The 72,089-nt window shown below is 43.2% G+C and overlaps 1 protein-coding gene across 1 annotated transcript; it reads left to right on the top strand.

Annotated features, from left to right (window-relative positions):
* Window positions 1-31,238: 31,238 nt before the first annotated feature.
* Window positions 31,239-56,349, top strand: IP6K2 (inositol hexakisphosphate kinase 2). Its single transcript, XM_083419893.1, has 6 exons — window positions 31,239-31,394; window positions 47,525-47,820; window positions 49,910-50,132; window positions 50,924-51,099; window positions 53,210-53,385; window positions 55,565-56,349. Exons 2-6 carry the CDS (start codon window positions 47,619-47,621, stop codon window positions 56,060-56,062), a joined length of 1,275 nt encoding a protein of 424 aa, XP_083276019.1. The 5' UTR covers window positions 31,239-31,394; window positions 47,525-47,618; the 3' UTR covers window positions 56,063-56,349.
* The last annotated feature ends 15,740 nt before the right edge of the window (window positions 56,350-72,089 follow it).

Here is a 72,089-nt window from a genome sequence, read left to right as displayed (position 1 = left end):
TGGATTTACTCTGAGGAGGACTACTCTGTGTGTGTGTGTTTGTTTTATACAGTGCAGTGGAACCTTGGGTTGCGGACGTAATCCATGATGGAGGTACGTCCACAACCCGCAGCGTTTGCAAGCTGAAGCACCGCGTCTGCGCAGGCGCGATCAGAAGGTCGGCAGTTCAAATCCCCGCGACAGGGTGAGCTCCCGTTGTTCGGTCTCAGCTCCTGCCACCTAGCAGTTCGAAAGCACGTCAAAGTGCAAGTACATAAATAGGTACCACTCCAGCGGGAAGGTAAACAGTGTTTCCGTGCGCTGCTCTGGTTCGCCAGAAGTGGCTTAGTCATGCTGGCCACATGACCCGGAAGCTGTGCGCCAGCTCCCTTGGCCAATAAAGCGAGATGAGTGCTGCAACCCCAGAGTCGGTCATGACTGGTCCTAATGGTCAGGGGTCCCTTTACCTTTACCTTACAGAGCGACATCAATCATACTCAGAAGGCCTTTCCCCATTGCTCAAGAAGAAACAACCAGCCCCCTTTTATTCAGTGTGCTCCAGAGGAGGTGCTTGATGGGTCGAGAGCTCTTTGCCCATCAGGAGGTGGTGACAGGCATTTGGTGTAAGCACTGGGTGCCTCTCAGATAAGTGGTTAAGGATGCTTATCACTAGCCAGGAAAAGAAGGGGAGGTGGGAAACAAGGTGTCAGTTCCCCTGTGACAGGGCGAGACGGATTGGGCACCCGACAACCTCGTATTGCGGATGCAGAGCAAAAGGCAGGCTCTGTATGTTAGGATTGTTTTGCTTTAATGGAAGGAGGAGTCTCTGGACCCATGAAGGTCAACTGTTTCTCCACAAAATCCGTTAGAGGGTTAGCACAAGTCTAACCTAGCCAGATTTCTTTCCTTTTTTTAAAGATGCAGACAGAAACCAGGCTGTCGCCTCCATAGCAACGCTGGTATTATTTTGTAATCGGTCGTTTTAGTTTACATTTTTAGGATTGGTAAAAATAAAAATTACGACTGGCCTGCACAACTTGGAACCCACCAAGATGAATGCAGCTAGAGGAGCAGCCTGGCCTGTTCTTTTCACTTAAGGAGTTTGGTATGTGCTTTTAATGGCATGGGGATAGGAGCCTTATCACCTGCTAAGGTCTGCACAACAAGATGCTAATTAAGGTACAGGGAAGAAGCTTGCAAATCAGTTGGCAACTCCTCACTGCCCATGTAGGGCAATCTCCCTGCTTTGCTCCCTACCTGAAACTGCAAAAAACAACAACAACAGGAAGGTTGTGAAACACCTGACATTTGCCTTGGTGGACCACTGGATTGACGCAAGATACTGTGCTGTCTTAGGTTGGAGGACCCAACCTTCTCCTCCTCTTCCCTCCCTGGCTTGCATTTTTGATTTGTCTTGCTGTTATGTTAGCGGCAGTGGGTTTCTAGGTTCATATCTTTTGGGTCCTTCCTCAGAGTGAGGCATTGTGGGTGAGGTGGCTCCAGAGAGCCCCTGTGCCACTGCCACTTTTCCACAACAATGGCAACAATTGCTTAAAGTTATTTTAAATCTTTAAGTACCTTTGTAACCCTAACATTTCAAGTCACTTGAAACGGTATTTACTGCTGTTGTGGCAAGATGGTGGCAGAACAGGCACTCTCTCGCTAGCTACCCCTTGCTCTGAGGAAGGACTCAGAAAAGATGGGGCAAGTGCTCCAGGGGGCCTCCTGGCAAACTTGCTGACCACTCTCTTGCCATGCAGGCAGGCAGTGAGAGGGTAAAGGACCAGGGAATAAAAAACAAAGGGAGATCAGCATCAGTGCTTCTGATAATCAAATGTTCATTCATCTCATTATGTTTCCGAGACATCCTCTTCATCAGGAGCTATACACAAAGCGCAATTAATATAGCGCTGATACTTAAGAGACAACATCGTCATCAATGCTAGCAAATACTAGGCTTGCCATACATCAAGAAAATTCCTGACATGTCCTGGTTTTGGGGTGTAAAAATGGTGTTGGGGGGATTTTTGCCAACAAAACACAAGGGAAAACCTGGATGTATAGCAACACAATGGAAAAAAAGCAGCAGAAACAGCTCCAAAATCAATCTTTCGGGGGGAGGTTTCCCCCCCCAAAAGCTCATCAACCTGGGTTTGCTCCCCAAAAAAGCTCAGCAGCAACAACAAAAATCTTTAGGGTCTTCCTAAAAGCTCAACAACTTTGCGGGTGTCAGGAATTTTACATTTTGAAATATGGCAACCCTAGCAAACAGACTCACAACAGTGGAAAAGAACACTCAAAACCATACCTGGAAAATATCATATCTATAGGCACTCTTTTGCCATGGCAAATATCACAGTAGCAAAAGCAACAGAGGCGGACAGGCGGCAGCCAATTGGTGAACTGGGAAGACAGGGTGATGGTGATGAAGATGATGGTGATGATAGGTGGTAGGCAGCCTTGCAAACAGTGGATGGGGCCCACACAATGTGCCGGTCACTTTCTGAACCACGTGGCTGAATGTGGCACATGGTGGGATGGGCCTGTGGATCACAAGTTGTGGTTCAGGCTGTTTTGGGGGCTATATGCTACCCATGGATTGACTCCCACGTGGGATGGGCCCATTCCTCTAATTTGAGAGAAAGAGTGAGTAGCAGTGATGCCCATGCCACTCGGGGTTTTCTCCCCACTTCCACATCTATTCAGGGGTGTTATGCCAATTGTTGCTTAGAAGTCGTTGAATATTGTGCACAGTCATAGGAATGTGCAAAGGAAAACATGCCTAATAAGTAATGGGATTTCAACTGACAGGAAACCCATCTCATATTAGACTGCTAGCCTTGTAGTGAACAATGCCAGAGCTAGGCTGGCATATTTTGCATTCTGGCCAGAAACAGTTGACAGTTGTTTTGGAGAGTTGAAGGTAGCACGAAAAGTGGTTGGGGAGTGCATTAAAGAGGCATTGTGGTGTGTACCCTTATCTCTGTTTTGCATCTAGTACACCTATCTATTAACACCAGGGCAAAAGTATTGCTCTATTATATTTATTTGAAAAACGTACGATTTCTAGGTTGGTGATGCTACAATACACCTGAATTCAGACAGAGCTTTGGGTTTGCATTTCCCTAATTTTTAAGGACCATTTGAAATCATCTGGGTGTTTTCACGAAACATTCAAAGGCCATCTTCAGACATCTGGTTTAGCTGAACAAGAATAAACTGAAGTGAACTGTTATGCCCCCTCTCCTCTTCTGGCATGGCTGTGAGGAGGAATTCAAAATGTTTTGCTCCGGTTTTCAATTAACCACAGTATTGCATGATGCGTGCACCCTAAACTGTGGTTAGTATCAACTACACAGCAAGCTAGTTAGTCTCAACCACAAATAAAAGCTTCCAGGCTCCTCATGTAAGTGCTGGGCCAGAGTAAGGAAGCACATGAATCCAATGCTTGTTCTTTCCTTGTTTAAACTATGGTTTCGCTTGACACCCAAACCTGAGTCATTCTCCTGATCCCATTCATTTGTGCCCCTTGGGATTTAATTTGCTTTTCGTATTTGCTGCATTGTTTCTCTTCTGAAAGAAGCATCAGGGGGGTTGCTTTGTGCTGAACAAAGTGATGCTGCCCCCTCCAATTCCCACAGTGTTCTCTCTTTTGTGGGGATTTGATATCTGCACAATTAATTACTATAGCAAAGTTGTTTTCATGGCAGAATGGAAATATCACTCTCCCCCCCCCCCCCGTGAGCGATTTTGCTTTCTGTTTTAATTGAGAAAGCTGAGCAGAGTCTAAAAATAGGGTCCTTCAAGCTGTCATCCATGCAATTGTGGAGAACAGGGCTGTTATATAACAGCTTTAGTGGGAGGGGGCGGCTTTCAAAGTAGATCTGGGAAGATGTTGGTATTAATACTGCTGTGATCTGCTCAGCATCGCATCCCAGTGTGATCACTGACAATCGACCATTGTCAGTGATGACAATCGTAAATACAGCCATAACTCATGTTATGTCCGCTTTATGTTACGTTCTTTCAGGTTACGTCCCGCGGCGACCCAGAAGTACCGGAAAGGGTTACTTCTGGGTTTCGCTGCTTGTGCATGTGCAGAAGCGCAAAATGACGTCACACGCATGTGCAGATGCGGCGAATCGCAACCCACGTGTGCGCAGACGCGCCACTGCAGGTTGCACTCTTTTCATGTTGCGAACGGGCCTCCGGAACGGATCCCGTTCGCAACCAGAGGTACTATTGTATAAGCCCAGAGTCCTGGAAGATAACCTGATGTCTGTGGAAGCCCACCAGAAATGGACACAAGGTACATACTGGCTTGGGACAGTGTGTGGAAGACTACTGTTGCCAACCAGGTGTAGGAACCTTTGGGCCTCTGGATGTTGTTGTACTACAACTCCCACCATCCCCAGCAAGCATGGCCAGTGGACATGAATGATGGGAGTTAAAGTTCAGCAACATCTAGAGGATCAAAGTTCCCCCCACACCTGGTATAAACCAAGGTGAGAGAAGATTGAGTTGGCCCATGGAAGGGGCCCATGCAGTCTAGGAAGAAGAGGGGGCGGGAATCATACTACTCAATCAATTGAGTATATATAGCATATTTGAAGTGCTCCACTCCTTCACATGCCTTAGGTCAGTGATGGTCAAACTTGGCCCTTCAGCTGTTTTGGGACTACAACTCCCATCATCCCTAGCTAACAGGACCAGTGGTCAGGGATGATGGGAACTGTAGTTGGAGGGCCAAGTTCCACCCTTTCCACTCAGGGCTAGTTAATCCATATAAATAGCTTGGACTGAACTTCAGCCAGCACTTGTGCATTCTGAAACCCAATAGACGATAGGGTGGGCCGAGACAGGTGCTGCTATACCTGCTATATCTTTGGTGGCTTATACAGCTATAAGCCCAGGCGTCTTAATGCTAAGATCAGAGGCATTCCCTAGTCTTGTCATCTATGACCAGCTTAGCATACCCTGCTAAGGCCCAATAAATATGAAGGATGTGAATATAAGCTTCCTCTCCATTTCCCCAGGTTTTCCCCCAACTTCAGTACTGACCATCATTTCAACCAAAAGGCTGAAGTAGCATTATTTATTAAAAAATAGTATATAGCTATAAAATATAAAACTTGCAACCCAGCCAGCTAAATGAACTGTGATTGACGGCTCAGCAACCTGGTGGATTGTGATGCTGCTTTCCCCCTTTCTGAGCAATACAGTGGTACCTCGGGTTTAGTACTTAATTTGTTCCGGAGGTCTGTACTTAACCTGAAACTGTTCTTAACCTGAAGCACCACTTTAGCTAATGGGGCCTTCTGCTGCTGCCGCGCCACCGGAGCACAATTTCTGTGCTCATCCTGAAGCAAAGTTCTTAACCTGAAGTACCATTTCTGGGTTAGCGGAGTCTGTAACCTGAAGCGTATGTAACCTGAGGTACCACTGTACATAGACTGTCTCTCAGAGTACTCCTTCCTTTATTCAGGTTCGCTGTACTAAAATGATGGGCAGTGTGTGTGTGGGGGGGGGACAACCTTTCACACATAAACCAGAGCAAGCACACAGATTCAGACAGCATTGCATGCCATTAGGAGGAGAGTAGTTACGGTAGCTGTTTCCTTTCAGTGCTGGTTGAAACCGGACAACTGTTCTGACTGGGCCACTTTCCACTGGATATTGCTAATTGGACTCTTCCCTTGCCCTTGGGGTATTTTTATCCTGCTTGGCCACATAAATCTGCCCCCCAAAGCACACACACAAAAACTGTTTGATCTGCATAGCCCTTGCTTTGTTTACTTGTATAAAGACGTGGGGTCGTTCTGTTCCCTTTTGAAGCCTTCCCCTCATGACTTTCTGCGGTATGGGGACCCGTGCTTCTGAGCACCGCAATTTCCTAGCGACTCCGTTCAGCAAATCAAATCAGCAGAGGAAATTGCTTTCTTTGCTTGGGATACAGGCCACTTGCTTCTTCCCTCTCATTGTGCCTCAGTGGCAACGCCTAATTGATTTGACTCACTCGAAGCCCTTTTCAGAGGGGTAGCATGCTTAGCAATTTTTCCATCAGCAGCAGTTTGCATCGGGCCTGTAGGGTAATAATAGTGATCTCTCCACCCCACGGGCCTCATTAGGCCCGACAGGGCTTGAAGGAGGTTGGCTTCGTAGGCTGTTTTGGGCAACCCATGCCTCATCCTAGCTGAGACTGTCATCATATGATGTCAGGTATTGGAAAGTTCAAGAAAGAGTTGACCTATGCAGCCTTGGCTTGAATTTAAGCTGCTCAAAGTTGGCGCTTTTGGAATTTGGCTCCCTTTGCTGCCCAAGATCCTTTGCATCCTGGCTTGAATTCAAGTCAAGAATACAATATTCCTTTGTAGCCATGGCTCAAAATTTGAATCACCTGATGTCATGTGATGTCAGGTAGCAGACATTCCTGTCCCCCTGTGGCCTGTGCACACGTTTCGCCTTCCATTTGCCCTTCTTTTCTGTCTTCCTCTCTTGCTCTACCACCCCATTATATCTTCTCCTGTATTTATCCCTGCCTAGCGGGCTGCACCGGGAGGGACGGGGTACTCTTGCGGGCAGCCTCAACTGATCATCCACAGAGGGCTTTTTTCAAAACCAACCAACCATTTTCAGCCTCTTTTTTACCCATTCTAACTTCTCTCCCCCATTCCTCTCATCATCTCCCAGGAATAAGTTTATTTAGATGGAACTATATATAGGTTTTCCTCCTGATTATATGTGCCTGGCTGCTACTGCTTTGTTCTTAGGCATGACGTGAGTTGATAGCCTCATGGCCGGTTTTCTTAGCATATCATTACTGCTGTTTCAAGTTGAAGTGGATGGCTTGTTTGTCTTGCTCTGTAGTTTTCATTTCTAAATGTAATTCTGGGTGAGCTCTCTGACTCAGCCTGATCCACAGCGCCTGCAGCTATTATAACCAAGCACTCCTACGCAGAGCTTTGCTGATGTTTCTGTCCATCAGCATCCTGCAAAAGCTGTTCCAGTTCTGGGGCCCACACAGGTTTTCTAATTCATTTTATTAAACACTTTCCTGGAACTGCCTCCTGTGCAAGTCCCATTGAGATAAGCAGGGTGCTTCACACAAGAACATTAATGGTCCTTATCAGCACAGCCCCTTGGGATTCAGTCCCTGGTCACTGAACGGACAGGAGTTAGCAAGCTTGGAGGTTTTGCCATTTTATTAGCTATAGATCTGTGCAGCTGGGCAGAAGCAAATGGATCAGACCTATTATGTGGTTTAAGGAGAGGCAGCATGGAAGGATCCAAAAGGGGGTTAGGCTGCATCTCTTCAACTGCTTAAGACTTCAACAGTGCAATCAAAACAGGGAATGTGGTCCTCCAAGCCCCTCTGCCTGGACCTCGGGATTCTCTCCAGTCCGCATCCCTCACAGGCAGGGCATTTTTTGTACCAGTACTCCCTGGTATGAAGTACCAGCATCTTTTTTTTGCTGAACACAACAGCCATTTTGTACCTCCTACCCGCACGCCACGTGTCTATCAATATAGCATACTCTCCAACATTTCTCCAATGAACATAGGGACGTCCCATTCCATAATGATAATTTTACTGTTTATATCCCACACATCTTACTGGGTTGCCCCAGCCACTCTGGGCAACTTCCAATGTATGAAAAAACATAGTAAAACATTAAAAAAAAATTTAAAAATCCCTATACAGGATTGCCTTCAGACAGCTTGGGGTTGGACAACTCCACACTCTCCAACATTTCTCAGTGAAAATAGGGACATTCTAAGGAGAAGTGGGACATTCTGGGATGAAATAAGAAACCGGGATGGCTTCTTTAAAATAGGGACGATCCTGGAAAATAGGGACACTTGGAGGATCTGAGATAGGAGTATTGGTTTACGAAAAAGGCACTGCTCACATGCTCTACTCTGCAGGTGCCTTAAGTGTTTTTGCCCGGCTGGGATGTTATCGAACTCACCTCTTGCTTGCTAGGATGCTTGCACTGGCATGCAGCCCCCAGAACATTTCCCAGATGAGAATGCCACCCTTGGTCTAAGAAAGGTTTAATAATCATGATAATAAGAGTAATACAAACTGTTCTCTAGCATGGATTGCAGTGATCTTGAGCGACCTTGGGGGTGGGGCAAACGAAGTTCTTGGAATAGGTGAGGACTTGTCCGAGACGGGATGTCAGCAGATTTAGAAACCAAAGTGCCTGTAGGATGGTTGGGAAATCCTCACTCAGGTCGTTTTAATGGGTGCTTGCTTGCTTGCTTCTGATCCAGTAAACAGTAAGTGGAGAGGTGTAAATCAGGCACTGTGCAATTAACACTATTTTTATAACCGTGCTATCAAAATCTTTCATTTGGCTTTAGGCATCATTTTCTTCTGGTTGCACAGCCAAGAGTTACAGAATTTTGAAGAAACAGAGCTAAGACAGCAAAGGGGGGGCGGGGGAGCGGCAGCTCATAAACTGACTCCTATTTGGAGCCGCACACATCTGAAATCATGAGCCATGGTTATTGTCCTCTGCCAGCATCCGTGCACAATGACACGTCCGCACAAATAGGAATGCCCCATTCCCTTTCCACCCCTTAGCGTCCTCCTCCTCCTCTGTAGAATTAGCAGACGCAAGATGAGGAACTTTATGGCACTGAATTGCATGTGACAAAATACCCCTCATCAACATGAAGATTGCACTTCATGTACCTTGTTAGGTTTTGACAATCTGAGAATGACGTTTCCTAATCTGGGGAGATTAGTCACCTATGGCAGGCCATTATTTCCTGCCTGTTTCCATTGACATAAGCAGGGCTGAGGAATCTCTTTCAGCCAGAGGACTGCGTTCTCTTTTGGAAAATCTTCTTGGGGAAGGGGGCACATGCAAGTAGGGTGGGGTCAGAGGCAAAAGTGGGCAGGGCAATGAATGCAAATATGGCTTTTATTTGGTGGTAATAATAATAATAATAATAATAATAATAATAATAATAATAATAATAATAATAAAACAGCAGCAGTAGCAACAACAACATTTTAAAAATAACCAAGCAAAAGAACAGATTACTTTCCAGCTGCACCCACAATTGTGTGGTCTGAGGAGGTATCAATGATGCCTCCCCAGCTGTTGCCATTGGCTGCGGACTGCCTGTGATGTCACAAAAGCACATGGCAACTGAGTGGATATAAACATGGTCAAGGGGAAAGGCTTTCTCCCTTCCCTAACAAAGCACAGCAGGTAACAGCTGTGGCATTCAGGACTCCTGGTTTTCACATGGAATTAACAGACAGAATGAGGAGATCATCCAGCAGCAAGTTGCGATGGAGTGATAGAAAGCAAGTTTGCTTGCTGAGTGGGATTGCAGCATGGAGGGGGCCGATACCCATGGTTGGAAGCTGTCTGGAGCCTGGCGATGGACTTAGTGGAAGCTGGCAGATGTTGGTGGGTGGAAGCTGGTGGAGTTCACATTTGGAAGCTAGTGGGTGGCACAAGGCTGAAGCAGGTTGTTGCTTGCACATGTAAGAGGGTTGGAATTTACCTTCAGAAGCCGGTTGACATGAACTGTGTGGATATTTGCGTATTGAACTGAGAGTGGCTGACAAGCGAATGTGTCTGTTGGCGTTCTTCCTGGAAGTCAGCCGGTGCGTGACTGGGAGGTTTTGAATGTGGTCAAAGCAAATGGTGTGTGTCCGGATTCGTTCAGGGGGCGGTGGTGGTCACCCTGCAGGCACAAGATAAATGGATGAGCCTATGGACATTCATGGGTAGAAGCCGGTGGAAGCAGGCAGGCTGAGGCTAGGGATGAAGTCGCTAGTCAGAAGCCAGTGAAGATGTCTGGGCGACCCTGTTGGATGGTAGCCATCCCTCTCACTGTGCCTGTGTTTGCTTTCCAGGATGCCTGAAGATGGGAAGGCTTTTCTCGAGGCCACCTGTGGAAGAAATGAAGAGAACCACAGGCTTAAGCCAGCCAGCTTCTATTTCTAAAGAAATGTCTTTCTAAATACACTATTTATTACACTTTCCCCAACCTCCCACAAGAGGAATACTGGGAGGCTGTTCAGGTGGTGCTTCTGCTGTTGCCATTGGCTCTGGATTGCCTGTGATGTCACAACAGGACATGGCGGCTGAGGAGAAAGAGACATGGCAGCTGAGGGAGGGAGCAGCCACAGGAGGAAGGGACTCATGGGAAGCTGGGTCACATGACCATTTGACACAGAAAGGAAATCTGGGTTGACTCCCTCCTGTCTACTTAGGTTGCCGAGATATTATACTCTCAGGGCTCCTGTATCCTGTCATTGGCTTCACCTACTGTTGGGTTCCTTTACTTCTGCTCCCATTGGGCGTCAGCCACCACTGCTGGAAGGCCATGTCTGGCCTGAAGTAGCCCCTGCCTGATTTACAGTCATTTATACGCCACTCTTCAGGTTACAAATCTTTCTGAGGCAGCTTACAAATAATGTCAGAAACATTTGAAAACTGCAGTAATTGATATTGACATGTGTGTACCAATATCAGGATCCTTCCCACAGAGCAATTGGTGATAGGTGGCTCTGTGGGTGAAGAGGGTGGCGGTTAAGCTGGCGCAGTGGCGTTGCGTGGGTTGTCAGCACCCGGGGCAAATGCAAGTCATTTGCGCCCCCTAACCCGGGGCAAGGCAAGTAATTTGCGCCCCCTGCTGCACTGTCCCTCCCCCAGATAGTCCCTCGCTCTCTCTCCGCACCGCACCGCATGCCTGGCACCCCCTCCTCCACAGTGGACGGTGACCTGGCGGCTCGGATCGGATTTGCACAGCCAGCACTGCAGTGAGAGAGAGTGAGTGAGCCAGGTAGGGGCAGAAAGCTGCGAGTGCGAGCGCGCCCCCCCCAGATGTTGCGCCCGGTGTGGCCGCCCCCCCTGCACCCCCCACGCTACGCCACTGAGCTGGAGTAAACCCTGAGGTCTTCTTCAACCGCCTGCCTGCCTCCCTCCTTCCCTCTCTCCTACAATCCTTACAAGTTTTTGAGCATTAGGAAACATTTGGTACAGCTCAGCTGTGAGAGAAAATAATTGTCAGCTCTCAAGTAACTAAGCAGGTGGCACATGAAGGGAACAGGTTGTGCACGTATTCTTGTGTGTATTAAGAAAGAGAGAGAGAGAGAGAGAGAGACTCTTTTCTAAAGGAAAGAAAACTGCACAGGTCCAAGAGTGAGATCTGGAAGAAAATTCTTGCTGTGCTATGACTATGCAGTAACCCCTATGGTAAGAACATGGCATTAAAATTGCAGGTTCGTGCTAGCATAGGCTACTATAAGGCTATACCCAGGAGCTCTTTACAATGCATTTCCCTGTCACTTTCCTACCTGCAAAAAGTTTTTTAAAAAACAAAAACAAAACTGGATTTATTACACTAGGGTAACAGTGCTTTAATTGCACAAATGCCAGTTTCCCAGTACATGCTTGAAACCCTGCAAAATATTGACTGGCGATGTCAGTAGTTTTTATTAATCGTTTTTATTAATAGAATCATGAATTGTAGAGTTGGAAGGGACCCTGAGGGTCATCTAGTCCAACCCCCTGCAATGCTAGAATACAGCTCAAGCAACATACTATGTCTGCTGAATACCTGATCCTAAACATGGTTGCTTATTGAAAGTAAGTTCCACTGATTCCACTGAGTTTAACTTTCAAGGAAGTATATATATGGTTTCAGCCGCTGTAATCCACCATTTGTTTAGTTATATCTCCTGTTAATCCCAGTTCACCCCATTACTGTAACCCTGTTTAAAAATGACCGTCCCAAGTTCTAAATGCAATTTTCCAAGTGTTTGTGATGTGTGTGCAGGACAGGCAGACCTGCTGGCTTTAATGTGCCTGCCTCCCACAAATATGGGATCTGCTATTAAGTGCTATGCTGAACTGTGATATTTCCAGCAAAGTGATGGATGCAGAACTGGGGGTGTAAATTTCAGGAAAAGGTCCCTGTTTACAGAGGTGTTTGGGCTGCGCAAGAATCTCTGGATTCCTCTTTTTAGTGACTCATTGAGACAAAATAGCCTTGAGTGTATTATTCTGCTGATCTGCTCCCTGGGGATTGCCCAGTAAATGTCGGCTGATTCTTCATCTAGACATTCCTGCCATAATTGGTAAGTCCTGGGTCTGTTTATTCTTCCTCTGTATTCTACTATGAAACAAAGTCAGGATAGGCTGAGTGTGGCACCCTACTCTGATTAAGGGCAGCAACAAATTTCCTATTGATGTTAACAAAACCAATGAAACTCCAAGCTGCTTTTCTGTTAAAACAAATAAAGTAACCAGGGAGATAAATGCTTGGGAGGGTTCCACAGTGCTTTATGCAAACATTTGCCATTGTTTGACATTGCCATTTTTTCTTCCTACATCCCTCCTTTACTTGAACTTCTACCATCGCTTTCCCCCTCATAGGGCTCATTCACACTTCTGCTTGTCCTATGTCTAGAAAGTGTTGGTTCAAAAAAGAAAAGAGGGAAAAAATAAGATTTCCTTGGATGCCAAGATCCAAATTTGGGGCAACTACTGTTTGGTTAGAGAACTCCAGCAGAGATTTAAAATCACAAAGCAAAGCATGGAAGCAGCAAAGTAAAGCATGGAAATATAGGCTGTAAAACCTTTAAGATATGCTCTTCCAAGTGAGTTCCAAATTTGTCCCCTTTAAAAGTTCCTTCCAAAGTTTCTCTCTTCTCCCAGCATAGGAACAGACCACACATTTGGTAAGTTAAACAATAGTTTACTCACAAACTCTCTTACAAAGGTCAGGTTAATGTGCTTTTCCATACATCAGTCAGAAAAAGCTGCACAGGCAGTAAAACATAGTTTAGTTACAAAGTGGTAATAGTTCCTAAACTATTGGTATATGCTGAAAGCCATGTGGCTGAACTGGAGGAACCACCTCAGACCTCTTTTCATGGTGAATTCGCAGCTAGTGTGGGGGGCAGCAAAGGCTTGATTACCTACATCCTACAGAAAGCAGGTGTCTGAGGGGTTTTCACTTGTTCCACACTTTCTAGGCATGGGTCTGGGTGGGTTTTGCATTTTCCCCACAGCTTTCCCCTAGAAAGCATGCTCTTTACTGCTGAATCAGAACAAATGGCAATCTATGGAAAACCCAATTGCTGTTTGTTCCAATTCAGCAGTAAAGAGCGTGTTTTCCCATGGGAAAGTGGAGAGCAAAAGGAGGTGTGGAAGGGCCCTTAGTTTTCCTCCCTCCTCACTCCCATGCCATGGCCACTGCTGTTGTGCAACCCACCTTCTCTTTTGCTCCCCTCCCCCACTCAAATGTCAGTCAAATCCAGGACCGTGATGAGGCACTACAAATCCTCCAAGGGGGCTGTGTGTTGACACGGTGCTCCACAGATATATGCAGTATAGACCAGTGGGATAACTCAGTATAAGGGAGCATATCTGATACCTAGGTAAAGGTAAAGGTACCCCTGCCCATACGGGCCAGTCTTGACAGACTCTAGGGTTGTGCGCCCATCTCACTCAAAGAGGCCGGGGGCCAGTGCTGTCCGAAGACACTTCCGGGTCACGTGGCCAGCGTGACATCGCTGCTCTGGCAAGTCATAGCCGCACACGGAAACGCCGTTTACCTTCCCGCTACTAAGCGGTCCCTATTTATCTACTTGCACCCGAGAGTGCTTTCGAACTGCTAGGTTGGCAGGCGCTGGGACCGAACAACGGGAGCGCACCCCGCCGCGGGGATTCGAACTGCCGACCTTTCGATCGGCAAGCCCTAGGCACTGAGGCTTTTACCCAAAGCGCCACCCGCGTCCCTATCTGATACCTAGACACCTCTATTATTCATAGGATTAAGCTTATGGCTTTTCATTTTATCTACACAGTTTTACTCACTAATATAAAGCCCATTAATCACCTACATAATTTAGTAACTTTGTTCATCCTTATCTTGTGTAAAAGGTCCATTGTTTCCTAGCAATGTTTTCTAAAATGCAGCCTGTCTCTGACATGTCCTTCCTTACGATCCAAAATAGGTTTGCGCAGGACAGTTATCTTTACTGAGTTAGCCACTTTGGTTACAATGCCTTAAGGTTGCTTGGTTTTCAGAGGATTGAAGCTCTGAACCTTTTGAGGTGTATTGAACACTCACTTAAGTAACTAATAATTATGTAATGGCTGCAATTGTCCTGAAGGTTTGTCAGTCCTCTCCCTTGCTTGGAAAGTACTCTCCAGCCACTGGATGGGATAAATTAATCTCAAATGGAAGTTCACATGAACTAGGGGTGCGGGGATATTACGGCTGCAATTTACATCCTACTTGTGTTAAACCACCTTATGCTTTTGTAAGCTTCCTCTATACAGTGGTACCTTGGGTTACAGACGCTTCAGGTTACAGATGCTTCAGGTTACAGACTCTGCCAACCCAGAAATAGTACCTCTGGTTAAGAACTTTGCTTCAGGATGAGAACAGAAATCGGGCAGTGGTGGCAGCAGGAGGCCCCATTAGCTAAAGTGGTACCTCAGGTTAAGAACAGTTTCAGGTTAAGAACAGGTCTCCAGAACAAATTACTGTAAGTTCTTAACCCGTGGTACCACTGTACTGTATATGGGCTACTGCGGAAGGCCATTGCTTCCTACTCCCTAACCCATTTTATGAAGTAGAGCAGCAGCCAAATGGTGACCTCAAGGTGTTGTTAGAAAGCAAGTTAATGCTTATTTTTGCTCTTTCAGTAGATAAAGATCTAACAGGGTTTATTATTTTCAATCCTATGACCTCTTCAAATGAACTTTACTACTTTTTTAAAAAAAACACCACATGCTTGATTGATCTTTCCTTTATTTTACTATGTCTGTGGTTGTTTCCAGCTGAGGTGTATATTGGGCAATCGTCCTAAGTTGTTTTCACAAAATCTGCACTGAGGTTATATGACATTGCCGCCAAGTAATTGTTATCCTGCACTTTCCACTGTAGTTTTCCATCGCTTTTTTGCTGCAGAAAGGTCTGTTTTGTTTTTGTTTTTGTAAGAGCATTTGGGTACTACTTAGCCACTGTTATTTATCACAATGCATTCTCAGTGATGGGTTATGGAGAAGGGCTTAAGGGGCACACACGGGCATCTACTGAAATGTACGAAAGATCTTTGAAAATGTGTGAAAGTCTGGAAGTGCCCTGAAGTCACCAAACTTTTCAGGAGAGAAATTAACTATCTGCAGCAATAACACAAACAACAAATATTAAAGTTAGCCCAAGCTTTGATGTCTTCTATAATCTGGATAAACATGGGCTTTCCAGAGCTCCATCCTAAAGGAGCAAAATGTTATTTGTTGAACTTTGGGTGATAACTTCCAGACTCTGCTTGTTGGTTTTTTTTTAAGCAGTTAAGTGGTCTGCAGAGCAGCTCTAGAACAAGTGAAAGTTAGACTTTACCCTCTCTCACCCTTTTTATCTATGGTGATGCAAAGGTTAGCAATTTCAAAGCAGCTGCAATAAGTAGCTTAAGCCACAGTCTGTTGACGGGGAATAACCATGATTACCTAGTAAAGCTGGCTTTGTGAAGAGGAGGAGGAGAAGCGGCTGCCTGTGCTGCTTTGCCTAATGCCATGACAACCAGTGATGGCCAGTTACCTACTAGTTCTGCTGTCCAACCCAGAAATCTCCCTAAATCCCTTTTGCTACTGCTGCTAATGGTTCCTGTGGCACTTATTGCAACCATTTACCTGTTGCTCTCATAAAAACAACGCATATTGATGTGCTCTATTGTAAATCAATGGCATTGCTGAACAGGTTGTGCAGCACGATTGATGAAGATGCCTTGCCAATTCTTTACATGATATACGGGCACTGCAGTATGCCTGGGCACATTTACGGTTTACCACGAAACGGAGCTTAGTTTATGTTAAGGCACAGATGATCCACAGCATTACACTGGTAATTTATATATTGGGTGAAGCAGGAGCTTTAAAGAGCATCCTTTCACATTGTTCTGCCTTTGCAATAAAGATATTTTGTGAATGGAAATCACGAGGATACTGCAGGTTCAGTCATAGGGCGATATGGATGTGCATTGAGACTGTCTATCTGCTGGGAGAATGGACAATACAATGAAGTCATATGCATGCCTTTGGGGGGGGGGGCTGTTTGTTTGTTTTGTGCAACTGCACAGTTAAAGCAAGAGCATGCAATCAATCATGTTGTTTCAGAGTAGTTGGAATGTGCAGTGGTGCATTTATCTGAGCGGTGTTTGCAAATGCCAATCTACGAAGGTGTCAGGCAAGCAAATTTATCATGCATAAACCTGAGTTATAACGAAACGCCAAGAACTTCTCAGGATGGCGTCAGAACTGCCTCAAAATACAAACAGGTCCATGTGCTCTAGACATGACTGGTATCAATCACTTTACTCTCTTTTTAATTGCAGCCCATTCTGGGGATTAGCAAGTGAGACCTCTTGTGCTCTGGGATATTATCATTCAGCAACACAGAGGACAGGGGAGATCGTGAATAATAATAATCTCTTAAGCGTCTTCCATTGAGGAACAACATGTGCTTTATAAACATGAATGAGTTAAGCTGCTTGAATCCCCGTGACGAAGGAGAAACACAACATGAGCCTTCTCCACCTGCTGGGGCTGTGTGTAAGAACATGTGTGTGGGCCAGCTGCCTTGTTGACATGACACCATTTTTCACATGGCCTTCACTGCTGTGCATTGTGGGCTTCCAATCTCACCTTGCCCACAGGGTAATGAAGGGGCTGGGTTTGTAATCGTAAGTATATTATGAATGGCCCAGATTAAGAGGGTGCCTGCTGATAGAACAGGGAAAAGAAATCTCCATCGTGCTACTAAATCTTTCTCCACAATTTTGCTGAATGGGCTTAATTAAAAACTATGGCTGCATGTGCTATTTCTCTGCTGAAAGCGCCAGGCCCTGATTAAAAACTTTGCCCTACATGGACGTTGCTTTTTTGTTCCTGGCCCTGCTGCAAAACTCTTCTATATGTTTCACATCTGGCCCAGATCCAGCTGCAAGAAACCTATTAGATCCCAGGCTTCCCATTGTTTGTCAAAGATGGTTCTGGGTGAATGCAGGTTTACAGCTCTCAAGAAGTTATTATCTAGGATGAGTTGTGAAGATAAGCCAAACTAGATTTCACAATGAGCCCACAATGAGTTCATTAGCTGCACCCACATACCATTTTCTTTTACTGCAAGGGAGTAGGAATCCTGGGATGTTTTCTAGCAGAAGGTAGCTGATATAAATCTATGCATATCTTTCTTGCTACACAGACAAGTGCTTTTCCACCCATTGCCTCTTTCTCCTCTGTACTGTATGAACCGTGCCTGGTTCCCAGTATTGAGCATATGATTGATTAATTTTATAGACCACTTTTCAGCCAGTAATACCTGCCTAAGTGATTTTACAGCAACATTTGAAACATCCTGAACAAATTTAATTCATAAACAAATTAAAATTTAGACAGGCACTTAAGGGTGGCAACAACCTGGAATAAACCAAAAGTCACTGAACAACAGAAAAACCCACAGAAACATAACTTTCGCTACATCCAAACAAACCTAACTATGGCCTAATTTCACAAAGAACCCAAATGCAAACATTTTGGCTGATAAATTCTGATCAATGGGCCACGTCAGAAGAGTCTTTCTCAGTCCTAGCTTTATTGTCCGTCTCTCTCTGTTTCTCTCTGTCTCTCTCTCTCATAGGTGCCAGGTCTCTGGGGCCCTGGGTGCCCAAGCACCCACAAAATTCACCATGGAGGCGCTGAGCACCCACAAATTTGGGTGCCAGGGCCATGAGCGCTGCATGGCACCCATGACCCCGGGCACCCACAGTCACGGGGCCAAGGTGGCACACCTGCTCTCTCACTTACATGAGCCCAACTACATTATCACACTTCCCGTTTCAGAATCCTAAAGCCTCAATCTCACTTTTTAAACCTCCTAATTATCACCCTTGCAATTCTGCGCAATGTTTCCCGATCACCATTTCTCTCTTATCCCACCTGCCTCTGTCTCATCCTCTCCGCCTCTCCTACCCTGACACAGTTGAGGATTAGCATCCAGGGTATTATTTACATCGTTGCTAAATATTTAATTTAATCCTGGCTAGATTTGTTCTGCTGAGCCCTTAACCATGACCTGCTTTACTCGCTACTTACACCTAATCCAAACCCAAAACTTTCCACCTTGGGCAGCTGATTCAGCCTACCCTGGCTGCCATCTGAGTGTTGCACCTTCTCTTAAGGACACGGTGCTGCTGGGATGGGGAGCAAGGCTTGTGTCTGCACAAAATGACACTTGGTACTTGGGCTGACACAGCATGACCTGGCCTTTCCCCTCTCATTGCTGAATGTCACAGCCAGTTGCAGCCTGAATGTCAGTTGCTTGGAATCACAAGTGGGGAGGGAGTTGTTGCACTTCGGTCCTGCTTTGGCATTTTCCAGAGGCACCTGGTTGGCCACTGTGAGACCAGTGGGAGCTTTCTTTATTTTTTCTGTGATGATTTCAATGTCTATCCCATGGGTAGGCAAACTAAGGCCCGGGGGCCGGATCCAATCGCCTTCTAAATCCGGCCCATGGATGGTCTGGGAATCAGCACGTTTTTACATTAGTAGAATGTGTCCTTTTATTTAAAATGCATCTCTGGGTTATTTGTGGAGCATAGGAATTCGTTCATTCCCCCCCCCCTTCAGAATACAGTGGTACCTCGGGTTAAGTACTTAATTTGTTCCGGAGGTGCGTTCTTAACCTGAAACTGTTCTTAACCTGAGGTACCACTTTAGCTAATGGGGCCTCCTGCTGCCGCTGCGCCGCCGGAGCGCGATTTCTGTTCTCATCCTGAAGCAAAGTTCTTAACCTGAGGTAATATTTCTGGGTTAGTGGAGTCTGTAACCTGAAGCGTATGTAACCTGAAGTGTATGTAACCCGAGGTACCACTGTATAGTCCTGCCCCCCACCAGGTCTGAGGGACGGTGGACCGGCCCACTGCTGAAAAAGTTTGCTGACCCCTGGTCTATCCTGTTCTTCCTCCTAAAGAGCCCAGGATGGGGATGAAAGGGTTCAATCACCCCTCTCTGTGCACTACCTCTACCACCCCCATGCCTAGGATTAGATTTTTGAAATCCCCTGACATGTCAAATATTCATGAAATTAACGTGACAGGTAGTTAGACCTCCAGGGACAGAATCTAGTGCACTGTGCAGATAAAGCAAGCAGCCTTAGGCTGAATCTCTCATTCCAAGGGCCACTGCAGATTTTCTTACTTAGAAATAGAACAAGGGGTGCCAGAGGGAGTATCAGAGGATCCCAATCAAACTGGCTCCAGTGAAAACAAATCTGAAAAAGTGATGCAGGATTAGGCAAGCCACGTTAACAGGATTACAGCAACAGGGGAGGAATGCCAAACATTCCCAGACGGACAACCTTCCCGTGGGCTTGCCCCGAAGTCAGTGAGGCTGCACTCCCCCAGCTTCCCTAAACAAGGAAATGGTATCTTTTTAAACACACTGCACATCATGTCCCCAGAGCTATACAAATGAGGCCCTCGGTTAACTGGATTCCCAGGCACGCAGACGTGGCTTGAGAGTCTGCAGCTGGCATTCCGCAGGGATCTCAGGTGACAATGACAAGAAGCAGATTGCAAGAGCATTTCTCCTTTCTTTCTCTGGTGCCGTATGGTGCTCTAAAATTACAGCAAACAGTGTGCTCATACAATGATGTGAGTCAAGCCCACAACCTCAAGCACAGGACTCCCATGCCCAGACAGTGTCACGTGAGCTTGCTCGGTGGCAGGACACACACCTGGCATGCGAAAGGTCTCAGGTTCCGTTCCCTGAAATCTCTAGATAGGGCTGGGAAAAGTCCCATGCCTGAAACTCTGGAGAGATGTTTCCAGCCAGGGTAGTGATCTAGGTGAACCCACAGTCTGACGTTGAACAAGGCAGCTCCCTACGAATAGTAATAGTCTGGGAATAGTAAGAGGCTGGCTCTGTCACTCAGTTGGCATCAGCCGTCTTTCTGTCCTGAGTTTTATTGGCTAGGATCCTGTAAAACAGTAGCTTCTAGATTCTGGAGGGAAGATGGATGAAATGTAAGCTGCGCAGGTAAGGATGTGCAGTTCAAACAATGCCAGTTTCATTAGAGAGAAGTGGAGCTGTCAAACAAAAGGACCTGGTGGCTATTAGGATTTGGGTTTTTTGTGTGATTTCTTGTTCAGATATTTTTAAAGGGTTGTGCTGTTTCATGGTTTTTCATCTGGTTGCCTAAGCCACCTACCACTTGTGCAATGGGTGGCGTATAAATCATCTAAATAAATAAATGAAAGCAAGAAAAGTTGGCTGGGGTCATTAAACAGGAGCAGTAAGAAGGTCTTGGTAGGAATCAAAAGGAATAAGATCTGGATGCAGCACAGGCTTAATTGATGTAGAATTTATTGTTCTGGCTCCTTTCTAGCATAACAGTGACAAACAACCCCCTATTTCTCCCCACTAGAATACCTCTTGTCCTCCCAGGTTCATATAAGTCCTGGGATTGCTCACCCTGGGGTTCACAAGGCATTCTGAAATACTTTTGAGAATTCAGGCTGCTTGAAGGAGGAATAGGATCTGCAAGTTCTGGGGTTGATAAACCTGAATTTAGGGAGAAGGACAACTGAGTCTATACAGGGATGTTTTCCGTAGGGCAGGAATAGTACCTTAGTGACCCAACCATCAGGAACTGTGTGTTAAAATTAATAAATGTGGAAACAGGATGGAATGGACTTGTCAGAAAATACATGCAAAAGTGACATGAACCAATAATATTCTGATTTATCTATCCTCGCTTTCAACATAATTGCTTATGTCACAGGCGACAGAGACATCAGGCAATGTTATATGCCCATGCATAATTCTCTGGCTTAAATGCATGTTTATGAAATCCCTGAAAGTTAATCAATAATCTTGATTAGTAGAAGATGTGGCATGCCATGCTTTCCTGCAGGGTGATATCTGCCTGCATCTCTGGAGGGGAGCGTGTGCATCAGTGACAAAGTGATATTGATGCAACCCTTAGCACCATTGCCCATCAAAGTGGATCGGTGTTATCTTATGGATAAATGCACTGACTGGCCCTTTGCTAGCTAGCAGAGGTGGCTGGTTTTTTTTTTTTTTTAAATAAGTCAGTCAACCAACCAACCAACCGCATTTCTGCTTTCCACACACCCCTTGCACTAACCACTACACAGTGCCCCCTGTATCCTTTGTTCATGACCGTGATAAATTGAATATCTATTACTGCTCCTGTTCCAATGCTGACTTTATGAGTAGATCTCTATTGTTACTCAGAGTGATTTATGAAGTCCTCTTTATTTAGCATTCTAGTTCCGTTTGGTGCATGTCAAGATATTTGCAGAAAATAACTATATGCAAGTCAGGACGATCGGCCTGGTTATGTAACACAAGCAACGCTGCACTAAGAATAGAAAGCGGAAGAAAGCCTGGAGCAGGAAGAGCAGCGGAGAAGGGATAAATCAAACAAATGAAGTGCACAAGAAAATGTCATTCTTGGACAAATGGTGACAGCGTTCATTCTGTCCTCTTGGCATTTCCCTCGGCGCTTTCATCAGTTCCCAGGAGGATCTGCATTCAGGCAATTCTGATCCGATGGCATTGAGGTCCAAAGGCCAAACGCAAACAAATGTGTGGAGAGAACCCACATTTCCTTGGCCTGTATTTGTTTCCTGGCTTACGCAAGAGGTGGATGCAATGCTAATTTGTTGCTGATTTAGGCTGTGGATGAGTCGTGGATGAGCAAATCCCATCAAAAACTCTGGGCTATTGGTGAATGAAGGACTGGAGTCCAGCCCACTGTTGAAATAAGCTCAACCATAGGAATACAGTGGTACCTCGTGTTACACACGCCTCAGGTTACAGACTCCGCTAACCCGGAAATAGTGCTTCAGGTTAAGAACTTTGCTTCAGGATGAGAACAGAAATTGTGCTCTGGCGGTGTGGCAGCAGCAGGAGGCCCCATTAGCTGAAGTGGTGCTTCAGGTTAAGAACAGTTTCAAGTTAAGAACAGACCTCCGGAACGAATTAAGTACTTAACCCGAGGTACCACTGTATAGGAAACAGCCGTAGACCCTTAGATCTAGCCCAGTAGTGTCCACACTCCCTGGGAGCAACTCTGCAAGATTTCAGACTGGGGACATTTGCTGGGGATTGAATTTGCAACCTTCTGCATGCAAAGCAGATGCTCTACCGTTGTGCCATGGATCCATAGGGCTGTTTCCCAGCATGGAATGACATGCTACATTCAACACAGGGCTCCTGTCAAAACTGACAGTTGTGGATTGACTTTGTCCATGCATGCCCCCATCATCTTTAGGCAGAGCTATGACGTTACCATGTTGTGTGTCTCTCTGCCAACATCCATTTTTTCAGAACTGGGCCCCAGAGAGACGTATGTGTGTTTATGTGTCCCAGATTGGGCCCCCTGCTTCAGGAATATTGCATTTGTCTTCACCTTTAATCATGCAAGAATGCTAGTATTCTTTCATTACAATTTGCTGAACTCAGCATTTCCTTAATGTGGGGGTTGATCTGCATATGGAATCTTAATGGGTCAGCAAGCCCAACTGATTTAAATAGACTCATTTCTGTTGATTGTGCTGTTAGCGTATGATAGATATTGATAGATGTTTTGAAATGCTTGCTGATTTTTTTTATAAATGTGAATTCTTTGTTGGGTTTAGTAAACTGTTGCAATAATTAATTGGATTATTCAGCAGGGTATTGCACTTTAGAGAGAAGCAAATTAAAGTGTACAAATATTTCAAATGAATAATGGTGGAAATCTGGTACTAGTTATATTCCAAATGAGTTTCACCATGTCCTTTCCATCATATTTATTCTGTGGTAGCATTTTTGGTTAGGAATAAAAACCAGAGTATAAGTTCATTGGAATACATGCAGTATCCAAAAGCAATTGACCCTACAATTCTCATGCTGCTTCCTCTGTGATCTCACTGGAAACATCTAGATTAAACAAGACTATAGCACCCTAAAGGTACATAAAGGATCTGGGAGTCACCTCTTTACCCTGAGCTTTGACACGTAAGAAAGTTTTTTAAGGGCCTGCCCTATTCTTCTGATGGTGTTTAATTTGTTGTGAACTGTTTTCAATACTGTATTTTTAATTACTACGACCTACACTGGGTTATGGTGATGGCTAGGTAATAAATCCTAATAATAGTAATACTAATAATAATAACAATAATATCAGCACAGCTGACATAGAAAAGCTACATAATGTATCTTTTAATTTGAGTTTAAGGGTTGGGTTTAATTTAAGAATAAAACTCAATAAACAGAGCAGGTGTTTCTTTCCATAAAGGAAACCTGAAATGACGAACAAAGGCAATATTGTTAACCTCATTTTGGAGAGAAGGACCAATGAAACGCAAGCAGAAGTTACTTTCCATCTTGGGCAGAGTTAGAAGAGCTGATGTTTCGGATATACCAAATTCCATCGCTTATTATCAGTCGTGGTGTAACTGATATCATACAGAGTGTACATTTCAAGCCTCCAAGCTTTTTCTGGATTGTAATTTAGAAAACAAATACCTCTTCAATTGCACATTACAGATTAATTAGGATTTGGTTGGATATGATTAGGCCAATTAAATTGAGCTTCGAATCAAGCAGGGATCACCCATTAATTACAGCCCTAGGCAAGAAAAGTACAAATTAATCACCTGTGACTCCCCCATTCCTGGCTTATTGGAAATGGCAGCTGCCCACCCACCCAACTACTATCTCCAAAGTTTGGGGGAAATCCCTAAAGAGAATTTTCATGGTAGCAAACAAAGCCCTGACATATAGACATTTTTCAGCTGCTTAAGAAGAGCCCTTTTGATCAGACCAGAGGCCTATCTAGTCATAGAGTCACCGAGTTGGAAAGGCCCACAGGGGTCCTAGCTGAACTCCCTGCAATGCAGGAATCCTAGCACCCTGTTCCCAGTGGCCAACTGGATTCCTCCGAGAAGCCCAAAACTGGGGCATGTGTGCAGCAGCACTCTCTCACTTGTGTTTCTCCACAACTGGTACTCAGAGGCATGCTGCCTTTGAGAGCCCTCATGCCTAGTAGCATCATCCACCAGGAATTTTATTTAACCCCCTTTTGAAGCCATCCAAACTGGTGGTTCTCACACTACATCTTGTAGCAACAAATTCCCTAATTCAGCTACGTGCTGAGAGAAGAAGTCTTTCCCCATGACTGCTCCAAACCTTCAACTGTTCAGCCTCACTGGATGACCCCGGGTTCAAGTATTATGAGGAAGAAAAACTTCTCCCTATCTGTTTCCTCCACACCATGAATGATTGCATATGCACCTCTCATGTTTCCCATCACTTGCCTTATTTCCTAAAGGTGGCAAACATTTCAAGCTTTTTTCTAAGAGAAGTTGCTCTACCCCCCGATAATTTGGGCTGCTCTTTTCTGCACCATTTCCAGGCATGGGAGTCAGAAGTGCACACAGTATTCTAAGTGCAGATACATTTGTATAAAGGCATTGTGATATTTGCCGTTTTGTTTTTTATTCCTTTCCCAATGATTTTTCGCCACAGCTTAGTAAAGGTGTCCAGCTGAGACCTAGCTCTGCCAAGCAGTCCTTTCAGAATAATAATAATAATGATGATGATGATGATGATGATGTCACCCATCTGACTGGGCTGCCCCAGGCACTCTGGGCAGCCTCAAACAAATTAGAACGCAGTAAGACAGAAAAGCTCTGGGCTCACTGAAATGACAGGTTCAACAAAGCCAGCTTTCTCCAAGCTAGCGCCTTCATCTAGAGAGGTTTTGAACTACAACTCTCATCAGTCTCAATCAGCATAACTGTGAGCTATAATCCAAAACATCTGGAGGAGGGCATCAGGCTGGGCAAGATGAGCTAAGCCTTTTTAAACCCTTCCGCTTTTCGAATGACTTTGCTCTAATTATTATTTCATGAGATCTTCACGGACCACAGAGAGAATTCAGAGGACATAGCATTCAGTCCTAAAGCACTCTTTTCAGCACATCACTCTTAATGGCTTCAGCTACAAAGGCAGTCTGTGAAATCAGGGCCAGTTAACTCTTTCATCACTCATGCACACACACACAAAACCCCCCAAACATTATTGTCAATGCAAAGTCCTTCCAGGGCCCTTAGCTGGTATGCACAATGCACTGACTGTGATAAAATGGATTCTGAAGGCTCATATTGTTACAGGCTATCAAGTGACTGAACTGGATAGGCTCCAGTGAGTGGGCACATCCATTTTTTAGAAAGGAAGCTTATGTTCAATGTCATTAAAAAAACAAAAACAAACCACCTGCACCTCCACGGTCACAAAAATAGCCTTCAAACAGCAAACATAATCCACTATTAATAATTAGTCTGGCTGCGCAAGTCTTGTTTCCGCATCATATAACTGAGCAGCAGTGTCTTTCAGTGTCAAAAGGGCACTGTGATCCCAAAGCCCAGCCTTGTAACTGGCAACTTGCTTTGTCACCCTAGGCGACAAGGAATTCTATCCAGGCGAGTGGGTGGGTGGGCGGAAGAGGGATGGGTCACTCCATCCATCCTCCACCTGCTGACTCGAGTGATGAAAGGTCCTTGCCATGGCTGTGGACCCTCCCAAGTGCTAGGTGCTAAGAGAAGAGCTCTGTGCCTTGTGTCTTGCAGTGGCTGCCAATGGTCAAGTCTTAGGCGCATCGGGTTGGTCACAGTGAGAGGAAAGTGCCCCTGGCCTGATTCAGCAGGACACTTCTTCTGTTCTTTAGGATACAGGGCTCAGACAAAGGGGCACTGTGGAAGCACTGCATTACTGAGGTCTTATTCTAAACGCCATCCTTCAGATGAAATCTGGAATTGCTAAGTAACGACAGATCCGAGGATTCTTGGGGAAAGAGGTTAACCGACTGTTCTCAAAGGGAACATGAAATGCATCTGAGCCAAGGGCAGAAGGGCAAGTCCTGAGAGCCAAGGGATGAGGACTGAGAGGTGAGCCATAACATCACACCTGGCACACAGGTTCTGATCTCATCCTCTTATTACACTCTTCAGCTACAGCAGCCGGTAAGCTGATCATTGGCAAGGGGGGGGGGGGCAAGGCATCTAAATGACCTGTGTAAGCTGCAACCAAATCCCACCTAGCTAATTAAGAAAGGCTGGGTGCAGTGGAGGGGGGAGAAGCAGTGAAGTCTGAAGAAATCTAATATGACTATAATAATGTGATAATTACCCTAAACCACACGGGAGTGTAAGATAATCTCACATCTTCCAATAATAGCTTCAAAGGGCTGTACCTCAGCAGTCACTTTCCACTAATTGTTGAATTACAAACAAAATGAGCACATTGGGGCAATTACATAATTTATAGTTTCTGAATAAAGTGTTTCGAAAAGAAAAACCCGGGTTTTGCACATCTTTTCTGCATTTCAGCTTTCCCCTAATAGTCCCAGAATTCAACCCTCACTTAAAACTAATAGGGTAAATGTGCACTCCAGTGCTGGAGCTCATAATCTTCAATATACAAATATGAGTGTCTTTTTTTTAAGAAAAGGAAAAAATTCATAAAACAGAAAGATGTTGCTGCAGGGGGATAGTAGGCATTCTCTTGTCCGAATGAATGGATTAACAGTTGATGGACAATTGCAATGCCTCCCTTATCCCTTCTTATGGACCTTTATATTCAAATTTGACTTGGACTGGACAAATGGAGGACTCTTCCAGATATAGAATTATCCTCCGTAATGTAGGATGCATGGCTGCTGCAATAGGTGACGGTAGTTTGTCGATGTTCTAACCCTTTGAGACAAGATAAATGGAATGTATTTGCCCTCTGTCCATTACAGCATACTCTGGTGTCTTGGGGGAAGAATCACATGCAATAACCCTCACAACAGAAATGATGCCCCAAGGGGAAACTCTCTGTACTGTGAAACAAAAGAGTAATTATTGAGGAGAAATTGTGTCTCCAAACACAAGAAGCTCGCAGCATACCACTAACTAATGACACAAAACTAGCAGTTCCACAACTGAACTGCGTTCATCTGTCACAGAGCATGACCTATGCAAAAGACCAAGAGAACAGAAAGATCTTAAAATCTTTTTGAGCTGAGATTGGGTGTGAGAGAGAGACAGATGGATAGGTGGGGGTGGAAGCTATGAATACTAGAGCTGAAAATGATCGGCTCTGCAGACAGATTCAGCTGAGGGTTTTCGAGAATCAGCCCCAAGTTGGCCTTGCAGTACCAAGTGGCAAGAACGCAGGCAGGGAGCTTGGATCAAAAGTATACATGCTACTCAAATCTCAAGGCTGTTCTGCCAAGAAGAATGAACGTAAGTGCCGGGACTGTACTCCTAGTTTTTATCAGCAAACTAGGTGGCTGAATGCTAACAAGAACCAAAATGAGGGTACAGCATGGTCAGCTGAACATTTTGAAACAACAACCCCCACCCCCAAGAGGGCACACATCTTCGCCTTCCCCAAAGGTCAAATACAGACTTAGTGGTCTCCAGAAGCCACAGAATGCTGAGTGTCAACTGGAAAAGAAAAATGGTAAACCGCTTAGGCGGCAGAGGAAACCTGCCTGCTTGAGCCCTTTATAGCTTATAGTACTCTGGGGGAGGACATAAGATGGCTCCCTGAATGGGGGCATCAATTAGAAAGCAAGGACATGCTGCAACATTTTGTTGCAGGGCCTATTTCAGAATGCTAATGATTTACAAGCGGAGTAGATCAGTGTTAAGAGCACCTGCCTTGCATGCAGATGGTCCCAAGTTCAATCCCCAGGTAGGAGACTGTCTGCCTGAAACCCTGGAGAGCTGCTGCCTGTCAATCAATAATCAGCTAGATGAACCAATGGACTTGAGCTTCCTATGTTTCTGTGTACAAGCCTGACAAAATGAAAGACCTGCTATTATTTCTTTATTATTAAAATTTGTATTTTGCCCTCCGACCCAAAGGCTCTCATGGCAGTATGCAACAATTGATCAAAATGCACAAATCAATAGAGAAATTATAATATATAAAATAGGTATCCAAAAACAAATCAACAACACAAATCCAAGCTTTCCAGCATCAGTTTACATCACTTTTAATTTACATTGTCTAACAGGAAAGCCTTTTTACCCATTAGTAAACCCCCACACAGGGTGGGGTGGGGCAGTGGCTTCATTTGACTATATTCAAGGAAAAGTCTCTGCAACCTTTCTGGCAAGCCATTCCATCGCAGAGCTGCCCTTTGTTCCTAACGTTTCCTAATGTAAATGAACCCACTCCTTTTCCCCTTTTTCTGTTCGGCATTTTGCAGAGGGGCACAAATGCTGTCCCTCTCCCTTTTGACATCCCTTTAAATATTTGACAACTGTCAAGCAATCTAATCTTCTCCTCTTTCCTCCTTAAATAAATATGCCCAGTTGCTTCAGCTGTTCCCCAGACAACTTTGCTGTGTTGATCCATTCTTCCACTTGCAGCTTCTCACAGAATCATTTCCCCCATTTGTCTGCAGCCTTCCTGAACTCTGAACCTTTACTGAACTAAATACAGTATTGCAAATATGTTCTTTGCCACTGCTGAGCAGAGATGTAATATTACTTTTGGGGTCGTGGATGTTTCTATTAGCACAGTCCAAAATGTGCTACAGCAACTCATTGTTGACTCTTACAGTTCTCTACAAATGCTGAGCACATTGTACTGCTGTTGTACACACTGAGTTCTTTATTATATGTGCTGTTAGGAGAGGGGGTGTATTTGCTTTGGCCCCTTTTACCCTGCCGACCTTTCAGATGTTTAATATTAGCACAAAATGCTAGCAATTTGGAACTGCGCAGTACTGTCTCATTCCATGAATGTGATTAATTAGGTGGCACAGCTCAACTACGTTAATTGTCAGAGAGCCTGTCACTTGGCAAATACACCAGCAATGATCTTTTGCAGCTGCTGTTCTTTCAGAGATGACATCTCTATTACAGCTGGCTTATTTAGATGGCTTCAGGAAGGATGTAATTCATACACCTTCACAGCATATCTGGACCAAAGCATCGTTTGCAATAGGATCAGAGCATGGATACCAATAAAACAGTACATCAAGAACAAAAGAGGTCATGTAGTATTATGTGGAATTTGGGGGGAGGGGGCGCGGCAGAATTCAGCTGATGTAAAAAAAATGAAATACATTCATTTTATTCTGTCATTCTGAAAAACTTTGACATTAAAAGCTTCAGCATAATGCATTATATAAATTTCCTGTTGTTTACCTTATTAAAAAAACAACCAATTTTGGGGTGGGGTGGGGTGGGGGTGGGAAAGCAGGTCTGCTGAATAACAGCGTCAAACCAACTTTAATTGCATGATCTGAATTTGTCATTATGTGATTAAATCTCACCAAGAAAAAATAGTGACAGCCTGGAAGTGTCTCAGCAAAAGGCAGAAGGGTAACCAGGAAAATACAGAATGCCAATAGCTGGATGATGGTGTTGTGTGGATGCCCCATAAAAAGTAACCAAAGGGGGGCAGAAGAATTCCACACTAATCACCCATGTGGAAGCTCTTTGTTCTACTAATGCAAAGGCCTAGGTGTATGCACCTATGAAATGCACAAGATGGATAAGAACAACAATTTTGATTTCAGAAGCTTTGGCCACTTAAAATGAACACTTTCCTTAAATAAGCAAACCCTTTAGGCAAAAGGCTAGATTTGCAGATGAGCTTATCCAAGCTGTATGAAGGTCAAGTGTAATGGGAAATTAATGATCAATGTAATGAATTAAATTATATGGTTATTCTTGTTACATAAGAATTAAGGACGTTATTAGTAATTACCTCGAGTAATCACTGTCATTCTTAAACAAGCTTTAACCCTTGCCCAATCTTTTAGCCACTCAGTCATCAGTTGAACTAGGTAGGGGTCCTTAAGGGGGGGTCAGGAGCGGGGTGACATTTTGGGTCAAATCTAGTGTTGCTCTTCTGCAAGCAGAAATGCTTCTTCCATTTGTGGAAGGAAACACAATCCAGTGGAGACTCCAGATGGATAATTTTTCACCAGTTCCCTCCACAGTCCCCTGCACCATCTTCCACCTGATTTTCAAGGGGCACAGGAGGCATCCACAAAACAAATGGCTTCCCTACCCCTTTCCTCCAGAGGGAACATCCCACAACTGAGTGGAGTTTATAAGTGTGGTTATTTTTGTTGAGGCTGACTGTCAGGGCCAGCCCAACCATAAGCCAGACTGAAAAAGCTGCCTCAGGTGGCAGAATCCAAGGAGCACCTCTGTGGGCTGGCTTGCAAAATCTCACTGGAACCCCAAAAACCACAGCCTTGCAACCACAGTGAAGCTTCAGCAGAGGCAGCAAGGGGTGGGTAGGTGGGTGGAACGCGTGCAGTGCAGCACCTTTACATTTTGCCTCAGGCGGCCAAACAAGACAGGCTGTTACTGTCTATGGTCACCCTTTTTAACAAACAAGAACTGCTTTTCTTACTGTGGAAACAATCTCTTTTATTAAATGGAAGCGCTCACGTCGCAAATCAAACACGCTGCTTTCCCCAGCCTTGTTAGGTGGGTTGAAGTAAACCAGTGTCCAATCTCCACCCGACCCCACAAATCCTTCTTGCTCAGGGACCCCCGGCCTTTACTTCTGTGTAAAGATACTGAGGTCTGTGCTGCACAGACGGTGTGATTCCTAACCAGCAACAAAGGCATATGGGGGGGGGGGACCAAAACCGGCCCAGGGCAGTCCATGATAGAGCAAGCGACCGCCACACAGAGTACGGTCTGCTGCTGCTCCTCCCGTGTTACTGAGGGAAGACTAAAGACCCACCACAAGCTTGTTGTGGAGAAAGTCCTTTAACGAACGACAACCAGGACGGCCGTCGCCCAAAGCTGGGCAGGTTGCCGGATCAAAACCGCGCGGGCGAAAGGCGCGTGCTAAGTTCTGTGACGCCTTGATGTTCTGGAGCGGCTCGGGAAGCGCTCAAGGGACCCAAGCAAAGCTGGCACATAAGCTGAGCTTAACCGCCTATTTATAAGGAAGAGCTCCCCGCCACCCGCTGCCTTTTAGTAGTCTCTGCCCACATTTGGCTCCCCGCTCTCTGCCCAGTCCGTGCTCTTCCTCCCTCCCCATCCTTGTCCCCATCCTAACTGCTCCCCGCCCCCCCCCCCACTAGTCCCCATCATCACGCGGCGCACGATGCCTTGCCGCCCGCCTCGGCTCCCCTAGCAACAGAGCCTGGCTCCCTTAACTCCCCCAATCAGCGGAGGCTTGCTCCGTCAGAGCCAATGGAGATGCACGGGGCGGAGCCTACCCTCTGCCAGCGGGGGAAGGGCCGCCCCGCTCGGCGCCGCCATTTTGGCCTCTGAGAAACAAAAGAGTCGAAGCCGCTGCTGGCGAGGAGCTATTTGGCAGGTAACCGCATCTCTCGGTTTTTTTATTACTGTATTATTACTATTATCACCACCACCAACATTACCGTTCCCACCCTTGGGTGTCTCAAGGTGTGAGGAGGAACCGAGGAGCCTCATCCCGTCTCGGGATAGGAGCCCAAAGGTCCCTTCCATGCCGGCTTGAGAAGAGCCGGTGGCAGGGCCACCATCTTCCGCCCCTTCTCCCTGCGGGTGGAGCCGGTTGCCACATCCGCACCCCGGCACCACGTTGCTTTCTCCCGTCGTCCTCAGGCAGCCCGCCTGAGGTATTCGGCTCCCTCGGCTCCTGTAGCCGTTGAAACCCCAAAAGCGCCGCCGTGGCAGCGTCTTTGGAGGCAGCAGACTTAGAGGGAGGCTTGCTGTTTCCAAGGGATGCTTCTAGGAGAGGGGTAGGATGAGGAAACGAAGCCTTTAATGTGCGCCCTACCCCCCCCCCCAACCCCACACGTCCCAGTACCAGCCAGGTATCAGTGAATATGGTGTGGGTCGTCCCCCCCCCCGTTTGTCTCTCTGCAATCCCCCTCCCCACTTTCTACCAAGCAGGAATTGGTTTGCTGCTCGGTATATCTGAGCACCGCTCTCTCGCGCTCTGTGTTGCGTTTGGCTTGTGATGTGGGCCCGCATCACCGGGCATCCAAACTGAAAATGGTCGGGCGGGGGTGGGGAGGAGGAGAAAATTGCTGCGAACATTTCAACACCTCCCCCCTTTATTGCGTTTTTATTATACATGCACTTTTAATTTGGGTTTGTTTTAACACTTGAATCGTCATCCTTCTCTCCTTGGGTGAGATTTCTCTTTCCTTTATCTTTCCCTTATCGGAAGGTGTATGCAGGGTTAGAAAACCTTTCGCGTAGGGCCAGGAGGTCATAAAATGGTGAGGTACTTTGAACTTCTGGGTGGGTGTGGTTTAAAGCTTTTATTGTGATGGGAAATGCATGACTCATTGTTACTCTGCAATTTTGAAATAAACTGGATGACTAACCAGGTACTTGTATATGCCCTCCTGATTTTTTTCTTTCTCCACATGTTGCACCTGCCTGGTGTATTTGTATGAGATTTGTATCATGAATTTGGAACATCTTGATCTTACATTGTAGTAACCTGTTACTGTAGTTATTTAATTGAATGTCTAATTGACTTTTGCCCAGGCAGTACACTGTGTGTTGAAAGACCTTTTATTGCCCTGAAAAAATATTAGCAGCAGCCCTGAGGTACTGTGGTTGTTTTGACATGCACATGACACAATCATGGTGTTCTGTATTTCTGATGTAATTTTATTATGTTTTGGCCTGATTTTATAGCACACCATGCCCTACAGACTTGCTGTGGTTGGCATATTATTAACATGGCAAAAAATAAGTCAGTATCTACCCAAATAACCTCCTCTTAACAGCTCTTAACATTTTATTAGAATGCTTTTTCAGAGCAAATTGCTCAAAAGTGTGCAAAAATGTAGGTAAAAGAAAACAAACACATGGAAGAAGTTCAGTGATTACTAGCAGTCATGCTGAAAGTTAGTTGAAATGTTATGTGAACAAAGTTGTAACCAGAAGGCAACCAGTGAAGTAGCTTGCCAGGAGACTGCAGGAAGCTTTGGAGATTCCGGAATGTTGATAGAAATGCATATGGTGGTCCCTGGCCTCTTGAGGGGATGTGGATTATTATCTATACCACATCAACCTTAATAGCTTTCAAAAGCATCCCAGTTTACAGCCTGGTACAGAATTATCCAAATTATACAGAATACATGAAGATGGCTACCATATCTTAATCATTGACAAAAGATGTCAGCCTTCTCGCCAGATGGTTATAGTGAAAACAGCTTAAGTCACCAGTGAGTACTTCAAGGCTCCATTGTGCAGTGAGCAGGAGTGGTTATTTCCCATCAGTTATGAGTGATCCTTCAGTTTCTAGACAACAGACTGTCAACCATCATTACATTGGCCGTGTCACCATATTTTCCACATTCTTCTGATATGTGATAAGGTATGATATAGAAGACAAGCTGGACATAAATTGGCTTATTTAGGATAGGGGTATTTAACCTGTAGCCTTCCAGATGTTGTACTACAACTCCTGCCATCCCTTACCATTGACTGTGCAGCCTGGGGCTGATGGAAGCTGAAGTTCCAACATCTGGAGGACCACAGGTTCTCAGTCCCCGATTTAGGATTTATAAATGAAATTAACGGAGATATATTGCACATAGTCAGTTTATAATAAATGCTATTGACATCTTAGTTAACTGGATTGTTTTGGTTGTTTACACCCCCTTTGCCAGTAAGGGGCAGTACTCTGTTGCTTGAGGTGAAGTATTTGCATAATCCAAATTTACTTATGTGAGTTCCCCACAGTCATTGGGGATGTTTGGCATGTGAGAGCCAAGATCTTATAGCTGTCTGCCAGTCACTTCACAGCCACCAGTGATCCTTCCCTTGCATGTTTAAGGGAGTAAAGGTGGAGATCTTGTTGATGGATGGGGTGAAACTACAAGACGTCCCACCATCTTCTAACCGTTGACTTCACTAGGAAGCAAAAAGTAGTAGTTTCTACAAATAGGGATATTATTAAAAGTGGGATTTGGGCAGTGTTAGGAAACTCAGATATATAAGCTAATCGCCAAATGGTGTCTTAAACCTAGGTTACTGTTGTCAAAATGGAATGTCTAGATGTCTTTTTCCTCAATGTGGTTTTTTATTACAATTTTATTCATTTCATTTCTATACTGTTTTATATTTTAAAGAGAAAATCTCAAAATGGTTAACAACACCTTAAAACATCAAATAATACAATCCAGAACAAAACAAATTCAAGCTTCAATGAAAATATTTCAGACTGTTTCCCCCATATTTATTTACCTACTTAATTTATATAGCTTCCCCGTAGTAGAAGTACTCTAGGAAGCCAGTTTGGTGTAGTGGTTAGAGTGTAGGACTAGGGCTTGGGAGATCAGGGTTCAAATACCCACTCAGTCATAAAGCTTCCTGGATGATCTTGGGCCAGTCATAGCCTCCTAACCTATCTCACAAAGTGTTTGTGGGTATTAACTGAGGAGGGAGTAAACTATGTACACCTTGGAGGAAAAGGTGGGATATAAAGGCGATAAATAAGCTTTTCTGCTTACCTTCTTAAGAAAGCTGGAGGGGCCAGCCAGATGGAGATGCCAGTTGTGAGCCTGGTATCCAGAGATTTATATGTAGTTGCAACTGGACCTACGCCTGTCACAAAATGCACCTGGCTGATTTTGAACATTGATGGCCAATGAAGGGATCCCTCATCCCCCTCACACAGCATAGAGCCCATTGGAGATGGTGGTGATGACACAGATGGCTGTATGACCCCCTTGCATTTTCATAATCCATTTAGCTGAATTACTTGGATTGGAGAGACTAATGCCTCTGCTATCCATTGCAACAAGCTTGCTAAATACTTTATAAATAAAATGATGCATATCTGTTTTGACTAGGATGCCATATTTCAAGTATAGATAACTTTAGCACCCCTTTACAGTTGTACCTCGGAAGTCAAACGGAGTCTGTTCAACTTCCGAAATGTTCGGAAACCAAAGCATGGCTTCTGATTGGCTGCAGGAAGCTCCTGCAGCCAATCGGAAGCTGTGGAAGCCCCGTCAGATGTTTGGCTTCCAAAAGAGGGTTCGAAAATCGGAACACTCAGAAGGTACAACTACATTTATTTGGAATGGGCAAGGTAGTAGTATAGATGTCTGTATAAAAAGTTTCACAGAATCTAAAGTGAGATGAAGTAGAGCCTGTCCAATCTCCCCAGGAGGGTATTTTGGAACTGGCACCATCAGTGAGAAGGCCCTGCACCTGATACCCACCAGCCATATTTCCAATGAAGATGAACTGGAGAGTAGAGCCCCTGAAACCATTCTTAAGGAATGAGCGCATTCATGTAGATGGAAGTGGTCCAATTCCACTGAGGGTTTTAAAGACTAAAAGCAACACTTTAATTTGAGGCCAGAAAAAAATGTAGTTGATATCAATGTGTTATGTCCTACACACTAACTAACATTCTGGCAAATACACTTTGTACCAATTGCACTTTTAAAACTTTGAAAGCAGCCACACATAGACAACATTGCACCAGCTCAGATGATTACTGTGATTTATGGATGTGACTAGTGCATGAGTACCGAGTCAAATCCATGCTTTCGAAGTAAGACCACAACTAGACAAAAGTGATAAAAGGCACTCTTGCCTGCTTACATAGTCTGATTAGTTCCAGGAGTACCCCCAGACTGCATACTTAGTCCTTCAGATGGAGTTCTGTCATTGCCTGGATTAAGGATCAGTCATTGCCTGGATTAAGGATCATTTTGTTTGCTCCCATCCATGCCAAGAGTGACTCCAGATACCAAGTTGGAGTTTTCACAACTTCTCTGTGGTTAGAGGATGGAACGAGAGATAGAGCTGTGTGTCATCAGCATACCAATTGTACTACAATTCAGAATTCCAGATTATGTCTTCCAGTGGTGCCATTTGTAGAATAAACAATGCTGAATCAGAAAGCACTGAAGTTGTTATTGTAGTGGACCTGCTGAAGTAGGATGTATGTAGCATGACGGATGAAATTATACATGCTGTGAAAGGTGAGGTACATAGCCTAGGATCCTGGGAGCAGCCCAACTTCTGGATGCCCAACTGATATTTGTTATAGACACATGCTTCTTCTCAGTTAATATTCAGCATGCCATCATCCATCCCTTTTGGAAACCAAAGGCATTTTGATCAGTGTAAGTGCTTTGGTAATAGGAACGTTAAGCTGGGTCAGACAATTTATCAGTTGAGGCCAGTATTGCCTACTACTTTGACTGGCAGTGGTGCCCTACTTGCTACTTGATTTGTTTTTACACTAATGATATCAGTTTGAATATGGCACCCTTTTCATCAAAAGTATGTGCCCTAAGCTACAGTTCCTCCCCCGATAAGGATTGTTTACTATATGAGACTGTTCTTGAATGGGCATTTATATCATGGCTACTACACTCTACATTTGTATTCATCTTAAAACACACCATATATATTATTTCAGTAATCCTAACAACTACAGCTCTCTTAAGATTGATCAGTATTATTAGTTCCATATTTCACATGTACAATGGAGGCTTGTCTGAGGCATCCAAGTGATTTTCTAGTTGCATGATTTGAATGTAAAACTAACTTTTAATAGCACTGCCTACTTTGGCCTCTGACCCTACCCCACTAGTTTGTCCAGAAGGGAATGTGGCTCTCAGACTGAAAAGAGTTCCCCACACTTGCAATGATCAAATTTTCCATGTTTGTGTTTAGTAAAGAAAGCTAAAAACTTTGAAATGAAACTGCCAAGTTTGCATTATATTGTATTTTCAGTTGGCATCCATTAATTCTTATTAATGAACTTTTTTCTGTGGAAAAATAAAGCATTGGTGCCCCACATAACTTCTAAGTACTCCTTGTTCTACAGCCCCATCCCAAGAAGTAGGAAATTCAAGAGCTTGTATTTGATGTTGGTAGGAAGACCTGGCAGTTCTATGGCTGGTCACAAATTACAGCAGTAGCAACTTTTTGGAAACGAGACCTTGAGCTTATGTGTTACGCCCATTCAAAAGCATCCAGAGCACTTTTAAAAGATGATGCACACACATTCCATTCCAGCAGGCTGCAACAGTGAGAGATAATGAGAAGCAGGGCCAGTCCATCAGTTATGCCTGAAAAACCCAGCTCCACCAGAACTACTCTCCTTTAACTGGCAGCAGCCATTCCAACAGCAAGAGAAAAGACGCTGTGTCTTTCTGCCAGCTCTGCTGAAAGAACCAGCTTCATCAAGCTTCTCCTGTCCCTAAACTCTTTTTCCAGCTAGTCAATATAAGAACTACATACCACGGAGAATTGTGGGTTTGGTTCCAGACCACCACAATAAAGTAAATATCACAATAAAGCAAGACACACAATGCTTTTTGTTTCCCAGCGCATATAAAAGTTATGCTTACATTATACAGTGGTACCTCGGGTTACATACGCTTCAGGTTACATACGCTTCAGATTACAGACTCCACTAACCCAGAAATATTACCTCGGGTTAAGAACTTTACCTCAGGATGAGAACAGAAATCGCGTGGCTAAAGTGGTGCTTCAGGTTAAGAACAGTTTCAGGTTAAGAACGGACCTCCGGAACGAATTAAGTACTTAACCCGAGGTACCACTGTACTGTAGTCTATTAAGCCAGGCCCCCCTGGCTGCAGGGCGGGAGGGGGAAAACCTACACACATAGGATCTCCTCTACAGATGTTCCCCCTCAGTATGCATATGGCAAAGGGTGGGTGGCATGATGGCAGAGGTAATAAGTTTCTCACATGTCAAATTCATGAGGGAATCACCCAACTAGGGCTGTGAAGATAGGCTGGAGCACAAAATAAAGTTATATTAGAGTCCTTTGCTGTTCTCTTTATAAGGGGGTCTGACTGTGTCATTATTTTTTCAGGCAAATTAGAACTTTTTTCTTAAGCAGATGGCTCTGTTTCCGTTAGTTGCAAATCTCTATACAGTAGGCCTGCCACTTACATGAGGGTTTGGTTCCAGGGGTCCATATGCAAAGGCAAAATCACATAAAGCCAGCAACCCCTGGAACTACCCTCCTGTGTGACCATCCCTGCCTGTCTGGATCGGACCTTGCCCTCTGCCTTGCTAACCGGGCACTGGGATGCTTCAGGAGCCTTCCTGCCGCCTTCCTAGAGACTGGAGAGCTCAAAAAGCTATTTTCATAACTGGTTTCTCCTGCTCCCCATTTACGGTATTTTTCTGTGTATAAGACAACTTTTTTTGCTGATTTTTTTTTCAGTCAAGAATTGGCAGTCATCTTATACCAAATGTGAATGTGGGGCAGGGCTGGAAAGCTTGACTGCTTTCAGGCTACACTGTAGGGAAAGGCGCTTTGCTCATGCTCAGAGGCACTATTTCCCCCTCAGCCAGGAGTGAGCCTGGTGCATGGAGTTCAAGCTTCACGTGGTATCCTGTAGACGCCTCGTCGCCCTGTCTGGAAGATTCTGCCCGCCTTCCTAATCTTTCAGCTGACCTTCCAAAGTTTGGTGACTTAAGCTGTGCGGCTGCCAATCCGCACTGAAGGTGTTATTCTGGGGAGGGAGGGGGTGGCTTCTCTGGCTCCAGTGCCTACCTGCTTCACCTTGCCCTGTCCATGGAGATGCAGGTGGCTGCGAGCACTCCTGGATTGCTCCCAGCTCTGGTGGCTCAGAATCCAGGACCTGGACGCTGCTGCTTTGTCTTCATGCAGAGTAGGATCAGGCAGGTTGCAGCTTAGGCTGCAAAGCGCGGGAGGGCAACAGACGGGCCCCCTCCCTTGCCCACCTGTTTTGATCCTGGGCGCTTTCTGCCTGGGCTTGAAGGCAGTCTCCCAAAAAAAGCTCTCCCTGGCACTCTAAATGAAAAAAAACTTGCCCATTTTCATGTTTTAAATACTGATTTCTTAATTTTGGGTTAAAAAAATAGAGATCTTCTTATACATAGGGGCATCTTATACATGGAAAAATACAGTACGGTCAAACCTCGGTTTCCGAACGTCTCGGCTGCCAAACGTCTCAGAAGCCAAACACCGAAAACCCGGAAGTGAATGCTTCTGTTTTCAAACGCATCTCGGTAGCCGGATCGCTTCTGAGGCACGTTTTTCAATTTTCCCCATTGAACTTGCTGACAGCCCTTTGATCCTTGGTTTTCGAATGTTTTGGAAGTTGAACGGACTTCTGGAATGGATTACGTTCAAAAACCGAGGTTCCACTGTATTTATTTTTCGGTTGCGTGCCGCAGGTCCCAATCACGAATGTATATTATGTGTTGTTTGCGGGCCCATTGTATAGTATTTAAATCAGTAGCAAGCTGCTGTGACTAGTAGAAGCAATCACTAGAAGTTAACAGGAAATGAGTCACAGTAGGCCTGTAAATGAGTAAAACTGTAAGGTGCCATATATTGGAACAATTTCAAGAGGTGTAAGTAAGTATAAGGGTGTGGTCCTACCATTGAAAAAATATATTATAAAATCACACAGAATAGCTATATTCTGGTGAAATGCCTGGCAGGTATTCTAACGTCATTCTAACAAGGGTATTGAAAACAATAGCTACCTTAATCACTACCTTGTTTTTTCAGATTTGCCAGTTCTGTCCGATTACTTTTTGTACCAGTCTTAATAGGGCTTGATTTTTAATTAAAAAAATAGTTTACTTGTGACAACTGTTTAATATGTATCTACAAGTATCTATTCAGGGTGGATTTAACTATGCCTACCTAGACTTGTCCATAGTTCTTTCATGCTTTCCCCCTTCCCCTAGGTGTACATGGGAGTTATTTTCTCCTTGCTAGGCATGGCCTGGGATGTAGTAGAAATAGGCTGGGCAACAGCACATGTATTTCTATCCCCACTCCCCTGTGGCTGTTTGCCATTTTGGACCTTGCCCCTGTTAGATGGATAAAACAGAAGATTGATTAATTTCACTATGTATTGATTGCAACAGGGATGATGGGCCATCAGTTAGATTCACAAACAATACAGTGGTAAGTGGTACCTCGGGTTACATATGCTTGAGGTTACATATGCTTCAGGTTACAGACTCCACTAACCCAGAATTAGTACCTCGGGTTAAGAACTTTGCTTCAGGATGAGAACAGAAATCGTGCAGCGGCAGCAGGAGGCCCCATTAGCTAAAGTGGTACTTCAGGTTAAGAACAGTTTCAGGTTAAGAACAGACCTCCAGAACGAATTAAATACTTAACCCAAAGTACCACTGTAATGCTAACTGAATGTATTCTGTTGTTGTTATCACATATACAGTGGTACCTTGGTTCTTGAACTTAATCTATCCCAAGAGTCCGTTCGACTCCCAAAACAGTTCAGAAACCAAGGCGTGGCTTCCAATTGGCTGCAGGAGCTTCTTGTACTCAAGCGGAAGCTGTGTCGGACATTTGGCTTCCAAAAAACTTTCGCAAATCGGAACACTTCTGGGTTTACTGCGTTCGGGAGCCGATTTGTTCGACAACTAAGCTGTTCAGGAACCAAGGTACCACTATATTACATTCTTCCTAATGCAAGTAGATGTACACTCATTATGGAAACTCATAATAGAACGAATCTGGACATTGCAGACAGAACCAACCAACACACAACAAGCAAGCATCTTTCCAAAACCTTAAGGCTACATTTTGTTCGAATGATTTTTTTTTTGGGGGGGGGGGTGTCCAATAGGGTGAGTGTTTGTTGGGTTGGGGGATCCTCATATTTCAAAAGAGTGTCCAAGCTGTGTTATTTACCGGTAATCAAATTACAGACAATTTTAACCAAGTCATTTTGTGTCTTGGTATTTTGTATAGTTTGTGATAGAAGAGGAAAGCAAATTTTTGAAGAAATATTTTGCTAGATAAATTGAAATTGATTAGATGCTACTAAATAAAACCCAGTATGGTATGTTTTAAAATGTATAATTTATTAAGTGACAAACTAATGACAATCAGTTCAAATACGGAGTCCACACCCTACTCCTGCATTGTTTCAAAATCCAATAACCTTTAAAGAGGAGAAGTGAAAGAGAACATGGGAACAGTGGAAAAAAACTTACCCTGCAATGGAAAATTTTAATCTCTCATGCAAGATGCAGAGATGCTAAACTGGATCTTCTACAGATGATTTTTATTTTTTTTGTCAGCTACACAATGTGCATTGGCTTGCAATGCAATTAAGAAATCAGCTATATCATAGAGGAGCTTTTACTTTATTTTACCCTGATCTTGTACAACAGGTGCAAGGGAAATCTGCAGCCCTTCAAATAGTTGTTGGACTATAACTCCCATCAACCCTGACAATTAGCCATGCTGACTGAAGATTGCAATCCAACAATATCTGGAAGGCCAGAGCTCCCCCCTCCCCCGCTGTATCGTTGTTCATTTAACGGCTCTGTGCATACATGGATTCGTTAAAGCTGCATCATAACCCTAACCAATGTCACAGAATTGTGACATTACCTGTGTATGTCAGAAATGTGAAATACTATTTATCTGTTCTCACAATTTCACAAAATTAATCTGAGATTGTCTTGTCAGAATTCACGTTTCTTGGCATTTACCAAAAATGGTCAGTTCTTGTAATATGTACATGTAAGGTTTATAAATTAGATAGTTGAGGAGGCATTGCCCTCTTGCCTTTAATGTGATCTTGCAGTTTTCTAGACTGATACACTGCACTTTAAAGGTTTCACCTTGCATTTACTTAACTATGTTGTTTTCATGTCCTTTGCTGACTGCAGGTGTCCTGTGAGAGTACAATGGAAATAAAAGCTGAGCAGTGTAATCATGATATGGTCATATATCTCCTGAAATTACTTTTAAAAGTTTTAACAAGGAAAATATTCTACTGCTTTTGTCGGTGTTATTTTTAATAATTCATCTTACTTTATATAAGAGGGGATCTTTTTGTAATTAAAATGATAGTGTATTAAAGCTTATGTGCCATTTGATTGTTGAAGAAGTTAAGGAGCTGATTTCTCCCCCTCCCTTGCCCCAATTATGATTCCAGCAATCAGCATGACGAAGCCCTTCCTCTCTTTGCCCCTCTCCATTTGTACAGCTAATGATGCGTGAAGCCTAATTATTATTAACCCCAGTGTAGTTTTAGTTCTACCATACTTTCAGAGGCAAACATCTCTATCTACTGTGACTTTTATTTTGATTAATATTATGCAAAAAAATAGACTTACATTTCTGCTGATCTTGTTCTTTTGAATTGCAAGCCACGAAACAGCATTCATCCGTACTGTGACATTTTATTTCAGATGTGTGTGTTCTAGACTGATAATAAAACTTTCACCATTTTCCATGGTTAAGATGTGATGCTTAATTTTAGATTTAACTTCCATCAAGGAGATTTAAGGATCACATGCTTTTAAATAGTTGAAATAGTCTCTACACGTCCTGCCTCAAAAATAAGCTTTTTTGGCAAATATGTAATAAACAGTTCTATTTTCTCTTGACCTCTTTTTGTTCTTTGCACTGTTCCATCATTGTGTTCTTGCTTTACTTGTTTGTATTTTCTCTCTCAAGAGAAACTTTGCTTCCATCCCTGCTGCTGATGCTGATTTCTTATGGGAGCTCTGCTTTATTAACCTCTTGAAAAATTTCCATTCATACATAATGCTGCTGGTACTGATGTAATAATGCAGTAATAGGACTTGAAGTAGGATTTCCATCCAGTTATGAAAGCCAGTGTTGGAAGTCTGTTGGTATTTAGCATAGATTTTGATCTCTAAAACTAGAAAAACTAAACTTTCTGAAACAAAATATATCTAGATAATGTGGGCTCCTTGTTAAGTCAGTACTTACTTTTTGCTCCTTGTGAAGCTAGGAATGGGGACATTGAAATGTTCTTCTGTTCTTGGTATCCCGTGAAGGTGACTAGAGATGTCTTCTGGGGACTGGGGCGGCTGTGAGGCTATTCACTTCTACTGCCCTGATCCTTTGGACAAAAGGATAGATAAAAGTATTATGGATGGATTTCTCGCCTCTCCCAAAGCAGGTTTATGTGTGGAATGGTAATTCTAGCAATTGTGAGTGTAAAGCCGGAGGATTATTCCTGGTTCATATGAAATGAAAGGGAATGATTTGGGAATAAACTGCATTCTCAGCTTCTCAGGAGGAACTTCCATGTATAGAGAAAAACCAGAACATATTAGTCTAGTAGGGCAAGAAAATCATTGTAAGAAGTAGCTGGAAAATATTTATTGTAGGTGTCCCAAGTACCAGGGAACTTTCTGATCCTCAACATACAGTCTCTTCCTTGATGAGTAGGTAGTCTGTTCATTTAAGCAAAATAATTGAGTGAGGGAGGGGAGACAGGCAATTTGGTATTGTGAAGAGTCTGCCAACAAAGAGAGGGATGGAAGGAGACTGATGTGAAAGGGTTTCACTCACGTGGCTTGCTCATTGGGAAAGCAAGAGTTTTGCAAATTTTAAACTTTAAAAATTCCCACCTCAATTCAGATTCCCTTTACTCTTTTTAAAGTAGTGACTATTAATGGCTCCATTCATATCAACACCAATGTTTATTCTAGGTTTTGTATTTCAAGGATGCATTTAGTTAAATGCTGAATGCTCGAGACTGTGCATAGCCAGTATTTTGGATAATTTTCTTGATCGTTTAATAAATACTTGGAATTTTTTTCATTAAGGGGATAACTTGTAGTTAGGCAGAAATGAGAGAGCAGAAATAATGAAAATGAAGTAGAGAGAGTTAGCCATTTTGAAAAAAAGAAGACTTTTAGAAAGGCTATTGCCAAAACAAAAGCATTTGTTGTATTTCAGTAATTGAACTCCATGTTCCCAGGCATGTGGGTCATTTTATACATCTCAATATTTAAGTAGGATATTATGTTCTTGGGGAAGATTGTTAATAATTAAAATACTTTATGTTTTATACTCAGAAGATTTAGCAGGAGTTAAAACGCTTTTCCTTTAGAGTTATATAAATGGTATTATGAGGGAAAAGATATAAAATCCTGTTTGGGGTGGAAGCGTGAAGAATAAAGATGCCGTTGTTACCTTGATCTAAAGCAGGAATGGATCATTGGAAAGCTGTACATAACAAAACTTTGCCTAGGGACATCTAGTAGCTTAGGATTGCCTTGAACTGCATTCAGACAGGTTTTTTAAATGTCAAGTATGCTGCAAGCCCCACAGGGACTGTTTTTAATCCCTCTTAGTTTACACATGGACTTCTGACCAGCAAGATCAGTATAGGTAACACAGTCTCAAGATTGAAAATGTGCAGTAAATAAAACCATGAACCATGAAAACTTAGTGAAGTTGTTAAACACACAAGTTATGAATTGTGAAGCCTGTGATTTAGATCTCTGCTTCACCTTATGCTCACTATGAGGCATCATGCTCTGGTATGGGAACAACAATGTAATCACAAGTAAAATTCCAGGGAAGGGAGGCAAAGACTACGTCAGGGCCTGCTCCAGCTGCTTTTCCCCTCTCCCTCTCAGGTGTGTGTGATCTACTGTCATCTACTCAATGGGAAGGATTCAAGGAAGAGAGGTGATGTTGATGGTGATGTCTGCTCTCCCAGAGAAGACTATTCCAAAGAGTAGATGCCAGAGAGGGCCAGCTCCACTTCTAGATCTTGACAGCATGTGAAAAGGTGTAGAGCCCATGCCATATATTATGTGAGGAAGTATGTATGGGAAGATGCTCTGTGGTGCGGTATGCAGGACACAGGCTGTTTAGGACTTCAAAGTTAAATTTAAAAAAGCAGCACCTATGAGTTGTTCTTCGAAGTAAAAAGACAGCCAATGAAGTCACAACTGCTTTAATGCACATCAGTCAGTAAGGGACTGCAACATCTGAACTAATTGTGATGCTTTTCAAATCCATTTTCAAGGGCATGTTAATAGGAAATGTTTTTCTGTAGTGTAAGCAGGAGGTTACCAATGCATGAAGAACAAAAGCAAGATTCTGTTGCATAATACTGGAATATTATGCATGCCCTGTATGAGAGACAGCTTTTATGCTCACGTTTGAAGGTGGGGCCTGTTGAATCATGTCCTGGGTGATACCCAAGAGAATGCAGTTTTGTAAATACACACAGTTCAGCATCCTCTGTGGACTGCTCTGAACATATACGAAAGAAAACAAGTTGTGAAAGCGCTTGAAAAATTAATGAGCTCGCTGGGGAAGAGTGGAGAGTGGCATACGTTTGCGTATCAGGTGAAATCTGTAGCAAATACATTTTTGTGTGAGGATCAGAGGTTGTAGAGATTATTTTGACAAAGTCTTTATGTGTTTGCACACATGCATGCATTTTCTGTTACGATGACAGAGCACAATTTCTTGAATGTATTGTCATGATTACAATAGCTTGTTTATTTGGAAGTAAGCTAGGGTTGCCATATTTCAAAAATAGACTCAGTGTCTATTCTGAGTAGGAATACAACCCAATGCATCTTACCTCGAGTAGGTGATCATTGGATGCATCTTTATCTGAGGGTATTGCTATCGTAGAGTAATTCATTGGAACTGGAAAAATAGTGCCATCTTCTGGATAGAAGTGTGTTGCAGAAATGGACTGGATGCAATAGTAGTCAGAATGTGCTTCACATCAGTAAGCCATTAAGAGTAAACATTAGGTATACTCATTGCTTATCTTCTGTAGTATCACAGGTATGAAGTTATTGAGCTCAAAATATTTTGTTAAGTGTGGATTACATTGTATTTTCACCAGGTAGTGTTCCTGATGATAATATTGTGATGGTCCAGCAAGTATTTGTTAAATTTCTGTTCACTCTACCGAGGGCAGCAAACAAGAAAACAATGCACAAAATTTGAAAACAATCTAAAATGTTTCTTAAAAAGAATTAAGTATCCTCAGTTCTAATAAGTTCAATTTTATCAGTATCACATACACATCTATTGTTTTAAATCCCTCTGTGTGTCTGTGTATGTGCACGCACACACTTCTAGAAATTTATCAATTTTTATAAAAAAGAGTTGTTTGTTTCTGCAATCCATTGCCATTTAAATTTTGTGCACACCTACTTGGAAGCAAGCATCTTTGAATTCTGGGATTTATTTCTAAGATGACACGCTTTGCACAGCTTTGCACTGTGATCCTGTACTTGGGTCTATCTAAAAATAAGTCTGCGACCTAGAACACTTTGTGGTCTCTCAGAATTAGCTGCATGATTGTTCATGTAACACTCTTTATGGGAGAACCAGTGGTCACATTATTTTTAGCTACAGATCTTAAAGATTAAACTATATTAGACGTTTGCTATATTTGCTAATAGGATTTAGCTCATCTCTGCTTTACTTTCTCAAGATGATCAAAATAGACCATTGAGCTTCTAAATGTGTGATCCTCAGTCTTGAAGACCACTATAATTCTATACAATATAATGTTTGTCATCTTATAAGGAGAAAAACATATGTAGATACAGAGTAAACTTTTAAGATTATCCTCCTGTTTAAATTGGAGATAAGATTGCTAAGAATAAAAGAAGCAATGCTGAACATACTACTTTTATGGAAACATGCACGATAGGTATTGATGTATTTTAAAAATGAGGGGGATTGTGAATTTCTGTCTATTTGTGTGATGTATGCACAATTTTCTGAACATGAATTCTTTTCAGTTCTCTTTTTGGAAGCTGCTCTCAGAAGTCTAAAGCTTTTCTTTAAACTCTTGAGTTCAAAAAGCTAATTTGACATTCTGATTCTTTCTATGTTTGCTGTTTATATATTTTTAAATGGATTTGTATATTTTAATATATTGTTAAGTACCATCCTAGAACCTTTGAGTTAAAGTGCAAAAATACAAACTCACCAAATAATAATTAAATGGAAAATGCTTGTGTTTATTCTTCTGGGACCCCTCTTTTAAAAGCTCAAAAAGCTAAATTTCAGACTCCTTTATTACCTGGGGAGTTCAAAGTGGTGTTGAGGAACTCTTTTCAAAAGCTAGTTTAGGTTGTGGCCAGGCTCTTTCTTTTTAAAATGAATAATAATAAATAGCATGTGTATGTATGCATGCAGACTAAAAGAAAGGAAGCATCAAATGGAAACACTGGTTTACAGTGTTATTTGCATGTTCTATCTACGACAGGCTTTAGAAAGCTAGATGGGTATCCGTAATACGATATAGAGAAAAGAGTGGAAATGCGTCATTTATCTACAGTTTTGCCCTGTGGACTATTGTGCTGATAATAAAATGCTGCAAGGGTTAGCAGATTTGAACAGCCAAGAGAAACAGTGTGAGTGCTTCTCCCCCTTCCACTTTCTGCATTGACATTCTCCCTGCTCCTTCGTAATAGGCACGCCTAGTAGCTGTGTGCTAATCCCAATTGGCTAAAATTGTGAGAGGCGTGGTATGCAGATTATGGTATGACCTCACTCCTGTTTGTCTCAGTGCTTAGAGCTTGTTGGCTCTTTTCAGTTTCTGCTTCAGAGCGGAGAGTTTCACTTCTCTTTCTCTCGCTCTTGGTTGCGAAAGAATCTGTTATTTGTGCTCTTTCAGACAACGTTGCTAAACGAAAAGGGATTTTCTTCTGTTTCCATAGACTTTCTAGCGGGAATAAACATATACTGGAGAAGCGATCTCTGTGTGAGCTGCCTTCACAACTGCCACATTGGTGTGTCTAATGTGCTACAAGGATGAGCCCGGCATTTGGAGCTATGGAAGTGGAGCACTATTCCAAAGGCGTCCTGCTAGAGCCTTTTGTTCATCAGGTTGGAGGTCACTCCTGTGTCCTCCGGTTTAATGACAAGACCATCTGTAAGCCCCTTATCCAGCGAGAACACCTGTTCTATGAGACCCTTCCTACAGAAATGCGTAAATTCACTCCTCAGTATGAAGGTATGTTACCAACCTTAGAAGGGGGTTGGGCTTTTTTATTCCTTTTGTAAATCCAAATGTGCTGTTTTGTCTCTAAAGTCTCTTATGCTGAAGAGATTTTAGGGGATTTCTTTTCATGCATTTTGATATTGTCTGAGCCAGGCTGTGGAGATACAGGGTGGAGATGCTTGCCAGTGGGTCTTTGGGCTGAATAACAGCATTAGAGTAGAACAACTCTGCTGATGGTAGCCTATAGATCGGCCTTAGGCACAGGTAGGTAAGTATATTGATAATAGCTTGTAAATGTTTTCAGTAATAATGTGCTGCTGCTTTCTGATTTGTATGTATGTGTGCACTTTTTAAAACAAAACAAAAAATAAACTGGATAAGATTTGCTTGTCTTACAGAAGTTTATTGTGGCTTTTTGGATTCTTTTCTACCTCTAACAATTTGGTCAGCATAGCAGGGAAGTTAAAATTTACTGTTAAAACATATTCAGCTTGTTTTTGCCCTTAAGGAGATGGGGAAAAAATGCGGTCATTAGGTAGGCAAAAGGTGAAATACCGTTGAAGAGACTGTCTCCGATGGTATGTGGGAGTAGATATTCCAGTTCTTAGCATTGCATTAGTTGACCAAAACTTTTAACTTTGAATGAGGTACTACTGGAATTTAATGAAAGATACCCGAATTTTAAAAATCTGATTACCTTTTTACATTGTATTATATTTATTCACTGAATAAAGCAACCACTATTTCACCAATTAAAAGACTAAGAGATGTCTCTTGGTTGTATTGCTATATGATGTGCACGCCTACTGAAACATTTGAAAACTTCTCATTACAAGCTTTTGGAATGAATAGATGAAAATGTACTTTATAAATGTTTGATAGAATGTAATAAATTGTACTAGCATATGTGGTTTTTCTCTTTTGGAGATGTGTGGGAGGGATTCAGGGGTAAGGGGGGGCCTCATTTGGTCCATCTCTGTTGTTTTTTCCAGGATAAAGTCAAAGGCCATTTTCTAGCTGGCTTCCCCCCCTTTCCTGTAGCTCTTTCCTGTGTGGGCAGCAGGACTGTCAGTCAGAGCTTTCGCACTCCCTACCCTTGCTACTGTAGGTCCCAGAGCTGCCTGCCCTTCTCAGAAGTGCCAGTCTCTCGCCAAGAACTCTAGTGATGAGCGGCAAGAATGTACAGATTGATTGATTTCAGGATAAAGAGAGAGGACTGAGGAAAAAAAGCCCCATTCAGCCAGTTGTTACAACTTCTGCCATAGCATTCCTATATGGCACTGTCAGAACTTTCCTCTAAGACTCTCAAAACATAAGACAATGCTCTAGAGACTCTGAGATGAGGAAGCAAAAATGCTTTCAAAGTTCACCATGTTTTGATGTATCTCAGTCAAATTTGTTTTGTACTTCATTTTGTTATTTCCTTTGCAAGACTGCTACATAACTGAAATCAATAAAATATATTCCCCCAAGGAAAATAAAAATTGTAAAATTAAACGTGGTGATTCTAAGTGGAACCCTTTGAATTAGTTGTCTGTTGTAATGTGTGATGTTGTTCTTGTTTTGCTCTGCTCTTGCAAGCCTTTCCTTTCCCCTGGAAACTATTAACCCTCCTGAAAGCCATTTGTTTGGATAAGTGCTTTTAGCTTTGCTGTTAAGCAAAACTTAAAGCTTTTGGTGTTTCTGTGCAGGGTACATTTCACTGCAAGATGTAAATATACAATGTTTTACATCTCTTCTAGGGACAGATAAGTCAGATTTTTTAAAAAAGAAAATAATAAAAATTTTCAATAATTGAAAACGTCTCCTGTTATTATTTGATTCCTATGTGATTCTGCTCACGAGAAGAATCTCCTGTATCATTAATGTGTTGTCTTCATGATAAATTGTCTTCTCTGTGAGGTGTCACTTTGTCTAGATGTTTTGATATTTGTTAGGTTGACAGATGAGTTTTGGCCTGTGGCAAGATAAAAAACTAAGGACTGGGGTAAGAGAAAAACCAAAGTTGCTATATTCTTAGTGCAAAATTATGTTGTGTTGTAAGCTGTATATGCTTCTCATTTCTTTAATTTTAACTGTATATCTTATTTTTCCTCTGAAGGTGTGGTATCGGTAAGCTTTGAAGAGGATGAAGACGGAAACCTGTGTCTAATAGCATATCCATTAAATGGGGACCATGATAACTTGGAGAGCCTAGATAATTCTGAATGTGAACCTAAAAATAAATTGTTACGGTGGACTAATAAAAAGACTGTATTGCTAGAAAATGAAAAGTTAACTAAGGAGTGGGTTCGACAGCACCGAAAAGAAGAGAAAATGAAAAGGTAACTAAAAAAAGAGTAAGCAAAGCAAAAGCTAATATCATGATTCTTCTGTGTACACTCAAATCTCATGAATTGCAAAAAAAAAAATAAAAAAAAATGCTGTGCAATCCTAAGCATTTTTACTTGGAAGCAGTTCCCATTGTATTTAATGGGTTTCCTTATAGATAACTGTATAAAACTACAGACTTAGTGTGGTAAAACTGGATAGGGTTGTATACTGTACATTTTTGTGCCTAGAAAGTCATTTTTCAAATTTAAGTAAGGAGCTCTGAAATTCTAGTTTTTCAAGCCTTCTGCAATATATTTAATTTTATTGATTTCAGGATTAGATTGAGGCATTTTCAGTAGGAGAAGAATATCTGGAACATGGTGTCATTTGAATCTTGAAAGTTGCAAACTGTGGCAACTGTTAAATAATGCTCTTCAAAAATATATATAAGAGGCCATGTTAGGCTGATGCTTCGAAAGCAATCAAAAATATTGTGGCACCTTACAAACAAGGCACTTATTTATTTAACTTTTGTGGACTAGAATCAGTGCTCATCGGATGCCAGTACTCTTTTAAAAACATGGGTGAAGCCTTGACTGCAAAACCATGGGACAAATTACTTGGTTAATATAAGAAAGATAGTGGATACCACTTTTCAGTTTAAAAATCATTGTGAAATAGGCTAGTTGTAAGCAATACACGAGTGAAGGTTAGCAGAGCACAAATATTTTCAAATGATTTTTGAAAGGCTATGATACTTCCACTTGACCACTAATACTAAGGTTTGGTTCTTATTTTTCAGCCATAAGTTAGAGGAAGAATTCGAATTGCTGAAGAAATCTGAAGTGCTGTATTACAGTGTGGAGAAAAAAGGAAATGTCAGTTCTCAGTTTAAACACCATAACCCTTGGAGTATGAAATGTCATCAGCAGCAGTTAAAGCGAATGAAGGAAAATGCAAAACATCGGAATCAATATAGTATCCTTTGTGCAAATAAATGTATGACAACTGAACAAGAACCACATTATCGTAGGAACTGAATAGTTAAATATCAAATGTGACAAGTCACTCAAACGGGAACTTTTAGACCAAATTTGTGTTTCTCAGCATTGGCTGATGGAAGTGACTACAATGCACTATTTTCTGCTGTTGGAATTCAGGCTCTCACATAGTTCTTAGGCTGATGCTACATAAATCTGCAGACCATTTACCTTTACAGTAGCCCGCAATTGATGTGTAATCTCTGCAGTTGGTGGAGGATATTGATGGCAGTGCTGTTGTCTGTATTATGTAAGGAACCATGTTGATCATGCTGCAGTCCAAGCCAATCTACCTCTTAAGCCAGTACATTCTGTTGAGGGGTGATCTGTGCTGATAGTGGTATGAGTACAGATGTGCCTTTAAACCAAGATATTCCTTAGTGCACATCTAATTTTTATAAATGGAACCTTGTGCTTTAATTAGTGGATAGACCCAGTGAAGTAAAGTTCTGCTGTTTCTTTATGTTGGAACCACCAGCATTCTTTCCTCAAATGGCACCAGAGGCCTTAATCTCTAGCTCTCATTATCACACGTTCAAATGTATCTTGGTTTGCTTTTTTAATCGGCCCAAAGAAGTATGTATGTTTTTTTGTTCAGTTGTATGGAGAAAAATAATGCTATCTTAAGTGACAGAGCCAGCAGCTTATTGTCTCTTCTTCTCTATTTTTTATTTCCAGTAGAATATCTGATAGATGGAGATCATGTTTAACACATATTCTTGTGTATGTAAAGAGCTCATGTGCTACACGTAAACCCACTTCCCTAAATCATATAAATGCAGTCTACAGGGATTGGCTTGTAGACACCTCGGCATTCTGTGATTGCCATTGGAGGCAAATAGATAAAGGGGTCTGTGTGCCGAAAATAATAAATGTGCTGCTGGTTCTCTGATGTGGCACAAAGATGATGTTTGGCTGTATTTTGTCTTTAAGTAGCCTGTTTACTGTATGCTTCTGGAAATGAATGTACAGTGGTACCTCAGGTTAAGAACTTAATTCATTCTGGAGGTCCGTTCTTAACCTGAAACTGTTCTTAACCTGAGATAGCACTTTAGCTAATGGGACCTCCCGCTGCTGCTGCACGTTTTATGTTCTCATCCTGAAGCAAAGTTCTTAATGCGAGGTACTATTTCTGGGTTAGCGGAGTCTGTAACCTGAAGCGTATGTAACCCAAGGTACCACTGTATAAGAACTGCTAGTGGGTTTTTTTCAGGGGGATATTAAACCCTTAGAACGCTGAAAAATGTTCAGTGAAAATACGCAGGTTCTCTGCACAAGCCTTGTAGAGAAATTTTCTGATGGAGTTGTCTGAAATATTGATAACTTATCATCAATATCTGATTGGGATAGTTTATAATATTTTTATACAGTTGAGAAGAGCAGCTGAATAGTTTATCCAAGGTTATACCTGAGTTATGTGTCAGAGCAAAAGCTTGCTGAAGCCAAATTGATTGTTTCACAGATTTTGTCCTAAATCTCCATCCTCTCAGAGAACAATGCTTTTCTTTGGTTTGTGGAAAACAAGGCATTTTATGATACAGACCTGCCTGACTGTTAAAATCAGCAGGGGAGGCCTTGCTGGGGGAGCACTGCTATTTGAGGCCCAAGAGGTAGTAGTATTCTGGGGACCTTCTCTGTAGTTACCCCCCCCCCATATGCCCAGTTATGGAACTCCTTCCCCATGGCAAAGGGGCCAGCACTCTACCTGGCACCATCACCAGACTCTTTTCATTGGTCATCTGGGAGCAGATGAGTAATTTTAGATTGGGTTGTACCCCCCCTTGCACTATAGTAATTTCTGTGTTCCAAGTAAGGTATTTAATATATTTTATTGAATGTTCGTATCCTGCCCCGAGACCTTGTAGTGAAAGGTGGATAACAATGAGTTTAAAATGCCAGTCATTAACAGTGAAGTTAAGCTTTACAAGTTCTAATAACAGGGGCAACATTGAGAATTTTAATTATTGGTTGGAACATTTCTTTATTTCGGCTTCAAGTATAAGAGTAATTTTGGTCACAGTTCTTCCGAGCTTTCCTTAACTAAACAGAATTTATCTTACTGGAAAACCTAACCTCGCGTTATGAGGTGCCTTGTGTGTTAGATCTCAAGATGGGAACCCGGCAGCATGGAGATGATGCATCTGAAGAAAAGAAGGCGAATCAGATCCGGAAGTGTCAGCAGAGCACTTCAGCAGTTATAGGAGTCCGAGTTTGTGGTATGCAGGTGAGTTTCAGAAAGAGCAGGAATGAATAGTTTCTGCTTATTAGACTGTGAGTGAAACCAATTTCTATTTGCGTTTTCTTCAAGTGGAAAAATTCTGGCTTTCCTTAGGCAAGCATTGCACTGTTCTGAATTTTGTGAGCTACTGATTACAGTTGTCATCAAATAGTAGAATTAAGTGCAGTGGCGCTGTACATTTTTCATTATATATTTCAGGCAATTTAAGAATGGTGTCCTCCTTATTTTCTCTAATTCAAAAAAATTCAGTGGTATTACTCATTTTAGGCAATTTTGTAACCTTCCCACTTCCTACTTTTCTAGCTGAGAAATTTTACCTTTTATTCACCATCTTGCTGAAGAAAGCTCCAGAACGTGGCAGTATCACTGTAATCAGGCGGATGGGCCACTTGAGAGCAATGCTCTTCCTTATCAAGAGCGGAGAAAGTGAGCCACTGTGCCTTTCTCTCACCATGCATGGAATTTGCTATTTAACCATCAGGCTGTCCTTGATTAAGAAATCCAATATGGGAGATGATCACAGAGAGTTCGTTTCCACATGCATGTGCATGGAGTGAAGCATGCACTCAAAAATCCTCTCTAGCAATGCATTCTCTTCCCTCCCATACTAGCAGATTGATTGATTTATTTTAAATGCAGATTCTGTCCTGGAGTCCTGAAAGACTAAATTTGAATGCAGATAAACTGCAAATTATTCACGATACTAATAGGCTGCACCCTTGCTTTTTTTAAAAAATAGTTTTTATTAAGGATTTTTTTGTGGTAGTCTGCACTAAGTCTTTGTAGTGTGCACACTTCATAAAAACAGCCAAAGGAAGGCTCCTTTCACAAATAACATGATTGTAACTGTAAGGCAAGCTGTTACTATTTATTTGGGTGTTTGTTTGTTTGTTTCACCTTTCATTCTGGAAAGATTTCTAAGACACCTTGCAATTTAAAAATAAATAAATAAAATTACATTGAAGCTGCTTCTTTTCCTTTTGGATCATTGTGGCTGTTCACGTTGACTTTGATCGCATATTGCTCAAAAGGACTGACAGCTGGGTGGAAGTTGCCTAGCCGTGTGCACTTTATTCCCTTCACTGCAGGCATTTTCACTGTCCAGAGGTAGAGTAGGTGGTAGCAGTTAGCTGTTCTGCTGCCTGGCTGTTTAGTTATTCCCTGTAAGTGAAAGATGCAAGTGAATGGAGCAGTATGGACAATAAAAATAGTTAGGGCTCCTTGCTTCTCTGCTGGCTCTATGCATCCTTTTATGCAAGCTTGGTTGGAATGGAATGACTACTACGAGAGAGGAACTTTTCATCTTTCTGTACAACTAGAAGAGGTCACCTATCCCACTTTTTCTTTCCTTTGTTACTTTTAGTGGTAAACATCTCTGTGCTTTCCCTTTAAACAGCAGCATCTCCTTTGCAAATGATGCTTGGAAGGTATAAACGTGGTATTCATAGTCCCTTTCCTTATTTCAGGCTGCAGGATATTGCTCCAGTAGTTTCTTAGTTCATTCTTTCTGCTTTTAGAGATCCTAGTTTTAGTCACCATGCTTAATTTTTATCCATTTGAGGGCCAGCTTGTACCGTCATTTCAGTTTAGTCTTCAAGGACTGACTCATTAATCTTTGCTACCATTTTAGCAGATACTAATATGATTTGTTATGGTGTGTTAAAATATATTTTCATTGTCTCAGTTATATGCTTCAAGCTGTTGATTTCTTCTGTGATGTAGACATACACAATAATTTTATTTAAAGGGCCATTTTCCCCTTCATGAGATTGCCACCAGTAGCTTTTCAAAACGAATTAACAAGCATAGGCATGATACTGCTGTTATTGGCCTGAGTTACCAAATGCCATTATGCATGTTGTAACTTGACTTTTTAAATAGTGGCCAAGTAAATTTCTAATCCTACTTAAATTCCTTGGTCTTATTTCATCAATGGAAAAACAATAATATACACCTTAAGAATCTGCTTTGGAATTAAAACGTGTTATATATGAATGATTTGGCAGTTAGAATATTCCACCTCTGACTTCCTTCAGCTATATCAGAAGACTTTTGAAAAGTTTTCATTCTCTTCTGAAGCATATAATTTCTTGAGGGTTTTAATTCAAAGTTACTGTTTCATTCAGTGCTAACAAGTCCTTTTCTTGCCTTGTATTTTCTACAGGTTTATCAGCCAGGTTCTGGCCAGTTAATGTTCATGAATAAATACCATGGAAGGAAGCTTTCAGTCCAAGGATTTAAAGAAGCACTTTACCAGTTCTTTCATAATGGGAAATACCTGCGAAGAGAACTCTTTGAACCTGTTCTAAAGAAACTGACTGAATTAAAATCAGTCTTGGAGAAACAGGAATCTTACCGCTTTTACTCCAGTTCTTTGCTCATCATTTATGATGGAAAGGAATTACAAGAGGTAGCCGTGGACTCTGATCCAGAAGACCTTGAAGGCCTTTCAGAGGAGTCTTCGGATGAATCGGCAGGCGCATATGCCTATAAGCCTACTGTTAGCTCAGTTGATGTTCGAATGATAGACTTTGCCCATACAACTTGCAGGTATTACGGAGAAGATAGCGTGGTGCATGAGGGCCAAGACACGGGTTATGTTTTTGGACTTCAAAACTTAATAGTTATTATTAAAGAAATAAGAGATGAAAGCAGTGAATAAACATTTAGAATGCAAAGCAGTAGAAAGCACTATAGTGACTCTTTGTATTCCAGAAATATTGACCACTTTCTGGTGGTAGCAACCTGTACAGACTCTGTTGGGATGGCCCCATCGGAGTCAAAGCTGTTCGGGCATTTCCTTTTAGTGGTGCTAGAGTTAGCACTGACACATCTGGGTATCTTTATTATTTATTTTAACTCTCGTGAACATTCCATATTTGATTATTCAAATACCTCTGTTATTCCTGTGTGTATATATACCAATAAAATTCTTTTTGTTCATTGTAAGTTGCAATGTTCTCTTTCCAAGGACCTGGGATGTTTTTGGTCATTTTGTTAAAACAAGCAGATTATTATCCCTTGGTTAAGGTGGACAGATCTTCCCTTCACATCTTTTTCATAAAGTGAAATATTTATTTTTAAGAGGCTATCCTAGTGTGTTCCTAGTATTAGACTCACCCACAAATAGTAGAACCAGAACAAGTGGAACTACCTACAAGTAGGATTTCCTTGGAGAGTAGGTGTTGGAGGAACACATCAGGAAGCCCATGTTGCTGGAGTTTGCACTACTTCCTCCAAAAGCGATTGGTGGCCTTTTTAGAGGAGTCCATAAGCCTTGCCTACAAATGGTGAAGCCTTTTGCGGAGCCTTAATAAACTAATTAAAAGCACCCAGTTGATCCCAACAATCAACAGATATATGAGATATCTCATGCCTGCTTTAAGATACCAAACTCACAGGGCTTGGCAGCTATGGTTATTCCCAGCTCTTACCTATCCTCATTTCTTGGTCTTTCTAATCATGTTGTGGAGCAGGGCATTTGTTGTTTTTCCTCTTTGACTATTGCATTACCTGCTTCTTGCCCCCCCCCCCCACTGGAGTCAAGCTTGGGGGTCGACTCTTAAATGTAAGCATTTTAACTCTTCCCCTTGGAGCTTTTAAGTTGTGCCTGCTGAGAATACACATAAATTGTCCTGTGTGGGATCTCTTGCTTGTGTCCTGGGCATGTGTTCGGCTTCAGTGTTTATTTTTCACCATGTTATCAGAATATGCAATTGCGTTTTAAGTCCTGAGCCAAGTCACACAGAGTTTTCCAAGGCAAGAAATAAAATGTTTTTATTTTATTTCAAATAAGAATAATAGTTTTATTATTTCTAGCCCACCTATCTGACCAGGTTTCAAAGGGCTCAATCCCAAAGAAAGACATTTATGACCAACACAATCTGTTTATAAGCAGTACAAACCTAGGACAGCTATACATCTTTTCACAATAACTGAAACCAGGAAATACCAAAGAATTCCTGCAAATGAAACAGTGGATTCTGCAATAATCAACAAGCCCGTCTCCCTCATATGATTATGATCTGCTAATCAATTTTAGTCTCAGTGAGGTCTGCTATATGATACACTGATGCTGTTAATGAAACTGCACCTTCACATAGGTACCTAGCTCTAAAGCACGGCCTTTCCCCACATTTTCCTTAGTTCTCTTTGATGCTTGCTTGTCTTTGCCTATGTATGTCAACTTTCTCTAGCTTTTCTGTGTGCCATTTGCCCTTTCACTGCTGTGTCAGCCAGTTGGTGTGAGCTGGGATGAAACTATAGAGCAGGGGTCAGCAACCTTTTCCAGCCATGGGCCAGTCAACCATCCCTCAGACCATGTGGTGGGCTGGACTATATTTTTTTTTGGGGGGGGGGGTGTACGAATTCCTATGCCCCACAAATAACCCAGAGATGCATTTTAAATAAAAACACACATTATACTCATTTAAAAACACCAAGCAGGCCCCACAAATAACCCAGAGATGCATTTTAAATAAAAGGACACATTCTATTCATGTAAAAACATGCTGATTCCCGGACTGTCTGTGGGCCGGATTGAGAAGGCGATTGGGCCACATCCGGCCCACAGGCCTTAGGTTGCCTACCCCTGCTAAAGAGCGCCAGAGTGTGATTGCCCTTCGTCAAAATGTTTGTGTTGGAACTGAGACAATTGGAAGAGTGCCCAGCATGAAATGTTGGAGTAAAAATTAACAACATACTGTTGCACATTAGGTGAATACCTTTAAAAAGTCGTAGATGAATTCCACACAAATACCATTCTTCATTGTGGGTCCGCTCCCTACCCTGTTACTCCTAGCCCCGTCTTAACAAACCAGTGACCGCTAGCATAGCACTCAACCACACACACACATGTTCACTCTTGCACGATCACTCCTGCACATGCTTGCCATGTGCTCACACAGCTTCACTGGTCCTGAGCTGGCCCTCTCTGGAGGAATGAAGTAGCTGCCCTTTCCACCTCCAGTGCTAGCTTCAGATGTCCAGCTACGTAGGTCAAGCTTGCCTTAGTTTTCTCTTGGCTGCTTTTTAATAGATGCAGCTGCTGAAAAGAGGTGGATGCTTAGAAATGTGTCTTCTGTATATCTGAACATGTGGACTATGGGACTGCTGGATGAGTGCATCTTTGCTGCTTCAGCACTCAGTAAAATACACTATAATAGTAGCAAGATCTGCAAATGTTGGCTTTCCAGGGGTGAGACAAGTGGGGTGAAAGGTGATTCCCCCCATGACCTTATAAAAAAAAAAATCAAGCAATAACTTGACCAAGCTGTACTGTGGTCCTATTCAAACAGTGCTTCATTGAGCTGTCTCTGATGCCTTCAGGTATCCTCTTTGTTCATCCACATCATCTCTGCCCTTCAAACGGTTTTAAAATTATTATTTGGGAAATCTGTTCCTATCAAGTACTCCAAGCATATATAATAGAAAAGCTATCAAACATTCAAATTGTGAAAGCTCAGTTTTTAAAAAGAAATTAAGTAGCAAAAAAATTCATAAATATGGTTTTCTGGTAACAGGGGGGGGGGAGGGGGAGATGTTGAAAATAGCAAAGGAGAGAAGTCCCTTTCATTTAACACAGAAGGATTTGATTCTTTGTCATTGCCAATTGATTATGCCAAAGTCTGCCTTCGTCTTGCACCATTTTGTAGCTGGCTCTGTCCCTAACACTCCTACTTTGTGACTGGTGGGCCCACATACAGTTTGGCCCTGGTAGATAGTTTGAGAATCCCTGGTTTAAAGCTTTATATGTAAGCATCAGTACTTTGAATTGGGCCTGGTGATTTTACTTTCTTGGGCTCCATGATCACTGCAGATGGTGACAGCAGTCACGAAATTAAAATACGCCTGCTTCTTGGGAGAAAAGCAATGACAAACCTAGACAGCATCTTAAAAAGCAGAGACAGAGGTCCGTATAGTTAAAGCTATGGTTTTCCCAGTAGTGATGTATGGAAGTGAGAGCTGGACCATAAAGAAGGCTGATCGCCAAAGAATTGATGCTTTTGAATTATGGTGCTGGAGGAGACTCTTGAGAGTCCCATGGACTGCAAGAAGAACAAACCTATCCATTCTTAAGGAAATAAGCCCCGAGTGCTCACTGGAAGGACAGATCCTGAAGCTAAGACTCCAATACTTTGGCCACCTCATGAGAAGACGCTGTGCAAAAGACCCTGATGTTGGGAAAGATTGAGGGCACAAGGAGAAGGGGACGGCAGAGGACGAGATGGTTGGACAGTGTTCTCGAAACTACTAACATGAGTTTGACCAAACTGTGGGAGGCAGTGGAAGACAGGAGTTCCTGGCGTGCTCTGGTCCATGGGGTCACAAAGAGTCAGACATGACTAAATGACTAAACAACAACTTCAAGCCATAAACCAGGGCAATTGATAGAAGGCAAGCATAATATGGCCTGGAAAAATATACAACAGAAAGTAATCCTGCTGCCGCATTATGCATTGCTCTATGATAGTTTCTTTTGTGGATGGAACTCCCTCCAGCATTTAGAATGATCACAGTGTTTCTAAAGGTCTTGTAGTCGAACTGCAGGAACTCCACTGGTATAGCATCCCAAAAAGATGTCCATAGCCTCTCCTTACAAGCTTCTAACCAAGGAGAGGCTGCCACCTTCTGAGACAGTCTGCTCCTTCAACTTCTTCTGATAGAATCTGGTTGTGGTTTATTACCAGCCATAAACAAATTTAAGATTACTTTGCATACAGGTGGGCTGCCAAAGTAAATCCAGGTGCACATAAATACTTCCAAAATGACCTATGTGGGACCTTGAAAATTCCAGGAAACCGCACCTAAATTTCTAAATGGGATACCTCTTGTTCTTTCCTTGTACGTTACAGTAAACATGACCCAGTGAAAACAGTATTAATGGTGGGAACCATGCAGATAAGTGATACACAGACCATTTCACACATTCATCTCTATCATTTGATCCATCTTCACTCATAGAATCATCGTATGCAAAAAAAGAGGTGCCAGGGTTGCTGTAGAAAAAGAGTATGTCACACTTTCCTGTGAAATACTCATGAGTGCTGCTTCCTTATTTTGAGCAACATATTCGGATAACAGCACAGCTGAAAGGAAAGGGCAGGTTTCCTGCAAATCCAGATTTGATGCAAGCCCACTTTTGTTTTAAACATGCCAAATTAAGATGTAACTTAACAATGTGATTCATATCTGATGCTGAGAATTGCTGCTTAATGTCAGAACATCCTCACTCTGGAGTCTAAAATAGAAAGAAAAGGGGGAAAAAGCCATCTCCACCCAAAACTTGGAGAGAGTTGAATGACGTTAATGGAGTGGCTATTGTGAGAGCAAGACTTGTTTTCCTTCCTTGCTCCTTGTCCCCGAATTCTTTCAAGCGGCTCCTATGTTTGCAGAATGCCAGTTACATAACTGCTTCTTCTGAGTTTGCCAGCGCTGAGCACCATTAGTCTGTGGGTGGAAGTACAGTGTGTGATTGTTTAAACAAAGTCTGGCTTTTATTGCACAAGTATCCAGGTGGCACAGATTGTCTCTAGGGCCGGCACTGGCTCTTGGGAAGCCTTGGTAGGAGGGGTGGTGGTTGGCCTGAACCGTTGAAGCCAGTTCCCTTCCTACCACCTCAAGAATCTGGGTTCAGAGCAGACAGCGTGAGCGCCCTGCAGTTCTGGGAAACGGCACAGTGGTTTTAAAAAGAGCCTCTCAAAGCTTAAAAAGAGAGCCTCATTTGAGAGCCTCTCAAAGGTTTTCCATCGGAAGAACGCCAAGGAGCGGGTCTAATTTGCTTTAAATTATTTTAATCTGAATTGTTGCGTAGGATCAAAATTAGTACTTGGTTTGCAGGTGGCAGGAGCAAATATTGTTTCCTGAGCTTGATTTCTGCTTCACTCTCTCTCGCTGCCTCTCATCCATATTCAAGCACAGAGGCTGCAGCGGTGAGGCTTCTCCTGCAGATGCGCCAGTCACGTTTCATGCCAAAGATGCACCATCATCTTCTGAGAGCATCAGGAAATGCGATTGTAGCAGCAGCAACAGCCTGAGTTGTGTGCCAGGACAGAAAGCCAGGCTGGAAAAGGGAACGTTGGAGGAATGCATAATAGAAAGAGACGTCCTATTTTAGTCCTTGGTGTCCTTATGCTGACAAGCACCCCCATCCGATTTGCATCTCCATCCTCCGTATGTCATCGTCAAACGCAGGTTTAAAATTACTGCCCTTCATTGGATAATTCATGAGACACTTGAGCCTGCAGTGAGTGAGGATCAGCTGTCAGCACGTGGGTGGCTACGATGGGAAATTCCACCACAGGGAGCAGCAACTCACATCGAAGCATGACTGTGAACAAAGGAAGTCATGAGACGCAGCTGTAGCCCACAAGAGGGTCAAACAGTTCCCCCCAACCTGCTGTCTTCTGGGTACTTTGGAATCCAACTAAGGATGGGGAGAACATAGATTCAGTTCGCATTTAAATAGCGAACTAAATGATGGGTGCTTTGTGAAACAACGCACAGGCCAAAATACAGCCATCCTTCAGCTTTCACAGTTGTGTTGCAGTTCTCTGGCACATTTAAGGGTACAAAAATACACATGCTGAGGTAAAGTGACCCTAAAAATGCATGTATTTGTGGAAATGGAGTCCAAAAATTCATTACTGTATGTTACGGGAAGTTGCCTTGCAAAAATGTGTATCTTAGGCAAATTTGCATACACAAATGTGCATATCAGAACATATTCACACTAAAATGTTGATCAATTTTCATTAGGACTTTTTAAAAATGCAAACTGATGTGGAAAACTGAAGACTGCAAAAGTGAGAACCCGAGAGAAACTGAAATCGACATATTCACTCCAGTTCCATCAGCCGCAACCAACAATGGTCTACAGTCAGGGATAATGAGCTATAGTCCAACCACATATTGGGGGTTGGGGGGAGAAACAGATTGGGAAAAGTTGGGTTAGTGTTCCTGTTTTCTTTTTTCTTTTTTTAAATAATATTTATTGGAAATTTAAAGTTACAAGAAAAAAAGAAAAAAGAAAAGCAAGAAAAGCGAGAAAACAAATCAATAAAAAGAGAATAAAAAATACCAAACATATAATACACCAATATCAAAAACAAGAACAAAAGAATAAATTTAAAAACAAATCCAATATTTCCATATCCTTATCTTCATTAACTTATTTCCTCGACCTCCTCACACCTCCCTCTTTTGTATTCTAATTATTAATTATCTCAGCAAATCCTTTCCATCTTTCACTATATTCTGTCCTTTAATTGTCTTAATTTATTTTAGCCTTATCTTACCATAAAAAAACCCTAGGACTTAAAAAATTATTTATACATAACTCCTTATAACATTTCTATTAAAGCCTAATAGTTTCATTCCAAGATTTTCCTAACAGTCATTAATTTTGTTCCTGATTTCTTATCTTAACTGATAGATTGGAATGGAGTGGGGGGAAGAATTCAGAATATATCCCTCCTGGCAGGAGCGCTGGATTTAGGGTGATTGGCAGGAATGAGCCAGCAATAAATCATACCAAGGAAGTTGAAGTTAACTCTTTATTAGCAAAAACAGGATCTGCACAGGAGTATCTGGCCTAATGAGCACAGCAATTCATCTCTGGCAGGTCTTGCCCCCATGAGGCAGTTGTGGAGGCTGAAGACCCCTGCCTTCCCACAGCTGCCTAAGTCCTCTCCTCTCCAGAGTTTCCCCCAAGCAATCTGAGATTGCCCCTGCATGAAGCCAACCTCTCCTCTGCGCTTTTCATGCATCTCCTGGTTCTGGGAGACCAGTGGGGAAGGGAGTTTGTTGCAGCAGGAGGGGGAGACACCTGTGCCTCTTCACTAGCCAGATCCACCTCTGCCTCTTGCTTTCCCTCCTCTCCTGCTTCAGCTCCTGCCTCTGATTCTGGACTGCTCTCTGCCATAGACTCTCCCAGCTCACTAAGCCCTGTTCCCTCTTCAGCTTCCGACACCTCCTCTTCCCAGTCTTCTCTCTCTTCTCCCTCTGACCACTCATTGTTGTCCCACCACCACTCCCTGGGCTCTGAGCCTTCTTCACTTGCATTTCCCCGGCTGGTTCCTCCCACCATTCCTCTGCGTCCAACCAGTCCATGACAGTGGTGCAGGGAGTTCCACTGTACAGGGCGCCAAGCTGAGGGGGCAGAAAATAAGATGATGATGATGCCTATATTTATACAGTGAGCTACTGAGAAGATCTATAAAAAGCAACTGTACCAAAAGGAATTATTGGGAAAATAAGAAATATTTAAAGCAGGGGGTGCCAAATTTTGTCCTTGCTTGTGACTCCATATTAACCAAGTCCACCCCTGCCTGCATTTTTGCAATCCTCACATTTCTGACATCCATGCAGAGCTTTTTTCTCTCTCTGAGAGGTCAGTTGTACTGTGAGAAAGAGCCTAAAACTGCTGTGTAAGGCACATATCAGTTGCAAAAGAAAGAAAGAAGAAATGCTGCAAAAAGAGGCTCATTATCTGGGTAGAGGTGAAGTCAGGCAACTGCCTCAACAACAACAGGCAGAAGTGCCCATCGATAAGGCTGTCTGGGAGACGGAAAGTTTGCACAGGGACTTTGAAATGCTGAGCACACGGCTGGGCGGCGTCTGCAAGGATTTTTCCGAGGTGGTGTTGGTGGCAAAGTAAATACTTAAAGCAAATAAATAAACATTCAGAATCCCCTGCTACCCTTTCTAGATAATGTCAACACCTCATCCTAGGAAACTCTTCTTTGGCTGGGACAGATATCCCAAGGTGTTTTCCCCCACTATTCTGGACCTCAGAAGAGATCATTTTGAGAAGATTTGGATCCCAGGGGAAGCTACCATGTGAATGTCATGCTCCTTGCAGAGGTGATGTATGTGTGGATGAAGCTGGCTAGCCTGCCAAGAGCAACTCCTGTCAGGGGTCTGGGTCATATGAGCCCTGTCATGTTGAGACAGCAGTGGCACAGTGGCAAATTCACTTCATGACAACCCCAACCAGCAAGCTTCTTCAAAAATCCATCTGTCTCAGGAGACAAGGGAGGAGTGCACCTTTGGGGCTGAAGTCAAATTGACCAATGCAGGAGAGACATGTTTTGTTGCAGCTGCGGCAGATGAAGGCGTCTGGTTGTGCTACTGCAGATGCACCATGGAGTTTCATCTCTCTGCACTCCTCCCAGTGGTCATTCCTCCTCCGGTCACAGCTATTGATGCACAACCTGTCTGGCTGGCTCCTGGCTCTGTGGTCATCTGCAAGGGATTCCCAGGGTTTTAGGCAGGGCTCTAGCCCAGCCCTAGCTGGAGATGCTGGAAACTGAACCTGGAACCGTCTGCATGCAAAGCAGATGCTCTGCCACTGAGCTAGGGGCCCTTTCAGGTGACTCTAGAAGTGCTAACCGCAAGGTAATGCTAACACTTGCAAATCGGACTGGTCCTGCATCCTGCAGTCGCTGCGGACATTGGAAGCTTGTATGCATATATGTGAGACTTGTCCTTGCTCCTCTTAAGTCTTGGTCACACTATAAACTCTGAAGTCCTACATTTTGCTCAGCTGCTAAGCATGTCTAAAATGCCTTTTAAAAATGCAGACTGTCCAAGAACAGGCGAATCCGTGAACAAATCCGGTTGAAATGCTCTCTCTGTCTCTCTCTCCTTGTGTTGGGGTTACGTCCTCATTTTCCTGCCTGCCAGGGAGCAGGATGACAAGCCAACTGCAAATGAGATTCGGCTCTGAGGACACTTTGAGTCCCCTCGAAGGGGTTATGTACACAAATATACTCTACGTTGCAACATTTGTGCTCCTCATTTTCATAGGAGACAAAGCTGACACAGGTCTCTGTGTGTGTTGCGCTCCAGCTTTTCAAAAGACAAATCTTTTAGGGATGGAAACGGGCCCATGAAAAGAGCTTAGTGCAGAATAGGTGGAGCAGAGCTTACAGGACTGCCTGTGATTATGCTGGGAATCACAAAAAATAATCAGGATCTCTCTAAACTTGGCTTCCAGTCACTGTGTGCAGACCAAGAGGCACTGGCTCCTTTTTCAGTCCACATAACAGAGGACAAGGTTTCCAAGAGTGCCTGGTGATGCTTTGAGGCAGGGCCAACTCTCCTGTTAGGCAGAGAGAGGCAGCAGTCTCAGGCAGCTGCAGGGCACAGAGTGTTGCAGGACAGATCTCCATGTGCTGCGCTGGTCCCAGGTAACTGATTAGTGGCTCTTCCACTAATTGAGCATTGGAGGAGGATGTTGACCCATGAAAGAGATACCAGGCAGCTAGTATCAGGATTGTGTACCATCACCCATGCTGATCCTACAAGTCTGTTTGGAGAAGCTGTGAGCAGCATGGAGACTGCTCCCATTCCTGTGTATAGATGAGACGCAGTGGCGTAGCGTGGGGGGTGCAGGGGGGGCCGGCCGCAACATCGGGGGGGGGGCGCTCGCACTCGCAGCTCTCTGCCCCTACCTGCTCTCTGCCCCTACCGGCTCACTCACTCTCTCTCACTGCAGTGCTGGCTGTGCGAATCTGATCCGAGCCGCCGGGTCGCCGCCCACTGTGGAGGGGAGGGTGCCAGGTGTGCGGTGCGGTGCGGAGAGAGAGCGAGGGACTATCTGGGGGAGGGACAGTGCAGTGGGGGGGCGCAAATTACTTGCCTTGCCCCGGGTGCTGACAACCCACGCTACGCCACTGATGAGACGTACCAATTTGGCACACCCAGGAAACGTCCCCTCTGGAAGCATGTTGAGTTTCATAAGGGTTGCTTACTGAATTGCAAGACAAGGAGGCTTGGTCCCAGAAGTCAACCTAGGCAAGAGGTAGCTCTCTCAAGGTTACTGGACCCCAACTCCCACCAACCTCAGCCAGAATGATCAATGGTCAGGTATGATGGGGAATGTAGTCTGGCAACATCTGGAGGGACACAGGGTCCCTAGGCATTTGTGGAAAATTGGCTCATGGGTAGGTGATCAAAATGGGTTGCTTACTCATTACCTGCATATTGCATCCTTCTTCTTCCAGGAAACATCATATGACAGGAAATGTGAAGGGTTTTTAATTTTATTCTTGCACCCATCCTGTGATGTAGAGTCCTTTGAGCGAGAGTTATTTTCTCAAGAGCAAAGCCCAGCCAATAAGTTTCATGGCTTGAGCAGGCGTTTGAGCTGAGATCGTTCTGTTCCCCCTCCCCAGACCATGACCCATATCCCCACTGAGTCACACTAGACTAGATAAGCAGGCTTTGGATCAGGGCAAGTACGTGCACATCAACAGGGTGAGCAGTGATCTGTTAAAGGCATGATGTAAATCAGAAGAAACGGGATAATATAAAATGGTCTGTTAATACAAAGCCTCATTTACAGGTGAAAAGGAAGCAGAAGTGGATAAACTTTAAATAGAATCCCATGGATAGAATCCTGTCTTGGCTAGCTGGTCTGTGAAACCAAGATCTGGTCCCTTTTGTTAGCCTGAGATCCTTTTGCTATACAAAGAGTCATCCCAGGGGGTCAATAAAGCTTTATTAAAGGTAAAGGTAAAGGGACCCCTGACCATTAGGTCCAGTCGTGGCCGACTCTGGGGTTGTGGCACTCATCTCGCTTTATTGGCTGAGGTCAGCTTCCAGCTTTATTGGCCTGATACAGCTTCCAGGTCATGTGGCCAGCATGTCTAAGCCGCTTCTGGCGAACCAGAACAGCGCACGGAAACGCCGTTTACCTTCCCGCCGGAGCGGTACCTATTTATCTACTTGCACTTTGACGTGCTTTCGAACTGCTAGGTTGGCAGGAGCAGGGACCGAGCAAGGGGAGTTCACCCCGTCACAAGGATTTGAACTGCCGACCTTCTGATCAGCAAGTCCTAGGCTCTGTGGTTTAACCCACAGCACCACCTGCGTCCCTAAAGCTTTATTACCAACTTCCAAATGAATCATAGAGCTGGGTGTGTACGTGTTGTAAGCAACATAGTCCAACCTCTTGCTCAGTGCAGACAATCTAGGGCTACAGCATCCCCAAACGCTGCTTGTGGAGCTCCAGTGCACAAGAGCCCATCCCCAGAGGGTAGTTGTACATTGTCAAACTGCTTTCACCATCACAAACTCTCTCCTAATGTTCAACTGAAATCCACCCTCCTGTAACTCAAGCCCTTTGCACTCTGGGGCAGCAGAGAACAGAACATTGCCCTAGTCTGTGTCATAGATATTCAGGTATTTGAAGAGTATTATCCTGTCAACGTCCCCCACCCTAGCCTTCCCTTCTCCAGACTAGACATCTCACTCTACTCTGTGCCTCAAAACTTAGATAACTTTGGAATAGTTTTTACTCAGTTTTTTTGTGGGGCTATTTCTGTCTTGACCAACCTGGTGCCCATTTGAGGTTTCAGCCTACAACTGCCACCATCCCCAGCTGGCATGGCTGATGGGAGTTGTCCACCCAAACTGACCATGGCTGGGGTATTCTGTTGCATCCACTGAAATTGCTGCTTTAAAATTCTGACTCAGTTGGTCCAGACCAGGTCGAAACGTGGCCTTGTATATGGTCTTGCCCTAACAAGAGCTGGCCCTTAAAACAGTGTGTGATTGAGCAGAGGGAGGAAGCATGTTAATAAATTATCTGCAAGCTGCTATGCCGAGAGAGCTAATATGAGCTTCTGCTTGGCAACTGCTGCTAGTGCTAAGATCCTAGGAATGGCTAGGTCTGGCTAGGCGCCCCAGTCTCCCAGCCCTTCTTGGTATTTAACCTTATGAGCAGACTGGAGGAGTGGAAAGTTCCTCTTGGCTTCCAATCCACCTTTTCTCAGTCATTTACAGCTGGCAAGCTTTCCTTTCTGGTGCAGCTTTGTCTCACCTGACCTTGCTAAAGCCAGCGCCTGCAAGTCTAGTCTCAGCTGGCCATGGTTTCCCATAAGAAATGGCTGGATTCCCAGGGAGAGAGAGGGAGGCTGAGATGGTCCCTTGCAGCAGGACTAGGCAAGAGGGTAGATTAGGGTCTACAGGCAGATCAATGGGTGATTTACAATAGATCAGCAGGGGTTGCATGCTCCCAACTGTCTTACAATAGCATGAGTGAAAAAGCTTCGCTGCTCACACACCTAAATTAGACTGCTGGAATGAAGAAAGCTAACCAGGAGTGGTGTTTTTTGTTTTGTTTTGTTTTTGAGTGAAAGGACTCTTGAGCTCAACACAGTTCAGTTTTAGTTATTTTATTTTGCAAGATTTACATGCCAGTTAAGGCAGGGTATGTGGCTTGTCTCCAGTGTTAGTCCTGCTCAGAGTAGATCTATTGAAAAGCATGGATGTGACTCACTTCAGTCCTTTAATTTCAATGGGTCTGCTCTAAGTATAATTTAGTCAGCTACAACCCCATGGATGAGATTAGACAAATAATATTATTAGTGTTATTTATTACATTTGTTAGCTATTTTATCTTGCCCAGGTCAACTCAAAGTAACCTACAAACAAACAAACAAACAAACAACCCCCCACATAGATACATTAAAATCAAGGAGGGAAAACAATACATTAAAAACATCCCACCCACCTCTTAAAGGCTACAGATAGTTAAAGGCCAAATGCATGGTTATGGAGGAAAGCTTTTGCCTGGAATCTAAAGGTACATAATGATGGCACCAGGCGAAATTCCTTGGGGAGACCATTCTACAAATGGGGGAGCCACCACAGAACAAATCCTGCCAATGGAACTCTTACACAAGGACTTCTGCCTTGTGCAATGTAGCTCCTCCCACACATCCCAAAATTGGCCCAGGAGAAGAGAGGAGGGACCGTTCCATCTGATAGGCTGAGATGCACAACATCTGAATTCTTCCCTATAGCTCTAAGCAGTTTACACAGAATACCATAAAGTATTAATTAAAAATAGCAATAAAAGCAGACGTAACAAAATAGCCTCCAGACATAATAATATGATTTGAATATAGGCAAAAGCGACACAACAAACGTACATTATAATATTTAATGTCCAGGTAGGCTTGCCTAAGCAAGAAAAGTTTTCAGCAGGCTTCCCAAATAGTACAACGAAGGCATCTATCTGCCTAATATTAATAGGCAGTGAGTTTCACACAGTAGACACTGGTACTGTAAACAAATCCATCAGCTCAGAAACACATTGTTTTTTGGTTCTAATTGTGTGTCTTTTGCACCTGGCTCTGATAGGCAGCTCCTGGGGTGCAGGTCAAAAACTACATCTGAGAAGCCTGACGTCTATCCAACTCTGCCTTGTAGTGGCCACACGGCCATCTGACAGCAACAAGAAACCAAGCCTTTCTCATCAGCCCAGTCCTGTGGAATACTCCGCCAACAGAAATCCAGCAGGCGCCTTCTGTTTCAACCTTTAGACACCTGCTGAAAACTTTCCTGTGCCACCAGGCTTAAGCAGGCAATTAAGAAAAGACCTTGCTGTAATAGTTAGTTGAGGACCTCTGGTTTTAAACATTTATGTTTTTTAAAACATAGATAGATGATAGATTAGATAGATGATAGATAGATGATAGATGTGGATAGATAGATAGATAGATAGATATAGATATAGATATAGATATTGCTTTAATATTCTTAGGATATAGTGATTGATTGATACACACACACACACACACAAAAACCACACAAATAAAAATAAAAATAGCTGGCTACTGTGGCTGTAGAATATAGAAAATAGCTGGCTACTGTAGCTGTAGAAATTTAGCAGGGATGCTTATGCATTTAGCTTTTCAGATGACAATAACAACTTATTCCCATGTTAACTTTAACAAAGAAAGTATGTATTTTCCTTATCCCGCATCCCCCAGCCTGGTCTTCTTCCAGGGGTTTTGATCAGCTTATGTGTGCTTTCCCACCCAGGCAGCCTCCAGGGCTAAATGTGCTTAGCTTTAACCGTACACCACGTGCCCCACTCCGCCCAATGCCAACAAGCAAGTACTTACTTGCCTTTTGTAACTGTTTGCACGGCCTCTTCAGGGAGGGTGGGTTTTATTTAGTTCCCATGTTGCAAAAAAGTAGGAACCAGAATGGCCATCTCAAATTTCTGTGAATCTGAAGGAGGCAGTCACGACCCCAGAGTCCAGCAGCAATCAAGGTTAGAGGCGCAGTGCTCCAGAGTCAAAGACCTGTCGCTATTTCTGCAGCAGGGCCCCTGTCTCCAGCATCCTAGAGCTGCCCAATCAGCATGAAAGGAGAGCTTTTTAGAAACTGAAAATCCTTCTCAGCCTTTGTGCTGATTGGGGCAAATCAGTGTGAAAGGAGGTGAGTCCGCCACTGAGGATTGGCTCCTAGGGTCACTCTGGAGAAGGCATGCGGGACTTGTTCTGTGTGTTTCAAAGGTAAGTGCTTGGCAAAAGTGAAAACACAAGGTACTTCAGTTTCAAGAGAATGGCATGCAAGCTCTCATACATTCAATGAAACTTCAAGGAAAACACAACTTAAGCCACTCCAAAAGGAGATATTGGAGCACTCCAAATCATTCGCCCATGTACATGCAGAGAAAATGGTGAATCTAGTTGAAAGGCAGCACATAACGATCTCCATTGATTGTTGCAGTGCATCCCAAATTATTATTGTTGTCTAACTGCAATATTATTATGTAAGGGTGTATAAGTTCAGAAGGGGGTATGGTTGTGACCATTATGAAGAGACCCCCAACTTCTGAATTTACCACTGCACTACTGATCTAGACTCGGAGTCCAATCAGGTATAGGGCTCTCTGAGCCTTCTGCTAGAGATCAGGGAACAACTGAGGCAGAGGAGCATGAGTCCCCAGAAGAACCTCCTGTAGCTGCAGGGCCAGAGCTTGGACTCTCAAGGACACCTTTCCCTGATACTGAGGAACTAAATGCATCCCCAAGGACGTCACCAGCGGAGCAAAGAATGCACCAGGCAATGGCGGAGGAGTGCCTGTCTTCAGGCCAAAGGACAGAAGTCTATAGTTGCAAGTGGGTGGAGTCTGAGAGTGGGACCTTAAAAAGGTGCAGCCTGCCTTCATCTTTTGTAGAAGCGAGTTGCTCACTTGGAGCTATCTGTAGACCTGCAACTTCTGATCAGCTGTGCCTCTTTCTCTGTGGGATGTGGTAACAGAGGCAGCTTTTGGGAAGCTCAATCTATCCAACTTGCTTTCTTTTCTTTTTTTGCCCAGGATAATAAAAGTAGTTATACTCTGCTCTCAACTTAGCTTACTGTCTCTAGCAAGTCCCACAGAAGACCTGAAACCACAGCTGGGCAAATGTGCCCCATGCAGTGATAAGGAGGGAAACTCCTATCTGTAGCTCTAGCAGTAGCCCCCTGAACTAATCCAACATGCTGTCGAATTTGGCCCAGACTGACCAACATGGTTCCCTTCAGATGTTGCTGGCTTGCAGCTCTTGTCACTACTGACCATCGGCATTGCTGGCTGGGGCTGATGGAAGTTGGAGTCCAACCACATCTGATTGATTGATTCTATTTTTATGCCGCTTTTTATTCAAATAAATCCCAAAGTGGCTTACAAACAAAAGATGAAAATAACGTAATGGAACATTGGGAATACAGCATAAATCGTATAGAATACTTAACAAATCATCACTAAAACTATCATAAATCACAAACAAAACAATTACCATGTATGTAACACTATTAACAAAACAACTTTAAAAATAAGGTAAACATCGCGGGTACACCAAAAATCATATTATAAGGATTCACAAAGTAGTATAGCATTCATA

The sequence above is a fragment of the Podarcis tiliguerta genome (genome assembly GCF_965153285.1).
Source record: "Podarcis tiliguerta genome assembly, chromosome: 2".
Classification (NCBI taxonomy): Eukaryota; Metazoa; Chordata; class Lepidosauria; order Squamata; family Lacertidae; genus Podarcis; species Podarcis tiliguerta.
The sequence above is the reverse complement of the archived record's forward strand: the minus strand, read 5'-3'. Positions and strand labels throughout refer to the sequence as shown.

What these genes read in the sequence shown, in the direction of transcription:
- IP6K2 (XM_083419893.1), top strand. Translation starts at nt 47,619, where the DNA reads ATGAGCCCGGCATTTGGAGCTATGGAAGTGGAGCACTATTCCAAAGGC. An exon ending in AAAGAAGAGAAAATGAAAAG is followed by an intron (nt 50,133 to 50,923) that starts GTAACTAAAAAA and finishes CTTATTTTTCAG; the next exon opens with CCATAAGTTAGAGGAAGAAT. An exon ending in AAAACATCGGAATCAATATA is followed by an intron (nt 51,100 to 53,209) that starts GTATCCTTTGTG and finishes TTAACTAAACAG; the next exon opens with AATTTATCTTACTGGAAAAC.